Source organism: Lolium rigidum, chromosome 5 (genome assembly GCF_022539505.1).
Source record: "Lolium rigidum isolate FL_2022 chromosome 5, APGP_CSIRO_Lrig_0.1, whole genome shotgun sequence".
Classification (NCBI taxonomy): domain Eukaryota; kingdom Viridiplantae; phylum Streptophyta; class Magnoliopsida; order Poales; family Poaceae; genus Lolium; species Lolium rigidum.
This window is the reverse complement of record NC_061512.1, coordinates 17,507,908-17,574,408: the sequence shown is the minus strand read 5'-3', so window position 1 is coordinate 17,574,408 and position 66,501 is coordinate 17,507,908. Positions and strand designations below refer to the sequence as shown.

At 44.8% G+C, this 66,501-nt stretch overlaps 4 protein-coding genes across 4 annotated transcripts; 3 read left to right on the top strand and 1 right to left on the bottom strand.

Annotated features, from left to right (window-relative positions):
- The first annotated feature begins 23,936 nt into the window (after positions 1 to 23,936).
- Positions 23,937 to 25,223, top strand: LOC124655680 (glycosyltransferase BC10-like). Its single transcript, XM_047194538.1, has one exon. The coding sequence runs from the start codon at positions 23,937 to 23,939 to the stop codon at positions 25,221 to 25,223; it is 1,287 nt and encodes a 428-aa protein (XP_047050494.1).
- Positions 25,224 to 28,847: 3,624 nt separating this feature from the next.
- LOC124651661 (pentatricopeptide repeat-containing protein At1g10270-like) lies at positions 28,848 to 31,840 on the top strand. The gene is made up of 2 exons (XM_047190707.1): positions 28,848 to 31,252; positions 31,532 to 31,840. Exons 1-2 carry the CDS (start codon positions 28,848 to 28,850, stop codon positions 31,725 to 31,727), a joined length of 2,601 nt encoding a protein of 866 aa, XP_047046663.1. The 3' UTR covers positions 31,728 to 31,840.
- A 1,908-nt stretch (positions 31,841 to 33,748) lies between these two features.
- Positions 33,749 to 38,650, bottom strand: LOC124655679 (ureidoglycolate hydrolase-like). The gene is made up of 12 exons (XM_047194537.1): positions 38,453 to 38,650; positions 38,218 to 38,303; positions 37,768 to 37,842; positions 37,311 to 37,439; positions 36,960 to 37,046; positions 36,634 to 36,836; positions 36,453 to 36,555; positions 36,279 to 36,370; positions 34,777 to 34,839; positions 34,445 to 34,685; positions 34,224 to 34,264; positions 33,749 to 34,006 (listed from the first exon to the last, which is right to left on the bottom strand). Exons 1-12 carry the CDS (start codon positions 38,648 to 38,650, stop codon positions 33,909 to 33,911), a joined length of 1,416 nt encoding a protein of 471 aa, XP_047050493.1. The 3' UTR covers positions 33,749 to 33,908.
- Positions 38,651 to 38,934: 284 nt separating this feature from the next.
- Positions 38,935 to 46,037, top strand: LOC124651662 (flowering locus K homology domain-like). Its single transcript, XM_047190708.1, has 7 exons — positions 38,935 to 39,027; positions 39,478 to 39,935; positions 43,232 to 43,478; positions 44,179 to 44,327; positions 44,405 to 44,695; positions 44,804 to 44,992; positions 45,652 to 46,037. Exons 2-7 carry the CDS (start codon positions 39,492 to 39,494, stop codon positions 45,841 to 45,843), a joined length of 1,512 nt encoding a protein of 503 aa, XP_047046664.1. The 5' UTR covers positions 38,935 to 39,027; positions 39,478 to 39,491; the 3' UTR covers positions 45,844 to 46,037.
- The last annotated feature ends 20,464 nt before the right edge of the window (positions 46,038 to 66,501 follow it).

Sequence of the window (66,501 nt, the reverse complement as noted above, 5' to 3'; positions counted from 1 at the left end):
CCATCTTCAACATCAACCACATCGCCATCTACATCTGAGATGGCGGACGGCACTCCAGTCACGTACGAGGATCTGACCGAGGAGCTCAAGAAGAAGTACGACGAGGTCAAAGCGATCCTCGAAGCCGACCTCATCGGCTCTTTTCATAGAACCCGTTCACATGGCGTCAGGTGGAAAGGGTTCTCACCTGAAGGCGCGCGCGATGGAGTGGACCTGTCCGCCCCGTCAGAAGAACGCACCAGGTCCCTGTGTCAGGAGATTAGCTACATGGTGGCTCACTCGCTACACCGCCATTCTGAGAGCCTGGTGAACACTTTGGAGCGTGTCACTTTTTGGATGATCCAGGAAATCATGAGGCATCAGTACTCTCCGTCAGGACCAGCTCTCGGGACTTACCAAAGAGAGATGCCACTCCAGTCCCGTCCACCGGTGCCATTCGCATTGGCAGCACCAGAAGTGCCGAATTCACCGGCATACGCCGTTGACATGCTGGAATACATGTACCCTGGGAGGTGCCAGCCAAGATACTCGTTCAACATCAACATGGTAGAACTTGGGCACCGCCCTGGTAAGGGTAGAGACGAGGGCAGCTGCTCTCATAGCGAAGACAAGGAAGAAGCTGTTCCACGCGATCGGCCCCGACACTGCCAAAAAATCCTGGTGATGATCAAGATGAAGGCCGATTCTAGCGATCGGCCCATATTATCCGTACCACCTGCTCTCCCCGTATGTGGTGTCGACCTCACAGGTGACGGAAAGCTAGGGTATGGATTTACATCGGCTGATGAGCTAGAGGAAGTCGACATCGGTCCTGGGGATAAGCCGCGACCAACTTTTATCAGCAAGAAGTTGGATCCACATCTCAGGGGTCAGATGATAGCTCTGTTAAAAGAATACCCAGATTTCTTTGCATGGGATTACACGGAGATGCCTGGGTTAGACAGGAGCATCATTGAACATCGGCTTCCCCTTAAGAAAGGATTTCGGCCGTTCCAACAACGAGCACGTCAGATGAAGGCCGAAATTCTGGAAGAAGTCAAGAAAGAGATCGAGAAGATGTTGGCTGCCGGGTTCATTAGGCCATGCAGGTATGCTGAATGGATCTCCAGTATCGTTCCTGTAGAAAAAAAGGACGGCCGATGGCGTGTGGCCATCGATTTCGGAGATCTCAACAGAGCCACTCCAAAAGATGAGTATCCGATGCCTGTGGCAAAAACATTGATCAATGCAGCTGCTGGCCATAAGGTGTTGAGCTTCATGGATGGCAACGCCGGCTATAACAAAATTTTCATGGCTCCAGAAGATATACACAAGACCGCATTCAGAGTGCCGGGGGCGGTAGGCTTGTTTGAATATGTAGTCATGACCTTTGGGTTGAAGAATGCTGGTGCAACGTACCAACGAGCCATGAATTATATATTTCACGATCTGATCGGCAAGTTGGTGGAAATCTACATCGACGACGTGGTAGTCAAATCTGTCTCCATGGAGGGACACTTGGATGATTTACGGTGCATCCTAGACCGAACTCGGAAGTTCGGACTGAGAATGAATCCGAAGAAATGTGCTTTTGGTGTGACGGCTGGTCAGTTCCTAGGTTTTTTGGTTCATGAACGGGGAATTGAGATCGGCCTGAAAAGTCAAGAGGCGGTGCGTACCATGCAGCCGCCTACCACGAAGAAGGAACTCCAACGTCTCATCGGCAAGATCAATTTTGTTCGATGATTCATCTCCAATCTGTCAGGACGAATCGAGCCGTTCATAGCACTGGTGAAAACTAAATCTGACGACGAGTTTCACTGGGGGGCAGAACAGCCGCAGGCGTTTGATGAGATTAAACGGTATCTGACGACGCCGCCTGTGCTAGTTCCGCCCCAACAAGACAGGTCGTTCTACATCTACCTGTCAGTAGCTGACACGTCCATCGCTTCGGTGGTGGTGCAACTCTACGAGGGTGTTGAAAAGGTCGTTTTCTACCTCAGCAGAAGGATGTTGGACGCGAAGACAAGGTATCCTGAGGTCGAGAAGCTTTGCATCTGCCTGTTCTTCACCTGCACCAAGCTTCATCACATCCTTTTGACGGCAGAGATCATCGTCATATGCAAGTCAGACGTTGTCAAGCACATGCTGTCGGCCCCTGTTTTAAAAGGCCAACTTGGTAAGTGGATGTTTGCGTTGTCAGAGTTCGATCTTCGGTATCAGCCGGCGAAAGCAGTCAAGGGGCAAGAGTTGGCCGATCTTATAGCTGAACGGATCAGTACCAATATAGCAGCACTATCTATACGTGCATGGGCTATGTTCTTCGATGGGTCGGCTTGCGACGATGGTTGCGGCATTGGCATTCTGCTCGTGTCGCCTCGGGGGGCAGCATACTCCTTTTCCATCAGACTATCTACCCCTTGCACCAACAATGTTGCAGAATATGAGGCAGTGCGTAAGGGAATGGAGTTGCTACTGGAAGCGGAGGCGGAAGCGTAGAGCTTTTGGAGACTCAAAGTTGGTGATTAACCAGCTCACGGATGAATATAAGTGCGAGAGTGAATCGCTTTTCCCATATTGGATGGAATGCGGTGAGTTGATGACACGAGTTTCGGTACATCAACTTTAATTGGGTCCCAAGATCCCAAAACACCGAGGCCAACAATCTCGCACAAATGGCGTCGAGCTATATAGACATATCGGACGGGTCGGAAGTTCGGGTGCGGTTCTCGGAACGGGATGATTGGAGAGCCGAAATCTTCAATTACTTAAAAGATTCGGCTCGGGGGCACCTAAACGAGATAAGATACAAGGCCATGAAGTATGTCCTCATAGGAGACGACATGTTCTACGGGACGTTGGAAGGGTTACTACTCAAGTGCACGGGACCAAGCCGAGTCTAATCGGCTCTTACATGAGGTGCATGAAGGCGCTCGTGGAACTCATCAGTCGGCTCATAAGATGAAGTGGCTAATTAGGCGATCAGGGTTTTATTAGCCCACCATGCTTGAAGATTGCTTCAAGTACTACAAGGGGTGCCAAGCGTGCCGGATGTTCGGGAAGATTCGGATGGTACCCGCATCGAGCAATGAACCCTATCATCAAGCCTTGGCCGTTTCGAGGTGGGGTATGGATATGATCGGCAAAATCCATCCGGCGTCGAGTAAAAAACATGAATGGATTTTGGTTATTACAGATTACTTCACCAAGTGGGTGGAGGCCGTCCCTATGAAGAAGGTAAAATCAGAAGATGTGATCAAGTTTGTGAAAGAACACGTCATTCATAGGTTCGGGATTCCCCAAACTATCACGACCGATGGAGGTTCGGTCTTTATTTCTAAAGAATTCAGAAAGTTCTGTGATGACATGGGGATCAAGCTGATCAGATCATCTCCATATTATGCTCAAGCCAACGGGCAAGCTGAAGCGTCCAATCAGAGTCTGATCAAGCTGATCAAGAGAAAAATCGACGAGAACCCTAGGGATTGGCATGAAAAGTTATCAGAAGCTTTGTGGGCCTACCGCATGTCCTGCCATGGAGCTATAAAAGCTTCGCCGTACCAGCTCGTCTATGGACAGGAAGCCGTATTACCTTGGGAAATTACGGCTGGATCAAGACGTGTCACGTTTCAGAATGATCTGACAGCTGAAGAATATGCAGCTTTGATGAGTGACACTATTGAGGACGCGACAGAACTTAGACTTTGGTCATTGGAGAAGATTAAAGAGAACAAAGCCAGGGTAGCTCGTGCATACAATAAGAAGGTTAGACCAAAGGAGTTTCAAGTCGGTGATCTAGTATGGGAAGCTGTGTTGCCATTAGGAACCAAGGACAAAGCATATGGCAAATGGTCTCCTAATTGGCACGGTCCGTACAAAGTTGTCCAGGCCTTGAAAGGTAATGCATACATGCTGGAGCAGTTGGACGGCGTTAAGTTCCCAGTAGCCGTCAATGGTCAACACCTCAAGAAGTATTTCCCAAGCATGTGGGATGATGGGCAGTGAGGTATGGAGGCCGATTTTAAATCGGCCAGTTAAAAAAAATTCAATCATAGCCGATGCGCCGACATCGACTTGAGAAAACATGCGGAGACAACAGCATGCGAGTATAGCCGATGCACGGGCATCGACTTCAGAATAATAAAGCCGATACATTGCTATCGACTCTAGAGGAATAAGCTTAATTAAGCAGGTTAATCGGTTCAGACCAGAAATCATGATGTTTGGGATGAATCTCCTAGTGAGTTGCCGAGGAGTTCAGTCTGCGCGTTTTGAGGTTGGAGGATGGTTTGGATGTGAGTTAGACCTGTTGGTCCGCGTGAATAGGCAATGGCTTGATCTCAAATCACGTTTATAGTGCAAGCCGATGCCCTGCCATCGGCTCTCTGTACAGCAACTTCGTTCGACGATCGGTAAAGTTGACAAGAAAGCAAAATTAATTGAGGAATATTTTCTTCATTAATAGCGGTATTTCTTATAAAGAAAGAGCCGATTGCTCGGGGAAGAAAGAGCAAAAGCCGACTACTACTACTAGTCCCTAATCTAAGGGCCATTGCTGCCCTCGTCGTCGTCGTCGCTGCCGCCGGCGCAGCTGCTGATAGGCTCCTCATCGGAGCTCCCGTAGCCTTCTACGGGAGCCTCATCTTCCTCCTCGTCGTCATCGCTGTCGTCGTCCCACCAGGCGCGGAGGCGCTTCGCCGGTGGGTAGCCTTCGAGGGAGTCGTCGTCGTCGTCCTCCGCCTCTTCTTCGGAGGAGGTGAAATCGTCCCAGGAGAAGCGTTCGTCCTCGCTCTCCGCCTCCTCCTCCCCCTCGACGAGGAATTGAAGATCGTCCTCTCCGTCGGTCAAGGATTTGTCATCCTCGGACCAGATGGAGGAATCATGTTCCTCCTTGTCCCACTCCGATGCGGCGAGGATGTCGTGCGCCGCCAGCGAGCCCCACTCCGGCGTCGGCTCGCGAGATGAGGAAGAGTCGGAGAAGACTGACGAGGTGGAGGAGGACGAAGAGGAAAAGGACTGGGAAGAAAGATCCGACGAGGCGGAGGAGGAAGAAGAAGAAGACATGGCTGCAGGAGATGGAGGATTTTTGGGTGCCGATGGCCAGAACAGAGCAAGGGGATGAAGTGGCGAACTGTTCAGAGCAGTTAAATAAAGGGGATATAGTAGAGATTCAATGCCACAGCAGTTTTCGAGGAGGCGGTGCCCAAAGAAAGGAAGAGAAGAAAACAACGGTCAAATCACGTGGAGAAATTGAGAAGGCAGGGCATCATGATGAAGGGTGCTGCGACGGTTCTGCTCTGCCACGACATGACCCGACGAAGAGAATCAGAGTGATTTTGGAATTATCAATTCCAAAACCAGGGGGGCATGTGTTATCACCAGAATTTGACCGAGTCGAGAGGTGGGCCGCGATCAAGATGGACTTGAAGAATATACATGGAAGAAATACGTGAATCGGCCTCGTTATGCAAAGTTTGGGCTAGTTTGCCCGTGTATCTGTAATATAGTAGGATACGTGTCGATTAGTTAGAGTTTGACTCGTGCACGGTTGGGATTGTTCCCACGCTAGAAAGTCTACGGACTATAAATATGTATCTAGGGTTTATGAAATAAACAACAACCAACGTTCACCACAAACCAATCTAGGCGCATCGCCAACTCCCTTGTCTCGAGGGTTTCTTCTGGGTAAGCATCATACTGCCTAGATCGCATCTTGTGATCTAGGCAGTACGAGTTTATTCGCTGTCCATGCGTTGCTCGTACTGAAGCCTTTTTGATGGCGAGCAACGTAGTTATCTTAGATGTATTAGGGTTAGCATTGCTCTTCGTATCATATGCTGTCGTCGTGCAACCCTTATACATCTAGCCGCCCTTACACCTATCTTAGGTGTAGGGGCGGCACCCCGCTTGTTCTTTATTTAGTAGATCCGATCCGTTATGGTTGCTCCTTGTTCTTCAAGGATTAGTTTAATATCTGCATAGTTATGCCTTACAAAGGGTTGGAGGATCCAGCGACGCGTAGGGTGTAGTTTGCTAGCCCTAGACAGGATGTTCCGGGGATCAACCTCGTGTTGGTTTTTAGGCCTTGTCTAGGATCGGCTTACGATCACCGTGCGTGGCCGCGAGGCCCAATCACGAGTAGGATGATCCGATTATGCGGTGAAAACCCCAAATCGTCGTAGATCGTTTTAGCTTTATCTTGATCAAGCAGGACCACCATATATTCGTACACCTCGTGCGAATCATGGGTGGATCGGCTCCTTGAGCTGATTCACGAGGACAACCCGAGAGCCGATCGAGGCTCGTATTTAATGTTTACGTGTATGCCATGCGAGGAAACTAAGCGAGGCATCTCCATCACCTTTCCGACCAGGTATAGGTCGGGTGGCACGCCCTTGCACCAGCATCGGACGTGCGTGCCGGAGTCTTTGCGGGCCGTCGCTCGGAGGGACCAGGGCCAGCCGCAGCCCTAAGTTGCTCCCGGCTCTCCTGTGTTGCCCGTCGTTGCTCGCCGGTGGGTTTCTGACCGCAACAGCTTCCCTCTGCGAAGGGCCATTCTTTTACTTTATGTTGAGTCAGTTTACCTACTTCTTTCTATCTTAGAAGCAAACACTTGTGTCAACTGTGTGCATTGATTCTTACATGTTTACCTATTGCACTTGTTATATTGCTTTATGTTGACAACTATCCATGAGATATACATGTTACAAGTTGAAAGCAATTGCTGAAACTTAATCATCCTTTGTGTTGCTTCAATGCTTTCTACTTTGAATCTATTGCTTTATGAGTTAACTCTTACGCAAGACTTGTTGATGCTTGTCTTGAAAGTACTATTCATGAAAAGTCTTTGTTATATGGTTTAGTTGTTTACTCATTGTCTTTACCATTGCTTTGAATCACTTCATTCATCTCATATGCTTTACAATAGTATGATCAAGATTATGATAGCATGTCACTTAAGAAATTATCTTTGTTATCGTTTACCTACTCGAGGGCGAGTAGGAACTAAGCTTGGGGATGCTTGATACGTCCCAAACATTTCTATAATTTCTTATGTTCCATGCTACTTTTACGATGATACACACATGTTTTATACACACTTTATGTCATATTTATTTATTTTCTGGAACTAACCTATTGACGAGATGCCGAAGTGCCGGTTCTGTTTTCACAGCATTTTTGGTTTCGAAATCCTAGTAAGGAAATATTCTCGGAATTGGACGAAATCAACGCCCAGTATCTTATTTTTCCACGAACCTTCCAGAACACCGGAGAGAGACCAGAGGGGAGCCAGGGGGCCCCACACGCCAGGGTGGTGCGGCCAAGGGGTGGGGCGCGCCCCCCTATTGTGTGGTCCCACCAGGGCCCCTCCGAGGCTGCCCTTCCGCCTACTTAAGGACTCCGTCGCGAAAACCCTAGAAGAATAAGCCACGGTACGAGAAACCTTCCAGAGCCGCCGCCATCGCGAAGCCAAGATCTGGGGGACATAAGTCTCTGTTCCGGCACGCTGCCGGGATGGGGAAGTGCCCCCGGAAGGCATCTCCATCGACACCACCACCATCTTCATCGCCGCTGCTGTCTCCTATGATGAGGAGGGAGTAGTTCATCCCCAAGGCTAAGGGCTGTACCGTAGTTATGTGGTTCATCTCTCTCTCTCTTATGTGATCTTTATGTGATCATGAGCTTTGTGATCTAGTTGAATATCATCTATGTGCTACTCTAGTGATGTTATTAAAGTATTCTATTCCTCCTTCATGATGTAATGGTGACAGTGTGTGCATCATGTAGTACTTGGCATAGGTTATGATTGTGATCTCTTGTAGATTATGAAGTTAACTATTACTATGATAGTATTGATGTGATCTATTCCCCCTTTCATAGCATGAAGGTGACAGTGTGCATGCTATGTTAGTACTCGGTATAATTGCAATGATCTATCATGCACTCTAAGGTTATTTAAATATGAACATCGAATGTTGTGGAGCTTGTTAACTCCGGCATTGAGGTGCTCTAGTAGCCCTACACAATGAATGGTGTTTGCCATCCAACAAGAGAGTGTAGAGAAAGTAGTATTTGTTTATTCAGTTATGTGATCAATGTTGAGAGTGTCCACTAGTGAAAGTATGATCCCTAGGCCTTGTTTACACCACGAGAATTGCCTCCCACGCCAGCAAGCTATTTTCTGGCACCGTTTATTTACTGTTCTGCTACATGTTCGTTTACTGCATCTTTACTTCCTGCAATATTACCACCATCTATACCACCTGTATTTTACTATCTCTTCGCCAAACTAGTGCACCTATACATCTGACAAGTGTATTAGGTGTGTTGGGGACACAAGAGACTTCTTGTATCGTGATTGCAGGGTTACTTGAGAGGGATATCTTTGACCTCTTCCTCCCTGAGTTCGATAAACCTTGGGTGATCCACTTAAGGGAAAACTTGCTGCTATTCTACAAACCTCTGCTCTTGGAGGCCCAACACTGTCTACAGGAAAAGAAGCGTGAGTAGACATCACCTTCCGGGGGCAATTCCCCGTCCCGGCGGCGTGCCAGAACAGAGACTTCTGTCCCCCGAACTTGGCTTCGCGATGGCGGCGGCTGCGTAACTTTTCTCGTCTCGTGGCTTATCTTTTTAGGGTTTTCACGTCTGGGAGCATATATAGGCGAAAGGGCGGCGTCGGAGGGGCAACAGGGTGCCCTCCCCACGTGGTGGCGCGGCCAAGGGGTAGCCCGCGCCCAGGTATGGTGTGGAGCCCCCTGGCCCATCTTCGTCTTCCCTTCGGACTTCTGGAACCTTCCGTGAAATATAAGATCGTGGGCTTTTGTTTCGTCCAATTCCGAGAATATTTCCTGTGTAAGATTTCTGAAACCAAAAACAGCAGAAAACAGGAACTGGCACTTCGGCATCTTGTTAATAGGTTAGTCCCGGAAAATGCATAAAAACATTATAAAGTGTGATCAAAATATGTAGGTATTGTCATAAAACTAGCATGGAACATCAGAAATTATAGATACGTTGGAGACGTATCAAAGTTCCACCACTGCCGTCGAATCAATGACTTGGTCAATGCGCGGCAAGGGGAACGGATCCTTCGGACAATGCTTATTCAAGCCGGAGTAATCGATGCACATTCTTAGTATTTCAGAATTATTTTTGGGTACAAAGACGGGGTTTGCGACCCAATCAGTATGGATAACTTCTACTACAAAACCTGCCTCTAGTAACTTTGCTAATTCCATCCCTATGGCGCGGCGCTTCTTATCTCCAAAGCGTCGCATATCTTGCTTCACCGGTTTTGCTCCCGGATTTATGTTGAGGTAGTGCTCGGCGAGTTCCCTTGGTACTCCGGACATGTCAGAAGGTTGCCATGCGAAGATATCCACGTTAGCTCGGAGGAAATCGACGAGCGCGCTTTCCTATTTGGGGTCCATATCGGCTCCGACTGAAACCTGCTTGGAGCTGTCGCCTACCTTGAGGTCGACCTGCTTGGTTTCTATCGCGACCTTGAACGATGTCTTCTGTTCGGAGATCTGCTTCTTGGTGGTATGCATCTCTTTCAGATCCACCGCGGCTCTGTAGCCTCGCAGCTCCTCTCCAGTAATGACGGATTCTGCAAAGGCGGCTTCGCCCTCCTCGCAGTCCTGAGCTTTCTTGTAGTCTCCGGATACGGTTATGATGCCGTTAGGACCCGGAATCTTGAGCTTGTTGTAGATATAGCATGCCCTTGCGTGGAACTTGTGGTAGGTGGGCTTGCCAAAGATTACATGGTAGGAGCTTTTGAACGGCACAACCTCAAACGTGATCATCTCTTCGCGGAAATTATTAACATCGCCAAAGGCCACGGGAAGTTTGATGCTGCCGAGGGAGTTCGCCTTTTTACCCGGAACCACACCATGAAACTCAGTGGTGCTGTGTTTAAGTTGTTCCTTGGTAAGGTTCATCCTCTCCAGGGTCTCCAGGTACATGATGTTTAGGCTAGCTCCGCCATCCACAAGGCACTTGGAGAAGTCATACCCGTCTATGCGGGGACTCACAACCAGGGCGTAGCACTCTTTTGGGATGATGGTCGGGTGATCCGCCCTGTCAAAAGTGAAGGGTTTTTCCGACCACTTGACATACTGAGGTACGGCCGGAACTGTCGCATTGAGAATCCGGAGAGCCGATTTTTTGGCCCGGACCGTCGGAGTTCCGAGGAAGGTGTGATATGCACCAACACTCTTTTTGACGAAGGGGTTGGACTTGTTAGCTGCGGAAGCCTCTTCGGGATCTGGCGAAGCATCGTCCTCGTCCATCGCCTCGGAACTGTCCTCCTCTTTGTCCTTGTTCTTGCCCTTTCCTCCTTTGCCGCGTGGGCGGTGCTTCCGGGCTCGTTTGTAACCTTCTTCTGGGTCAGTCTTGAGATCATTGACCCACTTCCAGTTGCGGTTTGTGTGAGAGGATTTGCCAGTAGCTGGATCTATGTGGGCTAAGCATCGAATATCCCTGTATTCCTCGTAGATTTGGGGGGCACGGGTTCCGGCAACGGTGACCTCGTCAGCGCGTTGCTAACCCCTGCCTGCTCCGCCTCCGCGACCGCGGCCTCTTCCGCCTCCTTGACCTCCGCGTTGGAACGCCATGGCGACCATGTCGGATCCGCCGCTCTTCTGGTCATCAGGGGGATTTTTCCGCTTGTTGCTGCTGCTGCCGCCGTTGTCACGGTTCTTCTTTTGCTGATGCAGGGGTATGGCTGTGGCTGCGAGGTCTCCGCCTGCGTCGTCATCGACGGCAGTGTGATTGCTGGCGATGTTGATCATGTCATCCAAAATCAGCTTATTCTCATTGACCAAGCAAGTAAGCTTATGCCGGAGCAGACTTCCCCTCTGTAATCCACCTATGAAGGCGTGCATAGCTGTGCGATTATCGACGTTCTCGCATTCGTTCCTAGTTTGCAACCATCAGGTGAAGAAGTTCCTTGATGTTTCACCCTTCTTCTGGATACATGCATGTAGATCGCTTGTCGTGGCAGGCCTTTTGTAGGTGCCCATGAAGTGCTTCTCGAAGGCGTTCTTCAGGTCGAACCAGCAAAAGATGGAGTTTTCCTCGAGGTCGCTGAGCCAGATCCGGGCTAGACCCACAAGGTACAGCTGGAGCATGCGGCAGGCTATGTTAGGGGTTCCTCCGGCGAAGGTTACTGCATTGTAGTAATCCTCGATCCAGGTATCCGGCCTTTCGCTACCATCATAATGGTTCACGTTTCCGGGTAGCTTGAGGTTCAGGCTCCTTGGCTTTCGTTCCTCTCGGATCATCCTGCCAAAGCACTTTGGGCCAATGTAGTCAGATCTGTATTCATTGAGACGTTCCCGTGCGTCACGCGAGCCATTGCAGGGGGATTTTGTGCGTGAGTGGGATCTCCGACCTCCGCCTTCACCTCCACCTCCACCGCTAGGTGGTGGGGAGGGAGATCTCCGAGGGGGCCGATGCGATCTCTTGCTTCCGCCTTCAGATTCTTCGCGTCCCTCGCGCTGCTGACTTCGGCTTCGGTGGCTGCCTTCACCCTGGTGATGGTCGCCTCCGTCGTTTCGGCTTCTGCGAGGCTCTGGCTCGCGCTCCTCGTTCTGGCTCCGACGAGGTTCCGGCGTGCGCTCCGTGTTCCTGTTCCTCTGAGAGACCACGTTGTCACGGATGTTGATTCCACCAGGCCCATGGGGCCTAGTGTTTCCGACTGGACTACGACAGCGAGGAGGTGGATGGCGTGGGTACCCATTGGGCGGAGGTGACGGGTTCCGGTACTTGTCCCTGCCAGTGTACATCGCATCCTTTCCCGTCTTCGGGTCTGACGGAGGCGTCTTTGACGGTACGGGGATCGGATTTGGGTGTTCTCTGGTTCTCCTTCTGCGCTCCGTGGATCCAGTGCGTGATTCGTCGTCACGATGCTTGCTTCCGGAGGCGTCCTTCTGCGCAGTGGACATGCATAACTCTGGGTTAGATTCCAACTTGCGTGTAGTGTCTGCCTTGCTCTGCTGCTGCATTGATGAAGCGACGAGTGTGCGGAGGTGGTTGATGTCGATTTCCTCATTCTTCTTGGTCAAAATCTCTGCAGCCTTCTGTATGTTTTCCTTTGGAGTTGTGAGCGGCTGCTGATCAGAGGGAGTTGCGAAGGTGATCTTGCGGGGACCAATGGCATCCCGTTGGATCTTATCTGCTTCCTTGTGAGCATCTTTTATCATGGATTCCCAATGTTCTCGGAGGTTTTTGGCCTTCTGCAAGGAGTCTACAGTTCGCACTCTCTTTTGAGGAAACCATCCATTACTTCTCGAGACTATTGCCTTTCTTTCAGCATCGCCATTGCGGTGGTGGAAATTCTCTTGCGGTAGCCAGCATCTCCTTCCTTGCTGCTTCTAGAGCTACCGGATCTGCGGCTTTCTCCGGAGTTATAGGCTTATTGAGGACTTCTGTGTGAATTAAGGCGCCTATGCCTGGTTGCTCCACGAGCTCTTCCGGGGTCAAGTAATCCTTGCTCCCGGATTTGGAAGGCCCTGCCTCCATGGGGTCGGAGGGAGTTGCTTCCTCGTCGGTTCCTTGCTCTAGCCCAATAATGGTTGCAAAGACCTCCTTGGGCGGAGCGAATTCCGCCTCAGCTTGTTCTTCGTCCTCCAAATCCTTCATGGCGCGGTTATATTCTTCTGTGTCCATAGTGGAGCCATCATCGGAGATTGGGCTTAGGTTGCCTAGGATCGATTCTTCTTTGTCTCCGGCGTCCTCTTGCTGATCCTGTGCGTTGCTATCTCCGACAGCCTCTTGCTGTTCCGGGGCGTCGTCGGCTCCGGCAGCCTCATCCTGCATGGGTCCGGCTTCTTCCTGAGGAAGAGCGGTTCCAGCGGTATGTGCGAGGAAGTGCACGAAGTGGCACCTTTTCTTCTCTAACACCTGGGAGACCCAGGCAGATCTGTATTGGTCTTCCATCGTTGTTTCCTGCTCAGGGGCGGATTGGGTGGGTTTTGAATTTTCCAGTTCTAAGGCGAAGTCTTCCTTAGGAAGTTCCTGCATCTCAGATCGGATCTTCGCGACTGCGTCCTGCTCAGCGGCGGACGCGTCAGCGTTACTTACCAGTGCGTTTCCATCGGAATCGATGGTCTCGTCGATGAAGATGTGTATCCCGCCAATCGGGATGATGGAGAGCTTGACGGGGTTTGTCCTAGCCGGAATCCAGCACTCGTCCTCAGGGACGATCGGAAGGTTTCCGGCGTACATGATGCGCCCCACGGCGATGGTGTCGCCGATGCCTCTGAAGGTAGAACCCTCCCGGTTCCTGTAGGATAACGTTTCATAGAAAACAAAAAATTTCCTACCGCGAGAACGCAATCCAAGCCAAGATGCAATCTAGAAGACGGGAGCAACGAGGGGATGATCAAGACTCACCCTTGAAGATTTCCAAAGCCTATAAGAGTAGGCTCTTATTGCTACGGTAGACGATCACTTGCCGCTTGCAAAAGCGCGTAGAAGATCTTGATCACGGTGCCACGATCGGGCAGCACCTCCGTACTCGGTCACACGTTCGGTGTTGATGACGACATCCTTCTCCCCGTTCCAGTGGGCAGTGGAAGTAGTAGATCCTCCTCGGAATCCCGGCAGCACGACGGCGTGGTGGCGGTGGTGGTGGAGAACTCCGACAGAGCTTCGCCTAAGCTATGTGGGAGAGAGAGGTAGGAGGGAACCGCTAGGGTTTGGGAGAGGGGGCGCCGGCTAGGGCAGCCTTGAGGGGTGCGGCCATGGTGGTGTTGTGGTGGCCGGCCAGCCCCTCTCCTCCCCTCTTTATATAGGTGGAAGCCCCAAGGTTTAGGTCAAAGAGTCCGAATAAGACCCCAACAAAAAACCTTCCATGTGACCAAACCTAGGGGGAGTGGGACTCCCCCCTTTCCTTGGTGGGGTGGCCGGCCACCATGGTGGGGAGTCCACTTGGGACTCTTCCTCCCTTAGGCTGGCCGGCCAAGGTGGGTGGAGTCCCTTCTTTCGGACTCTTCTAGAACCTTCTAGAACCTTCTAGAGAAAATACCGGATCATTTTCAAACCTAGAAAATGTCTTCCTATATATGAATCTTATTCTCCGGACCATTCCGGAACTCCTCGTGATGTCCTGGATCCCATCCAAGACTCCGAACAAAACTTCGAACTCCATTCCATATTCCATATCTACTTAAACGACATCAAACCTTAAGTGTGTCACCCTACGGTTCGTGAACTATGTAGACATGGTCGAGATCTCTCTCCGACCAATAACCAATAGCGGGATCTGGAGATCCATAATGGCTCCCACATATTCAACGATGACTTAGTGATCGAATGAACCATTCACATACGATACCAATTCCCTTTGTCACGCGATATTTTACTTGTCCGAGGTTTGATCATCGGTATCTCTATACCTTGTTCAACCTCGTCTCACGACAAGTACTCTTTACTCGCATGCAGTGGTATGTGGTCTCTTATGAACCATTCATATGCTTGCAAGCTATTTAGACGACATTCCACCGAGAGGGCCCGGAGTATATCTATCCGTCATCGGGATGGACAAATCCCACTTGTTGATCCATATGCCTCAACTCATACTTTCCGGATACTTAATCCCACCTTTATAACCACCCATTTACGCGAGTGGCGTTTGATGTATTCAAAGTACCTTTCCAAGCATAAGTGATTTACATGATCTCATGGTCATAAGGACTAGGTAACTATGTATCGAAAGCTTATAGCAAATAACTTAATGACGTGATCTTATGCTACGCTTAATTGGGTGTGTCCATTACATCATTCACATAATGATATAACCTTGTTATTAATAACATCCAATGTTCATGATTATGAAACTAATCATCTATTAATCAACAAGCTAGTTAAGAGGCTTTACTAGGGACTCATTGTTGCTTACATAACACACATGTATCAATGTTTCAGTTAATACAATTATAGCATGGTATATAAACATTTATCATAAACATAAAGATATATAAAAACCACTTTTATTATTGCCTCTTGGGCATATCTCCAACAGTCTCCCACTTGCACTAGAGTCAATAATCTAGATTACATTGTAATGTACCTAACACCCATGGCATTCTGGTGTTGGTCATACTTTGCCCTAGGGAGAGCTTTAGTCAACGGTTCTGACACACTCAGCAACGTATGTATTTTGCAATTCATTTGCGTCTTCACGCATCTTTCATTTTCCAAATGAGTCGGCATTAAATATGTTTGGTCTTCTGGTGGAACCTTAATTCCGCGGTCTGAAATATGTCACTAATATTGTCATACACAATATAGCTTCAAAGTTCTGACACTATCGGAACTACACCAAGTTCTCAAATAACCTCTTGACTTAACATCCTCAGTCATTGTCAAAACAACGACATATTCTGCCTTCGTTTGTAGAATCCGTCACAACATTTAGAACTCTTCTAAATCTAGCATTGTGCTACCTTTTAAACAACACTTAGCCTAATTTTGAGATTGAAATTTTATTTTTATATGTGACAAAACCAATATCGGTGCAACACCTTACAGCGATTTGTTTGTCATTTCTCCATACAAAACTATTTATATATCCTTGGTTCTTCTAAAGTACACAGGGATATTCTTACTCGTTTGTCCAATGATTATCACATGAATCATTCTGGTATATGCTCCTAACATTTTAGAGCACAGGACATCCGATTGTGTACATATTAATTGTGATCTAAATCACTCATGTGTTTTTACTCATTGAGTGTCAGATACACTCAAGTTTTGTTAAAACTTCACATGACAAGAACATTTTCTTAATATTTCTATATTGAACTACTTCAATATCCTTTCTATGTACTTTGACTTAAACTTATTATGTGTTTCAATCTATCTTCATAGATCTTGACACTAAATATGTTTCAGTCCATATCCTTTCATTGAAGTTAATTCTCAATGAAACCTTTTATAATCAAGTATATAATTACATCATTTATAACCAACTATATGTATCTACATAAAGTATTATAAATATGTCTCAGCGCTCCCACTTAATTTCTTGCAAATGCAAGCCTCTTCATCGTTTCTGATGAAATCAAAAACTCTTTGACTATTTCATCCGGTGAAGATTCCAACTCCGTGATACTCACTTCATCCAATTGAAGTTCGTTTACCTATCTAGTATTCCACGGACTAGCAAAATAATTGGTTTTATCTTGTATACACCTTTAATACACACTTCTGTTAAGTAATGTATTTTGCCATCCTACTATCATATCTCATGAAAGAAATATGTAGCGATTACTAGAATAATCCACATAGACTATAAGCATTGCTACGGAAGATCTAATCTTATCGTAGTCAACTCTTTGAACTTTGTCGTAAACAACTTTTCGACAAATCGAGCTTATTCAAGGATATTCCATCCAAGTCCATCAATTTTATAGATCCGTTTACTTTCAAAAAGTATTCATCTATCTTGGATTTCATGACGTATAGCCATTTTAACGGAGTCAGGGCCCATCATAACTTCTTTGTATGTAGTTGGTTTATCATTGTTCAAAAAACAATCCTTTGTTCACAAATCATTTATTTGATCACAAAGTAAACCATACCTACAAGGTTCAATAAGTACTTTGATCTCCATGACTATAACATTTTGTAGACATGGGAGCCATGATCGTCGTGGCCGCTTCCGGAACCAATTCCGATGCTGCGCTACTCGATCATTATGCTCGGGTTCATAAACCTTATCAAGTTTTATTGTCCTCCCACTCAAATACTTCGCTAAAAACAATTTCTTGGAAATAAGTAAGAAACATCGACAAACACTTTTGTCTTTGTCTCCATAGTGGAAAGAATTCCCAATCAATTATGTGGGATAACCAACAAAGACATTCATCCGATTTTGGATGTAAACTTATTTACTTTATGCTATGCATTCCAAAATTTAAGAAAGGACTATTAGGGTTCATACCCATGCCATAACTCGTATGGTGTCATTTCAACGGATCATGATGATGCTCTATTTAGTGTAAAAGCGGTAGTCACTAAAGCATAATCCACAAAAATATAATATCATCAATATTTTATCTCATCATTGACCCAACAAGGTTTGGATACATCTCTCGGATACTCCATCATCACTATGATACTCCAAGAAATGTGAGTTGTAGAACAATTTCATAACTCTCTTAGATGTTCGCTAAAACTCGTAATTCAAATATTTCCCCCATGATCCAATCATAGATATTTGACTTTTCTATTACGATGATTTCCACTTCATGCTGAAATTTATTTGAATCCATTCAAATGTTTCAAACTTCTTCCTTATCGAATATATCCACATATATACTCAATTCATTGTTGGAAGTTTTCATGAAGTAGAAGAATCTCCCGCACACAACTATGCCCAGTGAACCTCATACATCATCTTGTATGTTTCCACTAAGTTAGTTGTCCGTTCAACTCTTGGCCTATGAACGGTATTTTAGTCATTCTCTTTAGAAAATATTTGCACGCGCCAAATGATTCAAAAATCAAATGACTCAAAAAATCCATTTGCATGGAGTTCCTTCATGTGCTCCTTTCTAACATGACCTAAATGGCGGTTCCACAAATAAGTGTAATTCGAATCATTTGCCTTATGGCATTTTAGCGTCAGTGTTATGTATGTGTGTTTCACCATTAAGATTTATAATAACTTATCCATTGTACATGGAGTAATGTCATAATTTGAACAACTCATTGTTTTTATTTGACCAGAGCAAAATAACAATTATTAAGTTCTTTATTATAAATTCTAAGGGCTAGATAGAATGCCAACGACCAACATAATAACACTTTATTTTTGTTCCAGACGTGCATTCCTATCATATTCCTTGTCAGTCACTTAGGCCATTGTATTTCTTGTATTGCGTTGTTTTGTATGACACTTCATACCAACCAATATGGTACAAATACCCAAGAATTTCATTGTGTGACCAAACGAGGAATACATCCATAACATGTATATCATTTATATACACCTGAGCTAGACTTTCTAGACTTTTCTTTCTTTGTGCCAATAATCTTTTGTAGTTTCTCTTTTAGCTTTCCTCATTATTCAGAAAAACACTTCAACATCAATAACTTCTAGGTTTGTTGGTCAAATACCAAATAACCTTGAGGTTCTTACTTTGAAGTTGATCATCATATGACAAGTGTTCCGGATTTCACTATTAGTAACCTTTTAATATGATGAACAATTTCACTCATAATTTTATCATATCATGAAGACTTTTCGAGACCATGTCTGTACATGCTAGGCTCGTAAAGTATAACCTCAGTATTCACATGTGCAAATCTGGCTTGCACCCGTTGTATGCACACGTAGAATCTATAACACCCGATCATCACGTGATGCTTCGAAACTACGAGTCTTAGCAACGGTGCATACTAAGGACGATCACTTCATGGATATGCAAATATTGTTAGTGCCCCAATAGTTGGAGGATTGGGACGCCTTGCGTCTTCAACCTTCGTACTTTCCCATAAAACTTATGAGTTTATGTAGTCTCACCAAATTATATTCTATCATCTTGCAATAAGGTCTTAGATATCATATATATCTCATACCTTGATTATTTCTGAAAACTAAATTTTCAGCTCCTTACTTTTCAAACAGATTTGAACTTCAAGTTTCACGGAGACAAGATAACTTTAGGTACTAACTGAAACCATAGCTCTCTGAATCAACAATGTGAGGTTTACTAAAAGTTTGCAATAGGACTTAATCATTTCTTTTTCTTTAACAATACGGTACCAATCCGTAAAGTTACTTGTCAGATTTTAACAGTATTTCTATCTCAATAACAAGACTAGCGCATGGTAGAAAACGGATGCCAATACTACAAAATTAATTCAAAATACTACTCGGACTATGTTTATGATAATTAGTTCATGTTTTAATCTAATTACTAATGAACTCCCACTTAATACAACATCCCTCATAGTTGTTAAGTGGTACACGATCCACATCCACTACACCAAAACCGATCATCACGTGAGATGATGTAGCTTCAATGGTGAACATCAACATGTTGGTCATATCATCCATATGACTCGTGTTCAACCTTTCGGTTTCCGTTGTCTCGAGGCCATGTCTGTACATGCTAGGCTCGTCAAGCAAACCCAAGTATTCCGCGTGTGTAACATGGCTTACACCCGTTGTATGTGAACGTTGAGTCTATCACATCCGATCATCACGAGATGCTTCGAAACGACGAACTGTGCAACGGTGCATACGAGGGGAGAACACTTTATTATCTTGATATTAATGTGAGGGATCATCTTATAATGCTACCGTCGCGATCTAAGCAAAATAAGATGCATAAAGGATTAACATCACATGCAATTCATATGTGATATGATATGGCCCTTTAGTCTTTGCGCCTTCGATCTTCATCTCCAAAGCACGGACATGATCTCCATCATCAACGGGCATGATCTCCATCATCGTCGGCGTAGCGTCAAGGTCCATGGCGCCGTCTTCATGGTTGTTCATCTCATGTAGCAATTATTACAACTACTTTGAAATACTACTCAACATGAAATTTAAAGACAACCATAAGGCTCCTGCCGGTTGCCACAATACAATAATGATCATCTCATACATAGTCATCATCACATTATGGCCATATCACATCACCAAACCCTGCAAAAACAAGTTAGACGTCTCTAATTTGGTTTGCATATTTTACGTGGTTTAGGGTTTTCGAGTGAGATCTAATCTACCTACGAACATGAACCACAACGGTGATACTAGTGTTGTCAATAGAAGAGTAAATTGAATCTTCACTATAGTAGGAGAAACAGACACCCGCAAAGCCTCTTATGCAATACAAGTTGCATGTCGAACGAGGAGCAAGTCTCATGAACGCGGTCATATAAAGTTAGTCCGAGCCGCTTCATCCCACTATGTCACAAAGATGCAAAGTACTCAAACTAAAGACAACAAAAACATCAACGCCCACAAAACCATTGTGTTCTACTCGTGCAACCATCTATGCATAGACACGGCTCTGATACCACTGTAGGATAACGTTGCATAGAAAACAAAAATTTTCCTACCGCGAGAACGCAATCCAAGCCAAGATGCAATCTAGAAGACAGGAGCAACGAGGGGATGATCAAGACTCACCCTTGAAGATTTCCAAAGCCTATAAGAGTAGGCTCTTATTGCTGCGGTAGACGATCACTTTCCGCTTGCAAAAGCGCGTAGAAGATCTTGATCACGGTGCCACGATCGGGCAGCACCTCCGTACTCGGTCACACGTTCGGTGTTGATGACGACGTCCTTCTCCCCGTTCCAGCGGGCAGCGGAAGTAGTAGATCCTCCTCGGAATCCCGGCAGCATGACGGCGTGGTGGCGGTGGTGGTGGAGAACTCCGGCGAGCTTCGCCTAAGCTATGTGGGAGAGAGAGGTAGGAGGGAACCGCTAGGGTTTGGCGGAGGGGGCGCCGGCTAGGGCAGCCTTGAGGGGTGCGGCCATGGTGGTGTTGTGGTGGCCGGCCAGCCCCTCTCCTCCCCTCTTTATATAGGTGGAAGCCCCAAGGTTTAGGTCAAAGAGTCCGAATAAGACCCCAACAAAAAACCTTCGATGTGACCAAACCTAGGGGGAGTGGGACTTCCCCCTTTCCTTGGTGGGGTGGCTGGCCACCATGGTGGGGAGTCCACTTGGGACTCTTCCTCCCTTAGGCTGGCCGGCCAAGGTGGGTGGAGTCCCTCTGGGACTCCACCTTCCATCCTTATTTCTTCCGGACTCTTCTAGAACCTTCTAGAACCTTCCAGAGAAAATACCGGATCATTTTCAAACCTAGAAAATGTCTTCCTATATATGAATCTTATTCTCCGGACCATTCCGGAACTCCTCGTGATGTCCTGGATCCCATCCGAGACTCCGAACAAAACTTCGAACTCCATTCCATATTCCATATCTACTTAAACGACATCAAACCTTAAGTGTGTCACCCTACGGTTCGCGAACTATGTAGACATGGTCGAGATCTCTCTCCGACCAATAACCAATAGCGGGATCTGGAGATCCATAATGGCTCCCACATATTCAACGATGACTTAGTGATCGAATGAACCATTCACATACGATACCAATTCCCTTTGTCACGCGATATTTTACTTGTCCGAGGTTTGATCATCGGTATCTCTATACCTTGTTCAACCTCGTCTCCCGACAAGTACTCTTTACTCGTACCGTGGTATGTGGTCTCTTATGAACCATTCATATGCTTGCAAGCTATTTAGACGACATTCCACCGAGAGGGCCCAGAGTATATCTATCCGTCATCGGGATGGACAAATCCCTTTGTTGATCCATATGCCTCAACTCATACTTTCCGGATACTTAATCCCACCTTTATAACCACCCATTTACGCGGTGGCGTTTGATGTAATCAAAGTACCTTTCCGAGCATAAGTGATTTACATGATCTCATGGTCATAAGGACTAGGTAACTATGTATCGAAAGCTTATAGCAAATAACTTAATGACGTGATCTTATGCTACGCTTAATTGGGTGTGTCCATTACATCATTCACATAATGATATAACCTTGTTATTAATAACATCCAATGTTCATGATTATGAAACTAATCATCTATTAATCAACAAGCTAGTTAAGAGGCTTTACTAGGGACTCATTGTTGTTTACATAACACACATGTATCAATGTTTCGGTTAATACAATTATAGCATGGTATATAAACATTTATCATAAACATAAAGATATATAAAAACCACTTTTATTATTGCCTCTTGGGCATATCTCCAACAGTTCCAGCCTCCAGACACCGCAGGCCCCACGGTGGGCGCCAACTGTCGTTGCCTTTCGACGGTACCTCGGAGGAGGGATCCTCACGAGGGGGGAAAAGAAGTAGGGGCCATAGGGCGGAGAGTCCTCAGGACGGTGGTACGCGATTTACCCAGCTTCGGAACACCTGCTCGATGACAGGGCCTACTGCTGCTTGTCTGGAATTATATGGGCGCTTTCGCGTTGTTACAATGAGTTGTGGTTGTCTCTCTAGGGCTCCCGGGATCCGGATTATAAAGACGCACGGATCTAGGGTTTACATGGAGAGTCCTAGCCGGAATACAAGTTGCCTAACTACGGTACAATATCTTGCCGTGTACGTCAAGGATCCGGATACCTTATGGGCCTCCACGGATCCGGATCCTCCTTCCATCTATGTCGTACTGGATCCGGATACCTTATGGGCCTCCACGGATCCGGCCTCCTTCGTAGGTCGGTTGGGATCCGGCTCCCTACTCCTGGGCTGGACTTCATCCTTCATGATCTACATCAACTGGGCCGCCCGATGGGCCGCATGCCACATCACCATATGTGGGCCACTCGGGCTTGCCGGATCTAGGCCATGCCGTTGATATACCCATAAAGTATACCCACAACAACTCCCATCCCAAGTTCCCCGCGAGGGTGAGGCCCCGACGGAAGGGAACAAACCACCCGCCCGCCGCAACCTCAGTCACTAACACGGCCAGATCTGCACAAATGGCGAACAACTCTGGAAAGTTCGTCCTAAGAGGTCCACCATCAAGCCAAGAATCAAGCCAAAACAAGGTCCCTCGGCCATCCCCTATGCTGAGAGACATGTCGGCTCGGATCCCATGCTTGATCTCCTGGAGGGATCTCCAAAACTGAGATCCCTCCCGGCGCTCACAAGCGAGGAGTGGGTGACCCCTCAGGTACTTGGCCTTCACCAGCTTGAGCTAGAGACCCCCGTCGTCCTTAAGAATCCTCCATACCCATTTCAGCATCAAGGTGACACTCATGTGCCTTGAGGATAAGACACCTATGCCCCCTGATCAATGGGGGCGCACACATCCGCCCACTTGACCATGTGATACTTCTGATGCCCCGTACGGTCTTGCCAGAAGAAGCGTGAGAGCTCCTTATCGAAGGCACCGTGAACCCCTTTAGGGAGAAGGTTCATCCTCATGGTGTGACTAAACTTTAGCACCCCACCTCTTGCCACTCTTGAGTCTTGAGTGAGATTTACTGAGAATTTGAAATCATACATGAGCCATAAACTTGGTCTGAATATTTCAACGGTTATTTGATGAAATATTTTTTATTGCACATATTCATTAGATTGCATCGTGATTCGTGCATATGAGTTGTAAGTTGGGTTGCAACTAATTTTTTACAGTTTCAAGTGAAGTTGCAACTGAGATTTTTTTCAGTTGCAAGTGGGGATGCAACTGAGAAAATTTATCTGAACTGTTAGATTTGATGACATCTTCTAACTAAGATCGAAACAGTTGACTTTGAAATAATCACACCCATTCATTTTAGGAAGCTTACTATAAGAGCGCACGTTTTTTGTTCAGTTGGAAAAAAAATAACGAAGAGGGATAATTATATGCACATCCAAGAGTGGTCCTCTACTCCTCTGCATTGTCCTGGATGTCTTCTCTTTGCCACGGTTCTCTTGTCTAATTTTAGTCATCGCATAATTTCACATTCATGCGAGCACTTGTTGGTAAAGATTGCATAATTGCACACTGCATGTCTTGTTTCCTTGAATGTAAACCACTAGCTAGGTTGAAGTGGATGGCAAAAGAGAAGGCGGCCTTTATCATCCATGCATGGGAAATGCCCTTGTGATTTCATCTCGAAAATACAGACACACCTCCTTGGACGACCACCTCAATCTGCATGCACCTGCATGCTAGCTAGCTAGATTGAATTCGATCGAGGCGAGCAAGCTCGATCTGCAGGGAGGCCGGTGATCAATCGGGCGCTGGATCGATCAAATCAGTGCTCTGGCATGCACAAAATCCATCAATCGATCGATCACGGCTGCATGCACTAAATTGATCAATTGATCGCTGCCGGCCGGGGAGGGTGATCGATCAGGCGGGAGACTCGGATCGAGATCCTGGCGATCTGGCGCGCGAGCCGATGAAGCTCAAGTCTCGGCGAGGCAGCGTCGGGGACGAGGAATCACCAGGTGCGGACGCCGTCGGGAGCCTGATCGCCCCCCTCACGCCGCGCAAGGACTGCTGGTGGTCCTCGGCGCTCCTCAAGGCCATCACCGTGCTCCTCGTCCTCGTCACCGGCGTCCTCATCGGGTTCGCCGCCAGCGCCAACATCTCACGCTGCTACTTCTACACGCCGTTGTCATCGTCGTCGTCGTCGTCGTCGGATCACCACCGTCATCTGCAGGTTGGTGGTGACGGCGACGATTCGAATTCGAATTCAAAGACGCAGCAGACCCAACAGGCGGAGACGCAGGGCTCATCACCGTCGCCGCCATCATTCATGGACTTCGTGCACCCCGGCTCCCCGTGGGGCCACACGATGTCCGACGAGGAGCTGTTCTGGCGGGCGTCGATGGTTCCCCGGGTGGAGGAGTACCCTTACCAGCGTGTGCCCAAGGTGGCCTTCCTCTTCCTCACCCGCGGCCCGCTCCCGTTCGCCCGCCTCTGGGAGCGCTTCTTCCGCGGCCACAACGGGCTCTACTCCGTCTACGTGCATGCCCTCCCCAACTACGTCCTCAACGTCTCCGCCTCCTCCCCCTTCTACGGGCGGCAGATCCCGAGCCAGGAGGTGTCGTGGGGCTCCATCACCCTCGTCGACGCCGAGAAGCGGCTCCTCGCCAACGCGCTCCTCGACCACTCCAACCAGCGCTTCGTGCTCGTCTCCGAGAGCTGCGTCCCCGTCTACAACTTCCCCACCGTCTACGAGTACCTCGTCAACTCCGCGCACAGCTTCGTGGAGTCGTACAACATCGACGTGCCGCAGTGCGCCGGCCGCTACAACCCGCGCATGGCGCCGGACGTCATGGAGGACCAGTGGCGCAAGGGGTCCGAGTGGTTCGAGCTCAGCCGGGACCTCGCGCTCGACATCGTCGCCGATAAGCGGTACCACGCCGTCTTCAGGCAGCACTGCACGCCGTCGTGCTACCCCGACGAGCACTACATCCCGACGTACCTCCACCTGACGCACGGGGCCAGGAACGCCAACCGGACCATCACCTGGGTCGACTGGTCCAGGGGCGGCCCTCACCCGGCCCGCTACGGCAAGGGCAGCGTCACCACGGAGTTCATCCAGGCCATACGGAACAACGGGACGCAGTGCGACTACAACGGGAAGCCAACCAACGTGTGCTACCTCTTCGCCAGAAAGTTCGCGCCTAGCGCCCTCGGCACGCTCATCAACCTCACCACCACGCTACTCGACTTCTAATCCTTTTTATTTCGCCTCTATCACTAATTGCGTGCTTGCTAGTTCTTGACTATCTATCTACACAGACTTGTATTTTTGGCCAGATTGTACTGTAGTAGCTAGTTCCTTTTTGTTCTGTAAGCATATATAGGTACATGTTTCATTTTTTATGAGAAGAAGTGGAAATGAAAGAAATGTGGTCTTTTCGCAAGTGATTCTCTTATGTTATAGTTTTTTTTTTGTTAGAACCGTCTCGAAAAATTAGACTTGGGTTATAAAAAGATCACCATGAGAAAGCCAGCTTATCAGCTTATCAGCTTATAAAAAGTGAATCTCTCATGTTATAGTTTCTTTTGTTAGAACTGTGTCGAATAATTGAACTTTGGTTATATGGAGTTATATGGAGGAGTAGATGTTGGAGTCAAACACTTTTTTAACCACGCATGTTATATAAAAAATCACCGCGAGACAGGCAACGTATGCTAGGAAAAAACTGGAAGGATAGACACGATGTCACGAGGAGACTGTTCAGGCGCCCGTGATAGGGGGTGACCGGACCAGCTGTGGTGCGATTCGTGATGCATCTGATGTCCTTGTCCCTAAAGACACCAACTTTTTTTTCCATCTTAGTCCCTAAAATAATTTTTTCTTCAGAGAATCTTTCAAACCTGGGGGGCGGTGCCCCCCACCTACACATAGCTACGCCAGTGTTAGACAAACTAAAAAAACACGACCAAATCTTCAAATGATTAACCCGTAGGTCAACGATGTTCCTCACCTTGGGGCCAAAAAAGGCACCGACGACGAGAGGCTCCGATGTTCACGTGTAGCGCTCCAAGAAAGTTGTGGGTTGTAGCTTTTTTGTTTGATAATTGGGTGATAGTAGCTCGGGAGGGTAACATCTTTGTATCACTCCTTTTTTAGATGTCTTTGTAGCACTCCTTGAAACGGAAGGAGAAGCCCGATGTGGTCACTCACTGGTTTTCTTTTTGGCAACAACTCACTGGTTTTTTTTGGGGAGTGACTAGGTAGCAGTCGACTGAGATATTCTTACGTCTCAGTCGATGCATAGGAACATGCAATGCCTCAGTTGACGCATACGTTCATGCAGCGAGAAGTGTCAGGCCACTTTGACAGACGACGCGGCATGTGTATCCATGTTTTGCTAGCTAGCTATCTACCTGTACCCATTGAACAACATGCGGTACAGACTATTAATTTGGACGGAGCTAGCTAGCAATCGTTTGGATTTAACTTAGCCTAGTATTGGTACTTCAACGAAATTTGAAATTAAACGTGCTTTAGACATTTTCTGAAATTTAGTTGAAAAGTGCTAGTGATTTGAAATCCAAGTTCATGTGTTAGTCGACTGAGAATTTCTTAAATCTCATTCACCCACATAAATATGATTCGGTTGCACTTTTGTGATTAAAATGTGCAATTGCACCTTTCTAGCAGAAAAGTGCAAGTAAGTCGAGTTGCACTTTTTCTTGAATTGTTATTGCATTTTTCTTATGCAACTGGGACTTCAAAAAATCCTAGTTGGATACGACATAGACGAACCCAACAAATACAGTCAAAAAATATGAAAACCAAGAAAATATGCTAGTTGCATATTTCTTGAGAAAAGTGCAATTCATATAAAACAATCGGTTGCTAGTTACACATCCTTGGAGAAAAGTGCAACTCGTATAAAAAAACTTCTAGTTGCACATTTCCTTAGAAAAGTGTAACTTGTATCAATAGCCTATTGATAGTTGCATATTTCTTGAGAAAAAGTGCAACTCAAAATAAAAACCACATGGAGTTGCATATTTCTAATGAAAAGTGCAATTCACATCAAATATAGTTTGCTAGTTGCATATTTCTTGAGACAAAGTACAACTCGTATCTAAAAGTTACACATTGCTAGAGAAAAGTGCAACTTGTATAAAAAACTTCTAGTTGCACATTTATTTAGAAAACTATAAGTCGTATCAATAACCAGTTGCTAGTTGCACATTTCTCGAGAAAAAATGCGACTCATATTGAAACAGGGTAGAGTTGCACATTTCTTTTGGAAAAGTGTAACTCATATCGAATATAGCTTGTTAGTTGCATATTTTTGAGAAAAGTGCAACTTGTATCTATTTTTTTTACTTGTTGCACATTCCTTCTCTATCGAAAAACCGGTGGTTAATAAATAGTTTTGAGAAAATAAAAGCGTGACTAGTAGTGTGAAAAGATAAAAAAAAATAAGATAAGAAATAGTAGTTGTACTTTTTTTGACAAAAAGTTCAAACTATTAATTTTTTTAAAATATAAAATACTACCAGCATAAATAAAAAAAAATGAAAAATACATATAAAGGATGGTTGCAGTTTTCTTGATGAGGTAGTTACACATTTCTTTGAAAGTGCAACCACAAAAATAAAATAAAAAGTATACAAATAATGAGAAAGAAGACAGAAGAAAACATAACAACACAAATGCTGTCTCATTTGCTCTTTGTACTAAATGGAAACTGATTGGTTTAATACTATATGATGCTGCGTATTTATATTCTAACGTGAAGATTGGTTGTCCCAGTGGTTCCTGTGACATAAGGATTTTTTTTTTGAAACATTTTCTATTAAAGGACAACAGACCGCCTCATTAAAAACCTCCCAGCTCCCTTCGGTATCCTGGAAGGAAAAGAGTGCGTCTGGTACCTGTTGCCCGCCATCAAAATAAGGTTACATCATTCACGAGCTTGCTAAGAATAAACCTAGTGGGCTCATCGACCCAAGTACAAGAATTACCAGAACTAAAAGCTACTCTAGCAAGCTCATGAGCTACCTGATTAGCTTCCCTATTACAATGCTCAATGGACACATTTCCAAAGCCACTCCAAAGGATACTACAGTCATCCAAAGAATAAACCTAGGGTCGCAATCCAGTGGTTCCTGTGACATAAGGAATTCTTAGTTGCCTTAGACATATCAAAACCGGAAAGTGTCTTTGACACATGGGCACCAGTGCTCTCCTCACTTTTAGATTTTTGAAATTTTTAAAATCTCACGTTTCTAAGTTTAAAAAAATTATGACATTAAATATATAGATAGATACATACTGGTGGAGTGTATGCAAAAAAGTTCCGTTAAAAGATACTTTGTAGTTTGAGCAATATAAAAAAGAAAAATTTCTGACAGTTAATGGTAGTAAATTAGTATTATAATAGTGTATCCTTTTGTCAGAAATTTGTTTTTTTGTATTTCCTAAAATTTAAATTATTTTTTACTGGGACTTTTTTGCATACACTTCTCATGAACATATCTATCTACATATTTAACGCCGTAATTTTTGAAAACACAAAAATGTGAGATTTTAAAATTTTCAAAAAGCTAAAAGTGGAGGGAGCACTGGCACCCACGTGCACCAAATTCATGTCCAAACTAGCAAAACCTGTTTTTTTTTTAGCTTGAACTACTCTCACTGGTTGGCGCACAGGGAGTTGTTGGGCCCGAAGGGTATCGGGTCCAGATGAAATGGAAGCCCAAGCCCAAGCCCAGAGATGAAAGGAAATGGTGTTGGCTTGATCACGTCGCCTCGCCGTCCACCGAACACGAACCCTGCCTGCCTTGTCTCTCCACCCTGCTCCTCCGCCGCCGCCGCCGCCTCGGAACCATGGCGGCGCTCTACCGCCGTCTCCTCCTCCTCAGCCGCCTCTCCCAGGCCCCATCCCACCTCCTCACCCGCACCACACCCCATCCCGCGCTCGCCCCCCCGCTGCTGCTCACCCCATCCCGCCACCTCGCCTTCTCCTCCGCCGAGGAAGCGGCCGCCGAGCGCCGCCGCCGCAAGCGCCGCCTGCGCATCGAGCCGCCGCTGCACGCCCTCCGCCGCGACGCCTCCCCTCCGCCCCCGCGGGACCCGAACGCGCCACGCCTCCCCGACACCACCTCCGCGCTCGTCGGCCCGCGCCTCAGCCTCCACAACCGCGTGCAGGCCCTCATCCGCTCGGGCGACCTGGACGGCGCCGCGCTCGCCTCCCGCGCCGCCGTCTCCTCCCGCGTCCGCCCCACCGTCTTCACCTGCAACGCCATCGCCGCCTCCATGGTGCGCGCCGCGCGCCACGACGACGCCGTCGCGCTCTTCGACTTCTTCTTCCGCCGCTCCGGCATCGTGCCCAACGTCGTCTCCTACAACACCCTCATCCTCGCGCACTGCGAGGCCGGCCGCGTCGACCACGCCCTTCTCGCCTACCAGGAGATGCTCGACGGGGCCACCTCCTTCTCCCCCTCGGCGGTCTCCTACCGCCACCTCACCAAGGGCCTCGCCGCCGCCGGCCGCATCCAGGACGCGCTCGACCTCGTGCGCGACATGCTCAGCCGCGGCCAGGGCGCCGACTCGCTCGTCTACAAGAACCTCATCGACGGCTACATCCAGCTCGACGACTGGGACAGGGCGTTCGAGCTCTTCGCCGAGCTCCGCGAGAAGACCACCGTCTACGACGGCGTCGTGCACACCGGCTTCATGGAGGGCTACTGGAAAAAAAGCATGGACAAGGAGGCCATGGACAGCTACAGGTCCCTCCTCGACATGAACTTCAAGATGACGCCGGCCACCTGCAACGTCCTCCTCCAGACGCTCTTCAAGCACGGCAAGCACAAGGAGGGGGACGAGCTCTGGGAGACCATGATCGACAACCACAACCCGCCCAGCTTCATCGGCGTCAACAGCGAGTCCTACACAGTCATGGTCAACCGGTGCTTCAACGAGGGCAGGTTCCACGACGCCATCGAGGTCTTCCACAGGCTGCCCAGGAAGAATGTCCAGTTCGACGTCGCCTGCTATAACAACATCATCGGGAAGCTCTGCGAGAACGGGATGCTTCCGGAGGCAGAGAAGCTGTTCGAGGAGATGGAGAGCAAGTCGGTGCTTCCCGACGTGTACACCTACACCTACCTCGTTGACTCGTGCTTCAAGGCTGGTCGTGTGGAGGACACCATGCAGTATTTCCACAAGATGGCGGATGGGAGGGAGCACGGGCCAAAGTTCAATATCGCTTTCTTCAATCGCATGTTTGAGGGGCTTACGGAAGGTGGCCGGATCGAAGATGCCTTGAAGGTGTATGGAAGGATGTCTGACAAAGAGATTAAGCCGTCCGCAACCACCTTTGAGATCCTCGTCAAGGCAGCCTGCAAGGAAGGGGAATTGGATAAAGCGCGGGACCTGGTCAGGGACATGGCAAGAGGCGGCCTTGTCGCTCCAGCCGAGTTCCGTGAGTATACTGTTGAGATTTTCAAGAATGCTGATCGCCAGGAGGAGATTGAGCAAGCTTTTGAAGAAAAGCCAGTGCCAGTGACACCTCAGCCAAGGCCAGAGTTTCGCCCTCGGAGTTCACCTCAGGGACTACCGGGATTTGCTGCATCTAATCAGACGAGGGGTAGCTACGCACCTCAACAAGGCCAGTCAGGCTATGGTTCTCCTCAATCATTCCATCATGGCGATGGTGTACCTAAAATGCTGCAACTTAAGGGGATATCTTCGGAACCCGAACAGCTTGGATATGGCACTCCTCGACCGCAACCATCAGCAGATGTTGCTCATCAGACTCAGCATCCTGGGTATGGCACATCTCGTCAATGGCAGACAGGGTATGGCTCTCACCAAGCGCAACAGCCTGCGTATGGCTCTCAACAAGTGCAGCAGCCAGGGTATGTCTCTCACCAGTCGCAACAGCCAGGTTATGTCTCTCGCGAAGCGCAACAGCCAGGGTATGGCTCTCACCATGCCGGACAGCCTGGGTATGGTGCTCACCAGGTGCAACAGCCTGGGTATGGCGCTCACCAGGCGCAACAACCTGGGTATGGCGCTCACCAGGCGCAACAACCTGGGTATGGCGCTCACCAGGCGCAACAGCCTGGGTATGGCGCTCACCAGGCACAGCAGCCTGGGTATGGCGCTCACCAGGCGCAACAGCCTGGATATAATGTTCATCAAGTGCAACACACTCATCAAGCGCAACAACATGGATATGACACTCATCAGGCGCAACGGCCTGGGTATGGTGCACCTCAGCCATCACAGCCACCTTTTGCTCCTCCTGAATCACCGCAACATGGTGTTGGCACTGCTCGGAGTCTACCACGCCATGGCCAGATAGGAAATCAACATGGACCTTCTCCTCAGGGCGGACCGAAATTCGACACTCAGCCACCGTGGAATTCTGGTGCTCATGAGGCACCACAATCAAGTTTGTGCACTGCCCAGGGCCTGCCACACTATGGCCACAGAGGAAATCAACAGGATCAGTTTAGATCTCCTCAGGGCGGACAAAAATTGGACACTCCGCAGCCACAGGACTCTGGTTCTCCTGAAGCACCACAGTCTAGTTTGGATACTGCTCAGAGCCGGCCACACTATGGCCACATTGGAAATCAGCATGGTCAGTTTGGGTCTCCTACTCAGGGTGGAATGAAATCTGGCACTCAGTCACAGCATGAGGATTTTGGTGCTCACGCATCAGATGAAATGGTTGTCAAGTATGCTGAGCGGTACTAAATTTTTGGCAATTTTGTGCTCGGAAGAAAACATATTCTAAATTAAGCAATAGGTACTGCATGTAGTCCTATATAGACACTGTTATGCTGTTTCATTCCACAACACCCCACCCCCCTATTTCGTCCTGTGTGATTCTGTTTGATTATATTTGTAGACCGCAGTGATATTCGTGGGGCATTGTGAAACAGCTGTTGTCTTTATTCATAACAAGCTGGTGCATGGTTGCAATGCAGGGGAACAGAGCCCAGGCTGCTGGCATTCTCTGTGCTAGGCGTTTCCCCGTTGTTAGCCTTCTACTGCTTGTGTAATTTTAGAGTCCAGCCATGTGGGCGTCTTAAGTAAATAATAACTCTCTTCATAACCTTATTCTAATCTCTGTGTTCTTTGTTTTTGTTTTTCCAATGGATACATAGCCATCTGTTGTTGCCTTGTTGGCTGTTGCCATGTTAACTTTAAATCTACAGTTCCCCAAGGCATCTTTGATTCTTCCGTGCAGACCATATTTGAGTTAACTTTTATCATTGTACAGTAGTAACTAGCAAATAACTTTTATCTGACTGACAGTTTTTTGGGCGTGGACAAACTATATTGTTGTTGCTATCTAAGTTATACAGTTGACTAGATATGATTCCAATCTACTCTGCGTACTTTGTTCATTAATTAAAAATGAAAAACTATCTCCTGCACCTTTGATGTTACGTCTGGGTGAAGCAATTTGTGGTTGGTGCTCACTTCCATTCGGCAACCAATGCACTAACACAAGTAGTAACTGGACCTTCAAAACAGTTTTTTTTTTTGTTGCATCATACCACAAGTTATGAAGCTTTCTAGTATCTTGTGTGCATTTTATTGATTGTTCATCTTTGTGAGTTTTCTGGGAACTTGTTTGCGATTGCTTGATGGGTTAGAATATATATTGTTCTTGTTTCAGGTGCTAGGCTGGGCCATTTTGACTGATAGCCTTCATCTTTCGCTGATGCTTTTGCTATATTCAAGCTAAATAAGTTAGCAAGTCTCGATCCTCTATTCATGTTTTTGGCTTGCTGCTGCAACCACTTTATCAATATATCAAACATAGCCACATAGCTAATGTCAGTTCTGAAAAAATGCACAAGACTATGAACAAAGCACTAAAGGTCATCACCAAGTAGGCTCTTCTGGTACATCCATTTTGGGCAAAAACAGAAGTGGCCCCTTCGTCTTAAAATAACTTGCTCAATTTACAAAAGCATATAGACGCACTTCAGTTATAGGGATAGAGGGAGTACTACTGATCTTCCTGTCTGGCTGCAATTAATCACATATAATTGTTGTCTGTTTACCTATCTATCTCATACTTAGTGTTATGTGTTGGATCCGAATAAGCATTTACTGAATTTGTTGGTTGCATCGATAAAATGCTCATGCAGACAGTCGTAAACCATCGGAAACGTTTCAAACTCTTTGGAATTCAGTTTGACGCAAATATTGTCAGTAGAAGAAAGAGTACATCTGAGTGGAATTCAGTTTGACGCAAATATTGTCAGTAGAAGAGACTACATCTGAGAAATATTGCACCTACAACACCAAACAGTGCGGGTCTCCAAGCAATGTGCAATATATGTGGCTGAAATTTGCAGGCAAAGGAGAGTTAACAAAATTGTAGGGAAATTGTAAAAATGAGAATTTACAAAAGTACTCTCTTCTTTGAATCTACTCTTTTCCAAGATGTTTGATCTATTTCAAAAATAAATATGTATTGAATATAGTTTTTTGAAATGTTGAAGCTGGTATTTTAAAATACCCAACTAGTTTTCCTTTCAAAATGTTATCTTACAATATAAAGATTATAGTAATTATAGTTTTCAAAATATTGGACTTTGTTTTCCCCTAGAAAACATTAGTAGAAATATCGAGACATAGGTTTGAGAAATGATGAACGCATGCCTATGTAAGTAATCTGACTTTTGCAGTACTACACATTACAAACATGCCCTTTAAGCCTCTTTGCCACATAACCATTCTTTGAAAGCAACACACTATGCTGAAATCACATGGCATTTCTTTATATTCAGCCCATCCAAATATTATCGTGGAAGAATGAATCATGGTTTCATATGCATGCGCGATGAGGGACGTCGAGACAGCTGCTACGCAGCATATTATTGGGTACTTCCCTCTTGATTTCTCCCCGTGCCGTGCTCACTCCGATGACAGTTTGGCCATCGTCAAGGCTAGCATCTGAACTCCGTTCGCCATGTCCTCTGGTGATGCATACTCCTCGGGCTTGTGGCTGTATCCTGCAACCATAAAGATGAGTTTAGTACTGTTTAGAAATGAAAATTCTGACAAACACACACAGTATGCACCAGTATATGTTTAGTTTACAATACAGAAACAGAAATCTGGCATGTACTTATGAATTGGTATCAGATTTTATGATATCTCAAGCATTGTCGTATCTTAGTTATTTGAGATAAAGTATGATAGAGTGCTGCGGAGGGGTGGAATACAAACCTTTGTAGCAGGGAATGAAGATCATACCCATTGGTGAGATTCTGCAAAGCAAAGGCATGTGCACATGTCACTCGAGGGTATTCACAATGAAAGCTAGCTAAAATAGTATTTGAAATGAAGTAGAACACCAGATTCCAAATGTTTCTAGCAGGAATGTTTTGGTACAGGTTAGAAATGAGTCCAACAAACGGGAAAATCCTTGTCGGGGCCTCATACTTTACCTGGCCATGAAAAGCGAATCGTGGTAAGCTCTGCTGATCATCAATTTGTATTCTAGACCCAGCTGTTTTGCGGCAATTTCCATCGCGTTAATAACTGATTTGTCGGAAAGAGCAGGTGGATCCTGGTTGATGATCTTGAATTCCGAGAGCTCGACTCCACGGATCTTTGATATGTCAATTGCAGATTGGTGAGCCTTCTCAATGACATCATTCCTTCTTTTCTCGTCAATATCTCTTATATCTGTACATAAGATATTGTGGATTACTGGTTGAAAAAAAAAACTATTTTCCCTAAGGGGAAAAAAAATGTATCGAAAGAAACAGGTTCTTACCAATTTCCAGGTGTGATTTGCTTGGGATGCTATTGATAGCTCCTGGATGTAGCTGCAGAATACCTATAGGATAATAATCTGTTAGTGGAAACGTTTGTTGGCCACTGCCTGCATAAATATCCTCCCACAATCGAAATGCACACAAACATATAAGAGGATCTATCCGAGAGGTTAGAACATTATAAACCATGCTCACAATTTCTATTTGAACATCAAAATATTTGCCTCGCAGAAAAAATGACATCAAAATATTTTCATAGTTTCAAGTTGCAAGTCTAATCTCATAGCTAATATGATACATATTCTGCATTTAATGCATTTCATCCGCTGCACTTTTTTTTTGTGCAGAAGACATGATCAAAGAAAGGGTGTATGCAGACTTTTTTTTTTTTTTTTTTTTGAACAGGGGAAGGCCCAAAAGGGCCTAGAAGCTTTCATTAAACAGAGGTGGAGTACATTTTACAAAAGGGTCCAATAGAAAAAGGAAAAGTACAACAGAACCCACGCATTTTGCACTGAAGACCTTAGAACGGAGATGAAGAACGCGATCCGGTCCTGCTCCTTCTCCACCTTGTTGTTGCTTCACAGCGCAGTCAACCGAGACGTCGCCGGGGACGCTACCACTTGGGACGAGACGGCGGGAGCAAGCTACGCTGTAGCAGAGAGGCCTCCACTATGGCATACCAGCCTGGAGGTTGAGAATCACCGTCGTTCGCCGGCCGGAAAGAACCGCCACCGACAAGCGAGGAGGGAGTGGTCGCCCTTCGACCAAAAGCGACGACAGCAGGAACTGAGCTGTCGTGGATGAACTCCCAAGAGCAGCTTCAAGACTCCCCTGATTCAGAATCGCCGACCAGCAGCCGCCGGCGTGCAGGCCGCCCACCTCAGGATCACCAAGAACAGAGGAGAGGAACACCACATCCTGGCCGCCAGAAACCGATCTGCAGGGAAAAGGCCTCTTATTGATGGAGGGTCCAGAAGTTCTCCTACCCATCGTTTCCGGCTCCAACCTCCGGAGCGCCACGACAGGCAAGAGAAACAGCAGAAGGCACCAGATCCCGGCCACAAGATCCAGAGCCCACCTCCCGGCATAAAGCCGACGACCGGCATCTCGCCAAAACATCAAACGCCAACCAGATCTACAACTACTATATACATCCCTAACTCCGGCGCCCCACCTAGTCCAACTCCGGCCGGCTACTCCGGCAGGGAGGACATCGGGAAGGCCCGGTTTGGTGGAGGCGACTCTCAACGGGACGGAAGACTCTGGACGGAGAAAGAAAGAAAGAGAGCTATCTATTCGTTGTATGCAGACTAAGATGAAGGCAACTTTAAAATGGAGGCTAGGCATCCTATTAACCAGATTCAAAACATCCAGCTGCAAATCAATTTTTCATGGAGCACATATTCAGTCCAAATATACTACAGGAAACGGGTAGCACAGGCCTGATCTAAAAATAATACACATCACTTAGAAAATAAGCCTAGTTTATTAGACTTACCAACAGTGCCGACCGTATCAATTGATCCTGATTCCAAAACATGTTTCTCAACTGCTAATGCAAGCTCAGCTGCCGCCAATCCAGCATCATTTCTGTAAAACACTTCTTTAGCTCCATACATAAATGTGGGGACGCTTCAATAATAACGCCAAAAAATTGGATGGAAATGCTAACCTCGCGGGCATGAGCACTGCTCCAGCATGACCACCGTTTCCTTCAAATGCCACCTTAATACTTGCAGGAGCAGCAATAGCAGTTACAACGCCAATTGGAATACCTATTGTTAAGAACAGAAGATGTGAGTAAGAATGATTTTGATCCCCACATATATTAATTTAACCAAAAGAAATACAACCTTCTTTTTCCAAGATGGGACCCTGTTCAATGTGCAATTCTATAAAAGCAAAATATGTATCTTGGTTCAAGAACACAGTATGTAGATCCTCTGGGTGTATCTTGTAGCCAGCAGAGTCAGCAGCATCAACAAATGATATATTCTGGCTGTCAAATGTCCCTTTTAGTGATTGAGCTAGTTCCTTGCTCCCTGCCATTAAGCGGCTGCATATTTTGAAGGTGTGCAAAGATGAGACTCGACAAACTAGGACTGTGCCACAATTAGCACAAGCAGCATTGATATCATTTCCTAAGATAACATGTAACTTATGGTAAATGAGGGCGAACCTTCCCAAGCAGCTGATTCCAAATCGTGTAGGCTCCTCTGATGTAAACATAATGACCTCCAATGATCTTTTTGGCTGGAAAGCCGACCTGTATGGCATATGCAAGCCAAGCATGTAAGGTTCGTCTCAAGATGAAAACAACAATGGAGTTTACATTTATAAAGCCCAAGTTGCCCGAAGGTCTGAAAACATGCCAGGTTTTCTTCAATATGGTGACATAACTAAACTAGTATTTGTATAGCTTTATGTGACCTCAGTTAGCCATAACATGGACAATGACCAAATATCAAGCAAAAAAGAATAGAAAAGTATTTCACAAATGGTGAAAGATACTTATAGGCAGCATTTGTACCGTTGTAGCACACTGATTGCCTCAAGAGCACCCAGAACGCCAACGACCCCATCATATTTGCCAGAAAATGGAATGGCATCAACATGAGAACCAGTTGCAACTGCTCCGAGATCCACCTCAGAACCCACCCTGTAGAAAAGTACGCAGTGTTACAGTGTGAAACATAATTAGCCAGCACAGATACGTTCCTTTGGGTCGTATCCTAACATGTGTCATAAACGGCACATCATCTTACGCTCCCTTTGGTATCATGACAAGAAATTATGGTTTGGCAACTCAAGCAAAGGAAATGAGCTGCATGGTAAAGTTACTACTCCAAGTCTCCCACCATACAAAGCAGGCAACTTCATCAAAACTCATTTGCTAAATAAATGTTTGCCATTGCCCATCGCTAACGACTTCCCAAGTCAGACAATATACGAACAACAGAAACCCGAGGTACCAAAGATAAACTCACCAGCGGCCAAATATGTTGCCAACTGCATCTTCTCGAACAACAAGGCCAAGTTGTTTCATTATCCCTTTTATATACCTGTACAATAAGAGAAGAAAGCCATGATCAGCATAGGCAGCCACTACAGTATAAGGGGCCAAAAAAATGTATAGTAGTAAGTAGTAACAATTTAAAAAATGGATGGCCACTCTGAAATCAGAAGCAACGTGAATTCAAGCCATAATAAGTCAGATTGATCAAATGTATGTGAATCGAATAAAGCTATGTCGAGTTTCAAATGAATAATGAGATTATTTGGTTTGAAGCAAACTCAGGTTATCCTGCATAGGCTACAGAGTACAGACTACAAAGCAAAGGCAATCGAAGCTATACTATTTTTTGTTGGATTGCAATCGAAGCTACACTGATTGCAACTACTTGCTAACTCTCGTGACCACGGAAGATAGTCCTCACCGCCGAGCTTGCACGTCCCTGTCGCTGTACAGAACGCGCGTCACGGACGGGGCCGGCGAGTCGGAGAACGACGCTAGCTCATCAATCTGCGCAAGGAAAACCCATCACAACATCGCCAACCCCATTCCCTCGGATCACATTCCATTCCACTGGCACACAACCAACACGCGCGCCACTTTCCGCCGGCGCCGGGGCAGAAAATCGAGCCTCCGTGACAGTCAGACGGTTCCTTTACCTGGCGCTGGAGCCCGTCGGAGTCGACGCGCAAGGGGTAGGCGCCGCCGTCGGAGTACACGCGCAAGGGGCCGTCGGAGGCGGTGAAGCCGGCGAACTCCTCCATCGTCCGCCGCGCCGCCGCGTCGTCGCCGTGGCCCTGGGCCGCGGCCTCGGCCGCGGCGCCGACGACGAGGACGATGAGGAAGGAGCGGAGCATTTCCGCTGCTGGCTCGATGAGGTGGGGGATGACGCGACGGCACTGACTGCAGTGGTGCGGTGTGGCGAGGAAGACGACATGAGTCCACGAACTAAACTACTCGGGCGCTATCGGAACGGTGGGGCCCACGGCCCACGAGGGAAGCGCGGCCCGTGAAGATGAGGCCCACGGAGGCCCATGAGAACTTGGATGGGCCGGCCGTCTGACCTGACCGGAGCGAGCTTGATGAGTTAAGAATAGAAGGCGCACGGGCACGGGCGCACCACACGCGCTCCCAAATCCTCTCCCGTGCTCCCTCCCGTCAAAACCCTCTCCGGTGGCGGCGGCGGCGGCGGCGCTTCCTCTCCGGCGAGGCCCTGCTCCTGCATACCTACAAGGTTCGCGCTCTGTCATATCCGTCTCGTCCACCCGTAACTCTGTAGCTTGCTCGCGGGGCGAAGAGCTCGCTGGCGGCGGGGATGGGAGCTGTGACCCCGTGCTCGCGTGGTGGGCTGCTTCCGGTCCGGACGCGCTATTCGGGGTTCCGTGGCTCGGGCGAGCCGCAGTGCTCGGGGATTTATTTAGGGTTAGGGAGGTCGCGCGTGTTCGGCGGCGCTGCTCGGCGACGCGTTAGGGTTTCCCGCGGATCCGCGGTGTGTGCGCGTGTGTGGTTTGCTTTGGTCTGGAGCAGGATTTGGTCGCCTCAGTTGGTGATTTCAGGCTACATGTTCAGTTTTCGTACGCTGTGGCTAGCGTCCCTGGGGTGGGTTCCATGCAGAGAGAATTTACGCTACTGCTACTTGGTTTCGGCTGACGATTTGTTGTTGTTGTTGTTGTTGTGTGCGCAGTGCTCCCAGGGAACATGGACGGGGCTTCTGCTGTCGAGCACGAGATGAGCGAGATCCCAGCTGGCATCACCTCTGACGAACAAGCCAATCCTGCTACCAATGCGCAGGAAGAACCGGAGATGCCATCCGACGAGGAACTCAAGGGCCAAATCAACGAGGAATCCGGGGACCTGAACGAGGAAGCGCAGGCGAACGTGAACGATGGGAATGCGGAGGACCTCGAAGAGCCGGCGAACGTTGCGGGCGGGGAAGCTGGGGCGGAGCAGCTGGCTGATGTGGAGATGGAGGAGAAGAAGTGGCCGGGGTGGCCCGGGGAGAGCGTGTTCCGCGTGCTGGTCCCTGCCCAGAAGGTGGGCGCTGTCATTGGCCGCAAGGGGGAGTTTATCAAGAGGATGTGTGAGGAGTCCAGAGCTCGCATCAAGATCCTTGATGGCCCGCCAGGTGTTCCGGAAAGGACTGTAAGTTCTCTATCCACTTGCATCGTGTTGAGTTGTTGTTAGCATCATAATGTTTATGATGTCCAAAGTAGCTGTGGCCTTGTAGGCATCTTGAATACATGTCCAAAGCCGAGTCTACCCTGTTGCTTTTATGACTAATTCTTTCTGGTTTAGGAGAACCATGCATGTATATGATTTCCTAGTATATTGGTAAATATTTTTCGTTGTTGTGGCCATCTTCTAAAATCAGTGTTCAAAAAATCGGCCGATTAACCAGTTAACTGGCCGATTAATCCCTACTTGGAGGGTCACCGAGTAGCCGATTAACTGATTAATCGGCCGATTAATTGATTAACTGGCCGATTCGCCCATTAATCCCCTACTCTCCAGCTGACCGATAAGTTACCAGTTAACGATTTCCCCAACATTGTCTAAAATGAATGTGCTAGGTATTTCTGGATCGCTTTAGGTATATATGGGTTGCAGTATAGTGGTTACTTGTTTTTGTGGCTATCTTAAAGGATCAATGTGCTAGGAGCCTAGGAAGTCTTTCATTTATATTGACTCAAAAAAAGCATGTCTTTCATTTATGGATAGCTATAGGACTGTACATCACCTGACAGTTGTATTCTGTTTTTGTGGTTACCTTCTCAAGGTCCTTCTTACAAGTTTTTCAGAAGTCCAGAACGTTTCTGTGTCATGTCATGGGGTATGTTTGGATGGTGGTCAAAGCTCACCTTACAAACTTTGTAGTCATGACCCAAAAGTTGGTCTTATGGTCGCCAATTTTTTTTGGCATGCCAATGGCTCTTTACCCACTCTAGTTCATTTTTCTTGCTAATGTTGGCCAACTTATAAGCAACCAAAACCTCAACATTTTTTTTTTTGGGTAGCCAAATATCTGGCAGGGCAAACTTGTGCTAAAATCGAACTTACCCTCAATGTGCTACGATTTTAGGTGATTAGTAGATGTCCATAGTAATTGACAGATTAAAGCCATTATAAGTCTCGTGAACTTTATAAAAAATCTTAGACATGAAATAGAGCTGGTTTCTGAAATTTATTACTGTACATTGCCATTTAACATACATTTGTAGTTGCAGATCGATGTTGCTCTAATTAGGAAGTACTAAGTGTTCAACTAGGAATGCCTACTTTTCTTGAGTTCTCAAGAGATGCAATTTTGTTCAGATTCTTCTTAATGATTAAAGATAGTTAGACTGGTGAATCTGGGGCTTACTGTTAAACCTGATGGAGGGCTCATAATTTATAAGGTTGGGGCATCAAATATATTACATCAAACTTTTTATATATCTGGAAACCTGTTGACACCGTGGCTTATCTGGAAACACCGCAACGACTGCGTTTTTAATGGAGCTCAACCCTCTGTAAACAGAGTTGTCACCAACATCAAGGAGGAAGCCGCAATTTGGGCAAGAGCCGGAGCACAAGGTCTCTGTGTAATGCTGCCGCAGACCTGGGTTGTGCACTAAGCTGTATTTTTGGTTTCAGTTCTTGGCCTCTTAGGAGGCGTGTAACAACAAACTCTATCTCTCTTTTCAATGAAATGAAACGCAAAGGTTTTTGCGTTTTCTCAAAAAAAGAACTTTTTGTATATGATGTGGATAATGAAAAATAATTTAATAAGAACCACTTTCTAAAATGGAACAGCTATATGCCTTTGTTGCAGCAAGGAGCAACATAATATTATGTTGTTGCTTTAACTAGTTAAGTGAAGTTCTAACTAAGACTTAATTTAGGCAGGAGACAGCTATGGATAATTCCTGTTTTCTACATAGATCAAGTAATTGTTGCACTTAGAAATACTAGAAAAGAATTGATTGGTCATATGGTAGCACTGTTTTGGGCCAACGTGCAAACATCATGTATAAATTATAATGTCAAAATCTTAGCAAGCTCTTAGATTTAATCATGAAGCTTGTGGATTGTTTTTGGTTCATGCTACAAAAAGAGCTGATCAGTTATCAGCGTGAATACTGATGCAAATCTATAATCCATACTCATGGTACCAAATTGTTGTCTACAACAGTGCAACATAAACCATACTCATGCTACGATTCATAGAAATTTCTGCACAAGTAAAGAACCTCTAGTACTATAAAAGAGCAAACTATATGAAGAATGACACACTTAAGTGGAAGACTTAATAGTGGCGATAACAGTAACAAACTAATCTTTGCAGGTTCTCACTGCAGTCTAAGGCCTCAAGTCAAATCCCTTTTTCGTATCCAAAATAGACGAACAGTCATGGTTACCAGAGTTCAGTTTTGTGCTCCTCTGCTGCAAATACGATTTTAAGTCTTTTCAGTATTGGATGAAGATCACTGTCAAGAAGCTCCACATATTGGCTGGTAATTCCATGACCCATTTGATTGTTTGGCCAAAGGGAAATCAGTTGGCAAGGTTTTACGGGGGCAAAATAGCTTAATCCTAACTATTTCGTAATCCCTAGATGGTTCTTTCAGAAAATGACCATATCTTAAAAAATTGAAATTATATAAGTGCATGCCCATCAACAGCAAGTAAACATGCCATGTGGTACACTTTCTGCAATATGCAAGTAATTCGTATCATTCCCGGTTAACAAATATAACAGTTGATATTTAAATGATAAGCAAATCTATCCAGTTGGATGAAGAACTTTCTGGGAATATAAATGTATGTTGCTCCTTAATGGTTAAAACAAGGCTCAGTTATTCTGTATCTCTGCATAACAACTTCACCATCAGATGTCATGATCTTATTTACAATTTTTAGGATATGCAACCACAATGTAAACTCATGCGTTGGCATTGTGTTTGCTTCAGTATGCAGTAATATTTTACATCTGTTTGGATTTGTTGACTAATTTGAGAAATGTAACATAATTTTTACCAGAAAGAGTAACCATTATTGCATTCCACAGTGGATCACAGCAATGGACCAAACATGCCCTAATTAACCTATCTTGGACAAATTGTGCTAAAGTAGGAAATGCTTGATATTCTGAAACCTGCCCTACTGAACATAAGCTCTTTTGGCCTTGGCTGAATCAGATGCAGGATGTTTACAGACGTGGATGCCCTTCAAATTTTTTTAGCAGCATGCATCATTTTGATTATTCTGTTCTTGGGGTAGTGGTGTATTCATTTCATTGAACTAATGTAGGATGGAAATATATGTTCTATCCTTGCTATGACATGTCTCCTCAATGCTTGTGCATATTGCTACTAATTAGTGTTTCCTGCATTATCCATCTGTATGCAACATATTTTTGTGCCTGCTTGCTGACATCTTGACTGTTTTCTTGTTTAAAGGTAATGATTTCGGCAAAGGATGAACCGGATGCACTGGTTCCTCCAGCTGTTGATGGTTTGCTGAGAGTACATAATAGAATAACAGATGGTTTAGATGGTGAATCTGAGCAGCCTCAGCGAGGTGCTGGTCCTGTAGGGCCAACACGTCTACTTGTGCCAGCTTCCCAAGCTGGCAGCCTGATTGGCAAGCAAGGGGCAACCATTAAATCCATACAGGATGCTTCAAAATGTGCTCTCCGCATTCTTGGTAAGATCTATATTTCCCCCGCGTTGTTGTCTCAGTTTGGCAATGCTTCTCCATATTTCCACCGTATTGTAGCTCCTTGCTTCTCCTCTACTAGGCCATGCTAGATCCGTGAATTTTCGTTTGTAGTTTTACTGGCTATACACAATATGCAGTTTGTGTCATTTAACTAATAAGCTGTATACATTGTGACTTGTCTTGCATGATTGTCATTTTTCTGGTATGAATCAGGTGGTAGGCACCCTATGTAGGTATCATGTGTACTTCCAAATGTTACATAGTTTATTTGTTGAGTGAATTATGAACATAGAAAATTGCAATGTACTATAATCTGGTAATGCTCATGGTTTATGATTAGCGTACTTTGTGAATCAAGCATTTTCTTATTTGCTAAAAGGATTTGAAAATTATGGAATTCTTGGACATGCATGCATATTGCATAGAAGGGACAACAACTGCTGGGTGATACTGTAGATGCTAGAATCTGATATTTAAGATACATGCAAGAGTGTACCTAACATTTGCCATCTCCCTTGGCTTGGCGGCGTGATAATTCTAGCATTGTTTCTGTATGCACCTTTCTGCTTGGCTTGTTAGATCATGGCTGATCAATTGTACAGAAATTTACGAGGCTTAGTTTCGCATGTACGCTCTCATGATGCATATTTAAAGCGCCACATATTTAACATTTTCTCCTTCACAGAGAATGTGCCACCTGTGGCATTAAATGATGACAGAGTTGTCGAGATACAAGGTGAACCCAATGATGTTCACAAAGCAGTGGAACTGATTGCAAACCATTTGAGAAAATTTCTTGTTGACCGTAGTGTTCTCCCTCTGTTTGAAATGCAGGTAAGTGAATTCTGTTATGCAGTTTATTGTTTTGCTTGGATGCAGTATCCGATAAGCATAACTTGTCTTCTTGACAGATGAAAGTGCACAATGTGCCCAGAGAACAACCTATGCCTGCGCCTCAGCAGTGGGGTCCTCCTCCACCCTGGAGTCATCCACCAAACATTCCTCCCAGTGGCCCTCCTGGTTATGGCGGGAATCAACATTTTATGCCTCCACGACCACAAGATAACTATTATCCTCCTCCTGATGCACACCCTGTGGAAAAGCAACCACACTACGGGATTTCTTCATATGGGCGTGATGCACATCCAACTGGCGCTCCTCCTTCCTCAGGGAATCAACACCTACAACATGGGTCTTCCCAAGTTAGTTGCTATAAATTTGACCATTATGAAAACATGAGGTGTTTGCATGCCTATTAATTCTATCACTTACACTTGTTTTCTCCCATATTTGTTTGGTTTTATTGTCAGATTGCCCAAAAGATGCAAGTTCCTCTTTCCTATGTTGATGCTGTGATTGGGTCTGCTGGTGCCAATATTAGCTACATCCGCAAGCATAGTGGTGCAACAGTAAGTATTCAAGAAGGTGTTCCTGGAGAGATGACGGTCGAGATTGTAGGGAGTGCTTCACAAGTTCAAACTGCTCAGCAGCTGATCAAGGTATTTCAGTTTGTTCTCTTAAGATTGCATCAGTTTCCACGTGCATTCATCATCTGCATTCTGGCTAAAAAAATACATGTGTGATGTGGTGAGGATCTGTTTCCTAGTCTAGTTCTCATATTGTGTCATCATCGTATATTTAGCAATGTATTTAACGTAGACCACCTGCCATGATATTACTACTTGTTCCGTTGGATTGAACGTAGGAGGCAATGTATTTAACCTAGACCACCTGCCATGATATTACTACTTGTTTCGTTGGATTGAACGTAGGAGCACGAGTGCACGATTGCATCCATAGTCCGTAGTGCTCAATTGATTTGCTTTACCTATAGGATGTTCAATATACATAGACATAACTTTGAATCGAAAGTATCCATACACTTGAGATATGCATGCAAGATGTTGCACAAATTGAAGAGTAAAATCCTTGTTGCACTTGAATCTGTGTTTAGGTAGATACATGCTTATTTTCCATGGTTGAAATTACTATCTCAGAAGCTACAATACTTCCACTGAATCGTCCCATTCTACAAGAAAATCCAACCAATACTATCATTTATTGTAAAATACCAATTTCTGTCATCCATTTTTCAATTGCCTCATTGTAGAAGTTGCTGTCTTCTTTCTAATCGATCATCCCCATCCTTTCCTTGCAGAATTTCATGGCTGAAGCTTCTCCGCAAGTTCCTCCACCTGGTCCTGCTCCCTCCCAACCACTTGACTCGAGCTACAACTCATACCCGCAGTATGGAGGACCGTCGTATGGATCCCCTCCAGGCAGTGCAGGTCCTGCCCCTCACAATGGAGGAAGCTATGGCGCGCACTACCCGCCAAACTACGGTTACTAGCTGTGGCATCAAAAACTCTAGGGTTTAGTGACGTACTTGGTTTTGTTGTTCCGCCTGTTAATCTGTTGAGAACGTGAGAGATTATTAGGTTTTCCGATCTTCTGGTGGTGTAAACTCCTCTCTGACGCCAGTGACAACTGTTCTCTGATACATTGTTTACTTGCTTTTCGGCATGCTGTAAACTTAGTCATTAACCTATCTAGTTCTGGTTGCCGCTATGCTGCTATCACTTGTTTCGGTGGCGGAAGTTGATTGAATGTTTCTTTAGGCAGCTGCATTTCTGATCGGAGTCCAAAGCACTGAATCTTTTCTGAAACTACAACTAGAGTCTAGAGGGTATTTCTGAATAAGAACAAGTTACTCTACTATCTAGTTTCAATAGAAAGTTTACTAATAAGTAGCTAATTAAGCAGAACACAATCGTAAACCCTGAATTTAAAAGTCCATTAACGACTAAAGATTTTCATCCAGGTTGACGAGCAGAGTCTTGTGCTTTGTGGGCAATCTTTCAGAATGTGTCAATGTAGTCAATGATACATCCTACTCGCCACTGTGTGGCCAAAACTTCAATGATACATCCCACTCGCCACTCCAATGCCTACATCGTACTGCTCTTGCCCTCATTTCACCCTTTACTGCCTCATCTTCTTCACTTGCCTGCCGATCTAGTGTAAGCTTTTTCAGCTATTTGTAATTCGCGATTGAATCACGAAACGCGCTACTTCTAATGTAAGGATTGCTAAAAGGCTAATTTGGGAAAAGGAACCCATTGTATGGGAAATACTTCAAGAGTTATAAGGGGACATCCTGTACTGTTGAATAGAGCACCTATCCTGCATAGATTAGGCATACAGGCCTTCCAACCCACAAGTGTTGTATATATAGAGGTATGCTGCACCAACCTCGCTTGCCAGTTAATGCATTAAAAAGCCACTCCATTTGATCCCCAACAAGTGTTGGAGCTTTAGCGGAAATTCAATTCGGCTCCCAGGTGCGTATGCTCCCTCTACCAATAAAACATATTTCGAAGTGTGAAAAAATTGTGACAAAAAATTCTACATGTACATCTCCATAATATATGTGTGTGCGTCAAATTTCACGAAAAAATAATTTATTTTGTGGTCTATGTAAAAAAGAGAAAACTTATCCTGTGAAAAGCATTGTTTTTAGCACTAAATTTTATTTTTTTACACACGTCACATGATAAGTTCATTTTTTATGAAACGACTTTGTGAGCGCGTAGCACGTGAAGATGTACGTGCGAATTTTTTGTTTCAAATTTTTTAAAATTTAAAACATGTGTAATATGCATTTCAAAATATAGGGAGCATATGCTCCCATGTTCCAAAACACCATACTACTTTAAACTAAAGCCTGATATTTATTATGGATCAGAGGGCAAGTACCCCAAAGTTTCAGGTTTATATTATTTTTAAAAAATCAAACTATGTCAAGTTTGATCAAGCTATTATAAAAAATCATTAACATGGAAAATAAAAATTAATATTATTAGATAAATGATGAAATATATTTTCATATGGTATCTACAAAATATCATATTTGTTGATCACTTATTAAAATTTGGTCAAACCTTACTTGATTTGACTTTTTTTAAATATAAGTTTCAACCGTTGGGACGGAGGTAATATATTAACAAGATGGCAACTTGTAGCAGAACTGGCTTTTAATGCATTAAAAGAGCCACTCTATCTGATCCATGATAAGTGTCAGAACTTTAGATCATACAAAATTAAACTGGAACCTGATATTTATTATGGATCGGAGGGAGTACATGTTACAAGATGGCGAGGAAATTGTTGCCCACATCCGATGGATGGACGGAAACAACAAGTCGATTTCACCCTCAACAGCAGAAGAGTGTAGAAGCAAGGGCAACCATACGATTTTTGAACTGAACAAGAAGCAAGAAGTAATAAATCACACATACATTCAGCGGTAAAGTCGTGTGAATGATGGTGAATTGGATATCGGCACCAAGCCTGCCGCCTTTAGTGCATGAAATTTCATACGCACCACACTCTTTTGTTCCAAATTAGCAAGAGTCTAAGACCATATGATTCTGGCACATCGCATCACTTAGTGGAAAAATTGAGATTATGGCCTGTGCATTTCCAAACTTGTGGTGGTGTAACTCCTTTCCGACGCCAGTGACAACTGTTATTTTATCCGATACATTTGTTTAGTTACCTATATGCTTTCCACCTTGATGAAGCGGTAGAAAGAAACATTCCGGATTGCTACTCGTGTAGCTATACTTTCTGTCACTGGGCACTGCAGCTGCCGGGGTGAATATTGCTTAGCTCCCAAGGTCTATTTGTTTCTACCTTTTTGTGGTGTGACGACACACCAGCTTCCAACTTTTACTTAGTCTTAGGGCACTGCATCTTAAGTTTTTTCCCCTATCCTAAAAAACTAGGGTTTCTGTCCTCCGGCGGATCCCACCACCGAGAGTCCCTGCCGACCGATCGCGAGCGCCGTTACTCGTCGAGGTGCGATGGGAGAGAAGGGTGAACCCAGCGGTACGGCTGGGAGAGAGAAGGACGACGTGGAGAAACTTCTCGGTAGATTGAATCTACATGAGGAAGAGGAGGAAGGTTTCGTCTGGGAAGAAGATGCCCCTGATCCGGCGGCGAAGGAAAAGTGGCTAGCAATAGCAGATGTACATACCACCAGATGATTCAGTCCTAGTGCTCTTTATGCAGATATGAGGTCAGCATGGAATCCGGCTAAGGAGGTAGCATGGAGAAAGATCGATGACAACCTGTTCACTATCCAATTTGGATGTCTTGGAGATTGGGATAAGGTGATGAACATGGGTCCCTGGGAACAATTACGCGTTGATGATGGAGGAATATGATGGATTCCAAAACCCTAGAACAATTATACTGAACAAGATTGCGGTCTGGGCTAGGGTTATGCGGTTACTTGACAATTACCTGAAAGAACCGGTGATCAGAGGTATGTGCAGGCTTGTTGGGGAGATAAAGGAGGTACAAGTCACCCTTCCAGCGGGGTTTACTGGTGAATTCGCTCGTGTTAGAGTGAAGATAGATGTGGAGAAGAAGCTGTTTCGTTTTGTCTCGATCACAAAGAGCAAGAAGAAAGATTGGTATCAGTTAAAGTATGAAAAATTGCCTGTTTTCTGTGGTGCGTGTGGGCTCCTTGGACACTGGTACCAGGAGTGCGGAACGGGAGAACATGATGTGTCCAAACTAGAGTGGGGAGACTTTCTGTTGGCAGATGGAGGAATGTAGGATAACGTTGCATAGAAAACAAAAATTTTCCTACCGCGAACACGCAATCCAAGCCAAGATGCAATCTAGAAGACGGTAGCAACGAGTGGTTTATCGAGTCTCACCCTTGAAGAGATTCCAAAACCTACAAGAGTAGGCTCTTGTTGCTGCGGTAGACGTTCACTTGCCGCTTGCAAAAGCGCGTAGAAGATCTTGATCACGATCGCTTCCGGCGCCACGAACGGGCAGCACCTCCGTACTCGTTCACACGTTCGGTTGTTGATGAAGACGACGTCCACCTCCCGTTCCAGCGGGCAGCGGAAGTAGTAGCTCCTCTTGAATCCGACAGCACGACGGCGTGGTGTCGGTGGCGGTGGAGAACTCCGGCGGAGCTTCGCTAAAGCTACGCGGGAGATATGGAGGAGAGGGGGCGGCTAGGGTTTGGGAGGGGTGGCCGGCCACTTCAAGGGGGGCGGCCAGCTTGTGGTCTTGGGGTGGCCGGCCCCCTCCCTTGGCCCCTCATTATATAGGTGGAACCCCAAGTGTTGGTCTCCAAGTCTTCGAATAAGACCCGAACCAAAAACCTTCCATATGGTGGGGAAACCTACCCAAGCTAGGACTCCCACTAGAGGTGGGAGTTCCACCTCCCATATGGGGGAGTGGCCGGCCCCCTAAGGGGGAGTCCACTTGGGACTCCACCCCCACTAGGGTTGGCCGGCCATGGACGTTCCTTGGTGGTTTCTTCCGGACTTTTCTAGAACCTTCTAGAACCTTCCATAGAACCTTCCGCATCATTTTAATTCACATAAAATGACATCCTACATATGAATCTTATTCTCCGGACCATTCCGGAACTCCTCGTGATGTCCGGGATCTCATCCGGGACTCCGAACAAATATTCGAACTCTATTCCATATTCAAGTACTACCATTTCAACATCCAACTTTAAGTGTGTCACCCTACGGTTCGTGAACTATGCGGACATGGTTGAGTACTCACTCCGACCAATAACCAATAGCGGGATCTGGAGATCCATAATGGCTCCCACATATTTGACGATGACTTTAGTGATCGAATGAACCATTCACATACAATACCAATTCCCTTTGTCACGCGATATTTTACTTGTCCGAGGTTTGATCTTCGGTATCACTCTATACCTTGTTCAACCTCGTCTCCTGACAAGTACTCTTTACTCGTACCGTGGTATGTGGTCTCTTATGAACTTATTCATATGCTTGCAAGACATTAGACGACATTCCACCGAGAGGGCCCAGAGTATATCTATCCGTCATCGGGATGGACAAATCCCACTGTTGATCCATATGCCTCAACTCATACTTTCCGGATACTTAATCCCACCTTTATAACCACCCATTTACGCAGTGGCGTTTGGTGTAATCAAAGTACCTTTCCGGTATAAGTGATTTACATGATCTCATGGTCATAAGGACTAGGTAACTATGTATCGAAAGCTTATAGCAAATAACTTAATGACGAGATCTTATGCTACGCTTTAATTGGGTGTGTCCATTACATCATTCATACAATGACATAACCTTGTTATTAATAACATCCAATGTTCATGATTATGAAACTAATCATCCATTAATCAACAAGCTAGTTTAAGAGGCATACTAGGGACTTCTTGTTGTCTACATATCACACATGTACTAATGTTTCGGTTAATACAATTATAGCATGATATATAAACATTTATCATAAACATAAAGATATAAATAATAACCACTTTATTATTGCCTCTAGGGCATATCTCCTCCAGTCTCCCACTTGCACTAGAGTCAATAATCTAGATTACATTGTAATATACCTAACACCCATGGCATTCTGGTCTTGGTCATGCTTTGCCCTAGGGAGAGCTTTAGTCAATGGATCTGCTACATTCAGATCAGTGTGTACTTTGTAAATCTTTACTTCTCCATCTTCGATGTACTCGCGAATCGAGTGGTAACGCAGCTTGATATGCTTCAGCCTCTTGTGTGACCTTGGCTCTTGTGCATTGGCGATGGCACCCATGTTATCACAGTAAATGATTAATGGGTCCAATGCACTAGGAACCACACCGAGCTCTACAATGAACCTCTTCATCCATACCGCTTCGATGAAGCCTCCGAAGCCGCTATGTACTCGATTCCGTTGAAGACTTCGCCACCGTGCACTCGCTTCGAGCTTGCCCAGCTTCATCGCAGACACCATTCAATATAAACACGTACCCAGATTGTGACTTAGAGTCATCAGGATCAGTGTTCCAACTTGCATCGGTGTAACCACTTACAACGAGCTCTTGGTCACCTCCATAACAAAGAAACATATCCTTAGTTCTTTTCAAGTACTTCAGGATATTCTTGACCGCTGTCCAGTGTTCCATTCCTGGATCACTTTGATATCTGCTAGTCAAACTAACATCATGTGCTATATCCGGTCTAGTACATAGCATGGCATACATGATAGATCCTATTGCCGATGCATAGGGGATTTTACTCATCCTTTCTCTTTCTTCTGCCGTAGCCGGTCCTTGAGTCTTACTCAAGACTTTGCCTGGTAACATAGGTAAGAACCCTTTCTTACTTTCGTCCATTCTAAACTTCTTTAGAATCTTGTCCAGATATGTACTCTGTGATAGCCCTATTAGGCGTCTTGATCTATCTCTATAAATCTTGATGCCTAATATATATGATGCTTCACCAAGGTCTTTCATTGAAAAACTATTATTCAAATAACCTTTAACACTCGCTTAATAGTTCTATATCATTCCCGATCAATAATATGTCATCTACATATAATATCGGGAATGCTACGAGAGCTCCCACTCACTTTCTTGTAAATACAGGCCTCTCCATGACACTCGTATAAACCCGAAGTCTTTGATCACCTTATCAAAGCGTCGGTTCCAACTTCTCGATGCTTGCTTCGAGTCCATAGATTGAACGCTGAAGTTTGCATACTTTGTCGGCATTTTTAGGATCGACAAAACCTTTGGGTTGTACCATATACAACTCTTCCTCAATGTCTCCATTAAGGAACGCCGTTTTGACATCCATCTGCCAAATCTCATAATCGAAAAATGCAGCTATTGCTAATAAAATCCTCATAGATTTTAGCTTCGCTACAGGTGAGAAAGTCTCATCGTAGTCAACTCCTTGAATTTGTCGGAAACCCTTTGCGACAAGTCGAGCTTTATAGACAGTAATATTACCATCAGCATCTGTTTTTCTCTTGAAGATCCATTTATTTTCGACTGACCTTTCGGCTATCAGGTAAGTCTACCAAAGTCCATACTTTGTTATCATACATGGATCCCATTTAGGATTTCATGGCTTCTTGCCATTTGTTGGAATCTGGGCTCATCATCGCTTCTTTATACGTCGCAGGGTCCTCATCATTGTTATCCACAATCATGACATTTAGACAAGGACATACCAATCAGGAGTGGCACGTTCCCTTGTCGATCTGCGAGGTTCAGTAGTTTCCTCGTTCGAAGTTTCATGATCATTATCATTAGCTTCCTCTGTTGCCGGTGTAGGCGGTACGAGTACAATTTCCGGTACTCGCGCTACTCGATCAACGAGTATAGATTCATCAATCTCATCGAGTTCTACTTTTCTTCCAGTCACTTCTTTAGTGAGAAATTCTTTCTCAAGAAAGGTTCCGTTCTTAGCAACAAAGATTTTGCCTTCGGATCTGTGATAGAAAGTGTACCATATAGTTTCCTTAGGGTATCCTATGAAGACGCATTTCTCCGCTTTGGGTTCTAGCTTATCCGGTTGTAACTTCTTTACATAGGCTTCGCAACCCCAAACTTTCAGGAACGACAGCTTAGGTTTCTTATTAAACCATAGTTCATACGGTGTCGTTTCTACGGATTTTGATGGTGCTCTATTTAAAGTGAATGCGGCTGTCTCTAATGCATAACTCCAAAATGATAACGGCAAATCAGTAAGAGACATCATAGAACGAACCATATCTAAGAGAGTTCGATTACGACGTTCGGACACACCGTTACGTTGAGGTGTTCCCGGCGGTGTCAATTGTGAAAGTATTCCGTATTTCTTTGAATGCATGCCAAACTCATAACTCAGATATTCACCTCCACGATCAGATCGTAGAAATTTAATCTTCTTGTTACGTTGATTTTCTACTTCACTTTGAAATTCCTTAAACTTCTCGAAAGTTTCGGATTTATGTTTCATGAAATAGATATACCCATATCTACTCGGATCATCCGTGAAGGTTAGAACATAACGATAACCATCGCGCGATGCTACGCTCATTGGTCCGCACACATCGGTATGTATGATTTCCAATAAGTCAGTAGCTCGCTCCATCATACCGAGAAAATGGAGTTTTAGTCATTTTACCCATTAGACATGCTTCGCATCTATCAAGTGACTCAAAGTCAAGTGATTCAAGTAATCCATCGGTATGGAGTTTCTTCATGCGTTTCACTCCAATATGACCAAGACGACAGTGCCACATATAAGTAGAATTATCATTCAATTTAATTCGCTTAGCATCAATGTTATGTATATGCGTATCACTACTATCGAGATCTAACGGAAATAAGCCATTCTTTTGTGGTGCTCGACCATAAAAGATATTATTCATAAAAATAGAACAACCATTATTCTCAGACTTGAATGAATAACCGTCTTGCATTAAACAAGATCCACATATAATGTTCATGCTCAACGCAGGTACATAATAACAATTATTTAGGCTTAAAACTAATCCCGAAGGTAGATGTAGAGGAAGTGTGCCGACTGCGATCACATTGACCTTGGATCCGTTTCCAACGCGCATCGTCACTTCATCTTTCAGCAGTTGTCGTTTATTCTTTAGTTCCTGTTTCGAGTTACAAATATGAGCAACCGAACTAGTATCAAATACCCAGGTACTAGAACGAGAACCAGTGAAATGAACATCTATAACATGTATATCAGATAAACCTTCTTTCTTCTTCTTGACAAGACCGCTCTTCAGATCAGCCAGATACTTGGAGCAATTATGCTTCCAGTGTCCCTTCTCCTTGCAGTAATAGCACTCAGCATCAGGCTTAGGGCCGTTCTTAGGTTTCACAGGAGGCGTGGCAGCTTTCTTGCCACCCTTCTTGAATTTTCCCTTAGACTTGCCCTGTTTCTTGAAACTGGTGGTCTTGTTGACCATCAACACTTGGTGCTCTTTCTTGATCTCAATCTCAGCAGCTTTTAGCATGCCAAATATTTCAGGTAACTCCTTGTTCATGTTCTGCATATTGTAGTTCATCACAAAGTTCTTGTAACTTGGTGGCAGTGATTGAAGGACACGATTAATCCCCAGTCTGTTAGGAATCACTATTCCCAAGTCACTGAGTTTCTTCGCATGCACGGTCATGGCGAGCATGTGCTCACTAACGGAGCTGCCTTCTTCCATCATGCAGCTGAAGAATTGTTTCGATGCTTCATAGCATTTCACGGCCGCATGAGTCTCAAAAATAGCTTTCAGCTCTTTCATCAACTCATGAGGATCGTGGTGCTCAAAACGTTTTTGAAGATCGGATTCCGGATCGCACGGGATGGCACACCGAACTTGAGAGTACCGAATTTTCCGAGTCTCGTAAACAGCTTTTACTTCATCGGTTTCGGTTTCGCAGGAGGGTCACCTAGCGGTGCATCAAGCACATATTGCAGATTTCCGCCAGAGAGGAAGATCCTCACATGACGGAACCAGTCGGTGAAGTTGCTACCGTTGCTCTTAAGTTTCTCTTTCTCTAGGAACTGTTTAAAATTGATTGGGGATGCCATCTCTACAACATATATTTGCAAAAGTTTAGACTAAGTTTATGACAAATTGAGTTCAAATTTTAATTCAATATAATTAAAAATCTAGGTGAACTCCCACTCAAAACAATATCCCTCGCATTGTCTTAGTGATCACATGAACCAAATCCACCACACCTAAACCCGATCATCACGAGAAAAGGTGTGATTTCAATGGCGAACACTCAAAGTGTTCATCATATCAACCATATGATTCATGCTCTACCTTTCGGTATCACGTGTTCCGAGACCATGTCTGTACATGCTAGGCTCGTCAAGGCCACCTTAGTATCCGCATGTGCAAAACTGTCTTGCACCCGTTGTATGTACTTATTGAATCTATCACACCCGATCATCACGAGATGCTTCGAAACGACAAGACTTGGTAACGGTGCTACTAAGGATGAACACTTTATTATCTTGAAATTTTAGTGAGGGATCATCTTATAATGCTACCGTCGCGATCTAAGCAAAATAAGATGCATAAAAGGATTGACATCACATGCAGTTCATATGTGATATGATATGGCCCTTTTGTCTTTGCGCCTTTGATCTTCATCTCCAAAGCACGGACATGATCTCCATCATCTTCGGGCATGATCTCCATCATCGTCGGCGTAGCGTCAAGGTCAATGGCGCCGTCTTCATGATTGTCCTCCATGTAGCAACTATTACAACTACTTTGAAATACTACTCAACATGAAATATAAAGACAACCATAAGGCTCCTGCCGGTTGCCACAATACAATAATGATCATCTCATACATATTCATCATCACATTATGGCCATATCACATCACCAAACCCTGCAAAAACAAGTTAGACGTCTCTATTTTGGTTTGCATATTTTACGTGGTTTAGGGTTTTCGAGAGAGATCTAATCTACCTACGAACATGAACCACAACGTTGATACTAATGTTTTCAATAGAAGAGTAAATTGAATCTTCACTATAGTAGGAGAGACAGACACCCGCAAAGCCTCTTATGCAATACAAGTTGCATGTCGAACGAGGAACAAGTCTCATGAACGCGGTCATGTAAAGTTAGTCCGAGCCGCTTCATCCCACTATGCCACAAAGATGCAAAGTACTCAAACTAAAGATAACAAGAGCATCAACGCCCAAAAAACCATTGTGTTCTACCACTGTAGGATAACGTTGCATAGAAAACAAAAAATTTCCTACCGCGAACACGCAATCCAAGCCAAGATGCAATCTAGAAGACGGTAGCAACGAGTGGTTTATCGAGTCTCGCCCTTGAAGAGATTCCAAAACCTACAAGAGTAGGCTCTTGTTGATGCGGTAGACGTTCACTTGCCGCTTGCAAAAGTGCGTAGAAGATCTTGATCACGATCGCTTCCGGCGCCACGAACGGGCAGCACCTCCGTACTCGGTCACACGTTCGGTTGTTGATGAAGACGACGTCCACCTCCCGTTCCAGCGGGCAGCGGAAGTATTAGCTCCTCTTGAATCCGACAGCACGACAGCGTGGTGTTGGTGGTGGTGGAGAACTCCGGTGGAGCTTCGCTAAAGCTACGCGGGAGATATGGAGGAGAGGGGGGCGGCTAGGGTTTGGGAGGGGGTGGCCGGCCACTTCAAGGGGGGCGGCCAACTTGTGGTCTTGGGGTGGCCGGCCCCCTCCCTTGGCCCCTCATTATATAGGTGGAACCCCAAGTGTTGGTCTCCAAGTCTTCGAATAAGACCCGAACCAAAAACCTTCCATATGGTGGGGAAACCTACCCAAGCTAGGACTCCCACTAGAGGTGGGAGTTCCACCTCCCATATGGGGGAGTGGCCGGCCCCCTAAGGGGAGTCCACTTGGGACTCCACCCCCACTAGGGTTGGCCGGCCATGGAGGTGGAGTCCCATGTGGACTCCACCTTCCTTGGTGGTTTCTTCCGGACTTTTCTAGAACCTTCTAGAACCTTCCATAGAACCCTCCGCATCATTTTAATTCACATAAAATGACATCCTATATATGAATCTTATTCTCCGGACCATTCCGGAACTCCTCGTGATGTCCGGGATCTCATCCGGGACTCCGAACAAATATTCGAACTCTATTCCATATTCAAGTACTACCATTTCAACATCCAACTTTAACTGTGTCACCCTACGGTTCGTGAACTATGCAGACATGGTTGAGTACTCACTCCGACCAATAACCAATAGCGGGATATGGAGATCCATAATGGTTCCCACATATTCAACGATGACTTTAGTGATCGAATGAACCATTCACATACAATAGCAATTCCCTTTGTCACACGATATTTTACTTGTCCGAGGTTTGATCTTCGGTATCACTCTATACCTTGTTCAACCTCGTCTCCTGACAAGTACTCTTTACTCGTACCGTGGTATGTGGTCTCTTATGAACTTATTCATATGCTTGCAAGACATTAGACGACATTCCACCGAGAGGGCCCAGAGTATATCTATCCGTCATCGGGATGGACAAATCCCAATGTTGATCCATATGCCTCAACTCATACTTTCCGGATACTTAATCCCACCTTTGTAACCACCCATTTACGCAGTGGCGTTTGGTGTAATCAAAGTACCTTTCCGGTATAAGTGATTTACATGATCTCATGGTCATAAGGACTAGGTAACTATGTATCGAAAGCTTATAGCAAATAACTTAATGACGAGATCTTATGCTACGCTTTAATTGGGTGTGTCCATTACATCATTCATACAATGACATAACCTTGTTATTAATAACATCCAATGTTCATGATTATGAAACTAATCATCCATTAATCAACAAGCTAGTTTAAGAGGCATACTAGGGACTTCTTGTTGTCTACATATCACACATGTACTAATGTTTCGGTTAATACAATTATAGCATGATATATAAACATTTATCATAAACATAAAGATATAAATAATAACCACTTTATTATTGCCTCTAGGGCATATCTCCTTCAAGGAAGAGGTAGAGGATGGGGTGCTGATCGTGGAACTGCTGGTGGTAGAATGCCACCGATGGGTCGAGGTAGAGGTAGGGGACGTGACCCGCAGGCTCCTGATGGATCTTCACGTGAAACATGGGAAGATGACAATATAGAGGTAGATGAAGATATGGGTGATAAAACAAACCTGAGAAAGCGACTGACTTTTGAGGCTCATGGAACACGAGGGGCTACAGGACCTGGTACAAATTCCATGGTAGTTGGCATTGTGAATCAACTCGAGCCGGTGAATGTGGAGAAGGATCTAGGGCGGGGCACCCCGGGAAAAGTCTGATACGTCTCCGACGTATCGATAATTTCTTGTGTTCCATGCCACATTATTGATGATATCTACATGTTTTATGCACACTTTATGTCATATTCGTGCATTTTCTGGAACTAACCTATTAACAAGATGCCGAAGAGCCGATTCTTTGTTTTATGCTGTTTTTGGTTTCAGAAATCCTAGTAACGAAATATTCTCGGAATTGGACGAAATCAACGCCCAAGGTCCTATTTTGCCACGAAGCTTCCAGAAGACCGAAGAGGAGACGAAGTGGGGCCACGAGGTGGCCACACCCTAGGGCGGCGCGGCCTGGGCCTCGGCCGCGCCGACCTATGGTGTGGGCCCCTCGTGCCGCCTCTTTACCTGCCCTTCCGCCTACAAATAGCCTCCGTCGCGAAACCCCCGATGCCGAGAGCCACGATACGGAAAACCTTCCGGAGACACCTCTAGTGAACTGTGGACCCCGGTCCAATTCTCTATACTTGAAATACAATCTCTTGCAATACTTGTTCTACTTGTTTTCTGCAAACAATCATCATCCACACTATACATCTAATCCCTTGTTACAGCAAGCCGGTGAGATTGACAACCTCATCTGTTTCGTTGGGGCAAAGTACTTTGGTTGTGTTGTGCGGGTTCCACGTTGGCGCCGGAATCTGCGGTGTTGCGCCGCACTACATCCCGCCGTCATCAACCTTCAACGTGCTTCTTGACTCCTACTTGGTTCGATTAAACCTTGGTTTCTTACGAGGGAAACTTGCCGCTGTGCGCATCACACCTTCCTCTTGGGGTTCCCAACGGACGTGTCAACTACACGCATCAAGCAAATTTACGGCGCCGTTGCCGGGGAGATCAAGACACGCTGCAAGGGGAGTCTCCACTTCCCAATCTCTTTACTTTGTTTTTGTCTTGCTTAGTTTTATTTACTACTTTGTTTGCTGCACTAAATCAAAATACAAAAAAATTAGTTGCTAGTTTTACTTTATTTGCTATCTTGTTTGCTATATCAAAAACCCAAAAAAAAATTAGTTACTTGCATTTACTTTATCTAGTTTGCTTTATTTACTACTGCTAAAATGGCCACCCCTGAAAATACTAAGTTGTGTGATTTCACAACCACAAATAATAATGATTTCTTATGCACACCTATTGCTCCACCTGCTACTACAGCAGAATTCTTTGAAATTAAACCTCGCTTTCTTGAATCTTGTTATGCGAGAGCAATTTTCGCAGTGTTAGTTCGATGATGTCTGCTGCCCATCTTAATAATTTTGTTGAACTATGTGAAATGCAAAAGTATAAGGATGTAGATGGTGATATTATTAAATTGAAATTGTTTCCTTTCTCATTAAGAGGAAGAGCTAAAGATTGGTTGCTATCTCTGCCTAGGAATAGTATTGATTCCTGGACTAAATGCAAGGATGCTTTTATTGGTAGATATTATCCCCCTGCTAAAATTATATCTTTGAGAAGTAGCATAATGAATTTTAAACAATTAGATACTGAGCATGTTGCACAAGCATGGGAAAGAATGAAATCTTTGGTTAAAAATTGCCCAACCCATGGAGTCGACTACTTGGATGATCATCCAAACCTTTTATGCAGGACTGAATTTTTCTTCGCTGAACCTATTGGATTCAGCTGCTGGAGGTACCTTTATGTCCATCACTCTTGGTGAAGCAACAAAGCTCCTTGATAATATGATGATTAATTACTCTGAATGACACACGGAAAGAGCTCCACAAGGTAAGAAGGTAAATTCTGTTGAAGAATCCTCTTCCTTGAATGATAAGATTGATGCTATTATGTCTATGCTTGTGAATGATAGGACTAATGTTGATCCTAATAATGTTCCGTTAGCTTCATTGGTTGCCCAAGAAGAACATGTTGATGTAAACTTCATTAAAAATAATAATTTCAACAACAATGCTTATCGGAACAATTCTAGTAATAACTATAGGCCATATCCTTATAATAATGGTAACGGTTATGCTAATTCTTATGGGAATTCTTACAATAATAATAGGAACACACCCCCTGGACTTGAAGCTATGCTTAAAGAATTTATTAGTACACAAACTGCCTTTAACAAATCTGTTGAGGAAAAACTCAATAAAATTAATATTCTCGCTTCTAAGGTTGATAGTCTTGCCTCTGATGTTGATCTTTTGAAATCAAAAGTTATGCCTAATAGGGATATTGAAAATAAAATTGTTACTACAGCAAATGCCATCCAAGTTAGAATTAATGAGAATATAAGATTAATGGCTGAATTGCGTGCTAGGTGGGATAGAGAAGAAAATGAAAAACTAGCTAAAGAGAAAAATGTAGCTAAAGTTTGGACTATTACTACCACAAGTAATGTTGACTCTTCACATGTTGCTGCACCTCCTACTATTAATGGTAAAATAATTGGTGTTAGCAATGTTTCTACTCCTAGTGCAAAGCGTACAAAATTGCCTGAAATTGCTAAAACTGCTGAAACTGCCTGTGATAAAACTGCTGAAATTTTTTCCAACCTTGGGGATGATGATCCCATTGCTGTAGCTCATAATGATTTAGATTTTGATGATTGCCACATCTCTGAAGTTATAAAGTTCTTACAAAAACTTGCTAAGAGTCCCAACGCTAGCGCTCGTAAACTTGGCTTTCACAAAACATATTACAAATGCTCTCATAAAAGCTAGAGAAGAGAAACTAAAACTTGAAACTTCTATTCCTAGAAAGCTAGAGGATGGTTGGGAACCCATCATTAAAATGAGGGTCAATGATTTTGATTGTAATGCTTTATGTGATCTTGGTGCAAGTATTTCTGTTATGCCTAAGAAAGTCTATGATATGCTTGACTTGCCACCATTGAAAAATTGTTATTTGGATGTTAATCTCGCTGATAATGCTAAAAAGAGACCTTTGGGGTGAGTTGATAATGTTCATATTAAGGTTAACAATAACCTTGTCCCCGTTGATTTTGTTGTCTTGGATATTGAATGCAATGCATCTTGCCCCATTATATTGGGAAGACCTTTTCTTCGAACCGTTGGTGCTACTATTGATATGAAGGAAGGTAATATTAAATATCAATTTCCTCTCAAGAAAGGTATGGAACACTTCCCTAGAAAGAGAATGAAGTTACCTTTTGATTCTATTATTAGAACAAATTATGATGTTGACACTTCGTCTCTTGATAATACTTGATATACACTTTCTGCGCCTAGCTGAAAGGCGTTAAAGAAAAGCGCTTATGGGAGACAACCCATATTTTTACTACAGTACTTTGTTTTTATTATGTGTCCTGGAAGTTGTTTACTACTGTAGCAACCTCTCCTTATCTTAGTTTAGTGTTTTGTTGTGCCAAGTAAAGTCGTTGATAGTAAAGTTCATACTAGATTTGGATTACTGCGCAGAAACAGATTTCTTTGCTGTCACGAATCTGGGCTGTTTTCTCTATAGGCAACTCAGAAAATTATGCCAATTTACGTGAGTGATCCTCAGATATGTACGCAACTTTCATTCAATTTGAGAATTTTCATTTGAGCAAGTCTGGTGCCCCAATAAAATTCGTCAATACAAACTGTTCTGTTTTTGACAGATTCTGCCTTTTATTTCGCATTGCCAGTTTTGTTATGTTCGATGGATATTTCGATTCCATTGACTTTCAGTAGCTTTGTGCAATGTCCAGAAGTGTTAAGAATGATTATGTCACCTCTGAACATGTATATTTTGATTGTGCACTAACCCTCTAATGAGTTGTTCTAAGTTTGGTGTGGAGGAAGTTTTCAAGGATCAAGAGAGGGAGATGATACAACATGATCAAGGAGAGTGAAAGCTCTAAGCTTGGGGATGCCCTGGTGGTTCACCCCTGCATATTCTAAGAAGACTCAAGCGTCTAATCTTGGGGATGCCCAAGGCATCCCCTTCTTCATCGACAACATTATCAGGTTCCTCCCCTGAAACTATATTTTTATTCCATCACATCTTATGTGCTTTGCTTGGAGCGTCGGTTTGTTTTTGTTTTTTGTTTTGTTTGAATAAAATGGATCCTAGCATTCACTTTGTGGGAGAGAGACACGCTCCGCTGTTGCATATGGACAAGTATGTCCTTAGGCTTTACTCATAGTATTCATGGCGAAGTTTCTTCTTCGTTAAATTGTTATATGGTTGGAATTGGAAAATGATACATGTAGTAATTGCTATAATGTCTTGGATAATTTGATACTTGGCAATTGTTGTGCTCATGTTTAAGCTCTTGCATCATATACTTTGCACCCATTAATGAAGAAATACATAGAGCATGCTAAAATTTGGTTTGCATATTTGGTCTCTCTAAAGTCTAGATAATTTCTAGTATTGAGTTTGAACAACAAGGAAGACGGTGTAGAGTCTTATAATGTTTACAATGTGTCTTTTATGTGAGTCTTGCTGCACCGGTTCATCCTTGTGTTTGTTTCAAATAAACCTTGCTAGCCTAAACCTTGTATCGAGAGGGAATACTTCTCATGCATCCAAAATCCTTGAGCCAACCACTATGCCAGTTGTGTCCACCATACCTACCTACTACATAGTATTTCTCCGCCATTCCAAAGTAAATTTCTTGAGTGCTACCTTTAAATTCCATCATTCGCCTTTGCAATATATAGCTCATGGGACAAATAGCTTAAAAACTATTGTGGTATTGAATATGTACTTATGCACTTTATCTCTTATTAAGTTGCTTGTTGTGCGATAACCATGTTTCCGGGGACGCCATCAACTATTCTTTGTTGAATATCATGTGAGTTGCTATGCATGTCCGTCTTGTCCGAAGTAAGAGAGATCTACCACCCTATGGTTAAGCATGCATATTGTTAGAGAAGAACATTGGGCCGCTAACTAAAGCCATGATTCATGGTGGAAGTTTTAGTTTTGGACATATATCCTCAATCTCATATGAGAATAATAATTGTTGCCACATGCTTATGCATTAAAGAGGAGTCCATTATCCGTTGTCCATGTTGTCCCGGTATGGATGTCTAAGTTGAGAATAATCAAAAGCGAGAAATCCAAAATGCGAGCTTTCTCCTTAGACCTTTGTACAGGCGGCATGGAGGTACCCCATTGTGACACTTGGTTAAAACATGTGTATTGCGATGATCCGGTAGTCCAAGCTAATTAGGACAAGGTGCGGACACTATTAGTATACTATGCATGAGGCTTGCAACTTGTAAGATATAACTTACATAACTCATATGCTTTATTACTACCGTTGACAAAATTGTTTCATGTTTTCAAAATAAAAGCTCTAGCACAAATATAGCAATCGATGCTTTCCTCTTTGAAGGACCATTCTTCTACTTTTATTGTTGAGTCAGTTCACCTATCTCTCTCCACCTCAAGAAGCAAACACTTGTGTGAACTGTGCATTGATTCCTACATATTTGCATATTGCACTTGTTATATTACTCTATGTTGACAATATCCATGAGATATACATGTTATAAGTTGAAAGCAACCGCTAAAACTTAATCTTCCTTTGTGTTGCTTCAATACCTTTACTTTGATTTATTGCTTTATGAGTTAATTCTTATGCAAGACTTATTGATGCTTGTCTTGAAGTACTATTCATGAAAAGTCTTTGCTTTATGATTCACTTGTTTACTCATGTCATTACCATTGTTTTGATCGCTGCATTCATTACATATGTTTACAAATAGTATGATCAAGGTTATGATGGCATGTCACTCCGTAAATTATCTTTGTTATCGTTTTACCCGCTCGGGACGAGCAGAACTAAGCTTGGGGATGCTGATACGTCTCCGACGTATCGATAATTTCTTGTGTTCCATGCCACATTATTGATGATATCTACATGTTTTATGCACACTTTATGTCATATTCGTGCATTTTCCGGAACTAACCTATTAACAAGATGCCGAAGAGCCGATTCTTCGTTTTCTCGCTGTTTTTGGTTTCGTAAATCCTAGTAATGAAATATTCTCGGAATTGGACGAAATCAACGCCCGGGGTCCTATTTTGCCACGAAGCTTCCGGAAGACCGAAGAGGAGACGAAGTGGGGCCACGAGGTGGCCACACCCTAGGGCGGCGCGGCCCGAGGCCCCGGCCGCGCCGACCTATGGTGTGGGCCCCTCGTGCCGCCTCTTTACCTGCCCTTCCGCCTACAAATAGCCTCCGTCGCGAAACCCCCGCATCGAGAGCCACGATACGGAAAACCTTCCGGAGACACCTCTAGTGAACTGTGGACCCCGGTCCAATTCTCTATACTCGAAATACAATCTCATCGCAATACTTGTTCTCTCGTTTTTCGCAAACAATCATCATCCACACTATACATCTAATCCCTTGTTACAGACAAGCCGGTGAGATTGACAACCTCACTTGTTTCGTTGGGGCAAAGTACTTTGGTTGTGTTGTGCAGGTTCCACGTTGGCGCCGGAATCTCTGGTGTTGCGCCATACTACATCCCGCCGCCATCAACCTTCAACGTGCTTCTTGACTCCTACTGGTTCGATTAAACCTTGGTTTCTTATTGAGGGAAACTTGCCGCTGTGCGCATCACACCTTCCTCTTGGGGTTCCCAACGGACGTGTCAACTACACGCATCAAAGTCCAGCCGCCCAAACGTTCGAGGAAGGAAGATGAAGTTATTAACCCAAATTTATCGGCGGCCTCCGGGATGGAGGCTGACCGGGAGCAATGAAACTCTTAAGCTATAATGGTCGTGGGTTTCAGAAATCCACGGCCGTGACGGTGCTTGTGAATATTCAGAAGCGTCAAGGTGCAGATGTTATCTTTTTGATGGAAACTCATCTGGAGGAATGGCCAGCTGAGTGTCTACGTCGTAGATTAAGTATGGATCACAAAGAAGTTGTCAGTAGTGATGGTCATAAAGGAGGATTACTACTGTTCTGGAAGAAAGAAGTGGTACTCTCTCTGCGATATAAAACAAACAACTATATTGATGTTTTCATTGGAGTGGGACAGGAAAATATATGGAGGTTTACTAGGTTCTATGGTGAGCTAAAATGGGCGGATAAGCACTTGTCCTGGGATCGACTAAGAGAGCTAAAGCAGGTTTCGACTATGCCATGGCTGGTCATGGGTGATCTCAATAAAATCCTGTATTCTTTTGAGAAAGAGGGAGGCAGACCTAGGCCGAGCAGTTTTATGTTGGCTTTTCAAGAAGCTCTGATGGATTGTGGGTTAACTGATTTGGGATTCATTGGAGATAAGTTTACCTGGCACATGGGAGGAATTAGAGAACGGCTTGATCGAGCTCTAGCATGTGATGCGTGCCGGATGAAGTTCCTTGATGCGGTGGTTGAGAATTTGGATTATGGTCGCTCAGACCATCGTCCAGTGCTGCTTCGCTTTTGTGATGAACAAGGCCAAGAAATAAGAATCCCATCGGTGCTGTGGTTTGAAGCCCGATGGTTGAAGGAAAAAAATTCCAACAGATAGTGGAGAATGCATGGGAAGCCTCGGCCCACCAAGTTCAAACTGGTTTGGCGGGAAGACTTAGCTTAGTGCATGAGAGTCTCCATAGTTGGGATCGTTCTGTTCTAAAGAAACCACAGAATAAAATAAAATCTGTGAAAAAAGAGTTTGAAGAACTAACTCGGAGTGAGCTTACATACGAGAATATAGCAAGAGAGAAGGAGCTTGCAGTGGAACTAGAAAAGTTGTTGGAGCAAGAAGAAGTTCTTTGGGCACAAAGGAGCAGAATAAATTGGCTGCAATTTGGGGACAAAAACACCAATTTTTCCACAATTTTGCAAAGAGCAGGAGGCAAAGGAATAGAATCAAAGGGATGAGAGATATAAATGGTGTGTTGCAGGAAGTGAAGGAGATATGCCCTAGAGGCAATAATAAAGTGGTTATTATTATATATCTTTATGTTTATGATAAATGTTTATATATCATGCTATAATTGTATTAACCGAAACATTAGTACATGTGTGATATGTAGACAAACAGAGAGTCCCTAGTATGCCTCTTAACTAGCTTGTTTATTAATAGATGATTAGTTTCATAATCATGAACATTGGATGTTATTAATAACAAGGTTATATCATTGTATGAATGATGTAATGGACACACCCATTTAAGCGTAGCATAAGATCACGTCATTAAGTTATTTGCTATAAGCTTTCGATACATAGTTACCTAGTCCTTATGACCATGAGATCATGTAAATCACTTATACCGGAAAGGTACTTTGATTACACCAAACGCCACTTGCGTAAATGGGTGGTTATAAAGGTGGGATTAAGTATCCGGAAAGTATGAGTTGAGGCATATGGATCAATAGTGGGATTTGTCCATCCCGATGACGGATAGATAAACT

Bases quoted from the DNA above. Each gene is read 5' to 3' on its own strand.
- LOC124651661 (XM_047190707.1), top strand. From the start codon at position 28,848: ATGGCGGCGCTCTACCGCCGTCTCCTCCTCCTCAGCCGCCTCTCCCAG. The intron at 31,253-31,531 runs GCCACCTTTTGC...GCCACAGGACTC, and splicing joins GGTGCACCTCAGCCATCACA to TGGTTCTCCTGAAGCACCAC.
- LOC124655680 (XM_047194538.1), top strand. From the start codon at position 23,937: ATGAAGCTCAAGTCTCGGCGAGGCAGCGTCGGGGACGAGGAATCACCA.
- LOC124655679 (XM_047194537.1), bottom strand. From the start codon at position 38,650: ATGCTCCGCTCCTTCCTCATCGTCCTCGTCGTCGGCGCCGCGGCCGAG. The intron at 38,304-38,452 runs GTAAAGGAACCG...TTCCTTGCGCAG, and splicing joins CCGACGGGCTCCAGCGCCAG to ATTGATGAGCTAGCGTCGTT. The intron at 36,837-36,959 runs GTTCGCCCTCAT...CAAAATATGCAG, and splicing joins GGAATCAGCTGCTTGGGAAG to CCGCTTAATGGCAGGGAGCA.
- LOC124651662 (XM_047190708.1), top strand. From the start codon at position 39,492: ATGGACGGGGCTTCTGCTGTCGAGCACGAGATGAGCGAGATCCCAGCT. The intron at 44,328-44,404 runs GTAAGTGAATTC...TCTTCTTGACAG, and splicing joins TCCCTCTGTTTGAAATGCAG to ATGAAAGTGCACAATGTGCC. The intron at 44,696-44,803 runs GTTAGTTGCTAT...TTTTATTGTCAG, and splicing joins TACAACATGGGTCTTCCCAA to ATTGCCCAAAAGATGCAAGT.